Source organism: Fusarium phalaenopsidis (genome assembly GCF_050370095.1).
Source record: "Fusarium phalaenopsidis strain FUZ10S chromosome Unknown contig_32284, whole genome shotgun sequence".
Taxonomy (NCBI): domain Eukaryota; kingdom Fungi; phylum Ascomycota; class Sordariomycetes; order Hypocreales; family Nectriaceae; genus Fusarium; species Fusarium phalaenopsidis.
In genome coordinates this window covers 419,109-472,565 of record NW_028145414.1, presented here as the reverse complement: position 1 = coordinate 472,565, position 53,457 = coordinate 419,109, and the positions used below count along the sequence as shown (strand labels likewise).

The 53,457-nt window shown below is 42.7% G+C and overlaps 9 protein-coding genes across 9 annotated transcripts; 3 read left to right on the top strand and 6 right to left on the bottom strand.

The window, feature by feature from the left end:
* Positions 1-561: 561 nt before the first annotated feature.
* LRP88_02105 (uncharacterized protein) lies at positions 562-5,190 on the bottom strand (the record flags this gene model as incomplete). Its single annotated transcript, XM_083238776.1, has 3 exons — positions 562-2,412; positions 2,483-3,480; positions 3,534-5,190. The coding sequence occupies 3 exons, from the start codon at positions 5,188-5,190 to the stop codon at positions 562-564; spliced, it is 4,506 nt and encodes a 1,501-aa protein (XP_083105371.1).
* Positions 5,191-17,874: 12,684 nt separating this feature from the next.
* LRP88_02104 (uncharacterized protein) lies at positions 17,875-18,812 on the top strand (the record flags this gene model as incomplete). The annotated part of the gene is made up of 5 exons (XM_083238775.1): positions 17,875-17,897; positions 17,953-18,059; positions 18,108-18,160; positions 18,218-18,307; positions 18,357-18,812. 5 exons carry the CDS (start codon positions 17,875-17,877, stop codon positions 18,810-18,812), a joined length of 729 nt encoding a protein of 242 aa, XP_083105370.1.
* Positions 18,813-19,094: 282 nt separating this feature from the next.
* On the bottom strand, positions 19,095-22,810 carry LRP88_02103 (uncharacterized protein; the record flags this gene model as incomplete). The annotated part of the gene is made up of 2 exons (XM_083238774.1): positions 19,095-21,329; positions 21,398-22,810. The coding sequence occupies 2 exons, from the start codon at positions 22,808-22,810 to the stop codon at positions 19,095-19,097; spliced, it is 3,648 nt and encodes a 1,215-aa protein (XP_083105369.1).
* A 71-nt stretch (positions 22,811-22,881) lies between these two features.
* On the bottom strand, positions 22,882-24,156 carry LRP88_02102 (uncharacterized protein; the record flags this gene model as incomplete). Its single annotated transcript, XM_083238773.1, has 1 exon — positions 22,882-24,156. The coding sequence occupies one exon, from the start codon at positions 24,154-24,156 to the stop codon at positions 22,882-22,884; it is 1,275 nt and encodes a 424-aa protein (XP_083105368.1).
* Positions 24,157-33,447: 9,291 nt separating this feature from the next.
* LRP88_02101 (fungal specific transcription factor domain-containing protein) lies at positions 33,448-34,733 on the bottom strand (the record flags this gene model as incomplete). The annotated part of the gene is made up of 3 exons (XM_083238772.1): positions 33,448-34,140; positions 34,204-34,284; positions 34,335-34,733. The coding sequence occupies 3 exons, from the start codon at positions 34,731-34,733 to the stop codon at positions 33,448-33,450; spliced, it is 1,173 nt and encodes a 390-aa protein (XP_083105367.1).
* A 3,747-nt stretch (positions 34,734-38,480) lies between these two features.
* LRP88_02100 (uncharacterized protein) lies at positions 38,481-40,346 on the bottom strand (the record flags this gene model as incomplete). Its single annotated transcript, XM_083238771.1, has 3 exons — positions 38,481-39,421; positions 39,498-39,840; positions 39,912-40,346. The coding sequence occupies 3 exons, from the start codon at positions 40,344-40,346 to the stop codon at positions 38,481-38,483; spliced, it is 1,719 nt and encodes a 572-aa protein (XP_083105366.1).
* Positions 40,347-45,622: 5,276 nt separating this feature from the next.
* On the top strand, positions 45,623-46,681 carry LRP88_02099 (uncharacterized protein; the record flags this gene model as incomplete). Its single annotated transcript, XM_083238770.1, has 4 exons — positions 45,623-45,737; positions 45,793-45,902; positions 45,966-46,071; positions 46,134-46,681. 4 exons carry the CDS (start codon positions 45,623-45,625, stop codon positions 46,679-46,681), a joined length of 879 nt encoding a protein of 292 aa, XP_083105365.1.
* Positions 46,682-47,925: 1,244 nt separating this feature from the next.
* Positions 47,926-50,962, bottom strand: LRP88_02098 (beta-lactamase/transpeptidase-like protein; the record flags this gene model as incomplete). Its single annotated transcript, XM_083238769.1, has 6 exons — positions 47,926-48,636; positions 48,703-48,789; positions 49,094-49,868; positions 49,931-50,201; positions 50,258-50,392; positions 50,446-50,962. 6 exons carry the CDS (start codon positions 50,960-50,962, stop codon positions 47,926-47,928), a joined length of 2,496 nt encoding a protein of 831 aa, XP_083105364.1.
* A 789-nt stretch (positions 50,963-51,751) lies between these two features.
* Positions 51,752-53,158, top strand: LRP88_02097 (C6 zinc finger domain-containing protein; the record flags this gene model as incomplete). Its single annotated transcript, XM_083238768.1, has 1 exon — positions 51,752-53,158. The coding sequence occupies one exon, from the start codon at positions 51,752-51,754 to the stop codon at positions 53,156-53,158; it is 1,407 nt and encodes a 468-aa protein (XP_083105363.1).
* Positions 53,159-53,457: the final 299 nt, after the last annotated feature.

Below are 53,457 nucleotides of genomic sequence, written 5' to 3'. Positions count from 1 at the left end.
CATAGGGACTTTCTTATGCAGTAGCCTCGATAATGCTTATTTTGCCGACCATTCCCGCTAGAAGGAGCTCCGGGTACATACGTCAAGTACGCAGCGAGTCTCACTACCGGCCTCTAACTCACTAGCTACTAAGTAGATGCAAGTCATCGCCGGCCTTATTATCCTTAGTGAAGCACTTGCCGAGTATATCTTTAGGCCGACCTCAGCGGAACGCTTATGATCTCATTCATGGCGAATCGAAGTCTCCATCAAATCAAGACCTGCTTGTGGAAGCGTCTTTCTTCATCAAGGCTCATACCAACAATGGATTACTACCGTCTTCTGGCTCAGTTAACCCATCAAGGACTGGGCTTCAACTATAACAAAGAACACATTATCAACACATCATACCATCATATCCCAATGCTAACACAGTGGCCTTTTTTTTTTTTTTTTTTTCGTTTTTTTTGTTTTTTTCTGTCTTTCTGCTGCCTACAGAAAAAGACTCGTATACCAGAGGCATTGACGGTTATTATAGTGACTCGGCGCAAAGGAACACGCGGGACTTGGTGATAACCTCACTTAGGCCCCGCCCGCCCAAAGCCGACCCCATGCATCCTCGCACACCTCAGTCTGAAGCTTCTTGACAAAGTCGTCCACGGCAATCGGCTCCTCGCCCTCCAACGTCAGCACACCATCCCTGACACCGCGCCAGCCTTCGACAGGAAGTTTGAGGTGGTCGTGCCCAATGCCGTAGAAGTACCGGCCCTTGAACGTCCCCTCGCCGCGCTGGATGGCCTCGTACTCGGCCTGGCACTCCTCGCAAATCATGCCCGTCGTGAACGTCACGTAGAAGTATGCCGAACGGCCACCCCACCACCGGAACGTGCGCGGCGGGTGGCAGAAGCCTCCGCAGCTGTACAGCGCCTCGTCGGGGTTCAGCAGGTCTCCCTCGTCTTCGGGCGGGTCGCCCATCTCGCTGTCATCGCTGTCCGTGTCTGCGCCTGCGTCATCCACAGCCTCCTGCTTATCCTCGCTGTCCACCTGTTTCTTTGCACTGCCTCCATCGATGGCCTGCTCGCGGACTTCTTCTTCATCATCATCGTCACCTTTGCTCAGCTGGGAGAAAAGCCCAGAGCCGACAATCCGGGCGTATCGACGGAGCTTCTCGTCGTTTCTCAGTGCCCGGCTCAGAATTGCCAGTGCCTGGGCAAGCACCCAGAGATACGGGCCGTCGTTCCACCCGACCGAGTCACTCAGGCCTGCGAAGCTGTCGTCCAGCAAGGACTGCAGTACCTCTTGGAACTTGGCCACTGGCCCCATGACCATGTACATGTACGCCAGACCTACGCGTTGCTGACTGGTGTAGAACGCAGAGGTTCGGGGGACATCCAGGGAAAAGGGCCGCTGCATGAGGACAGCGAGGGAGCCAAGTCGCTCCGCCTTGTAGATGGGATCGCGGGATTTGCGGAAGAGCTCTACCTGAACGTTCATCATCGTGTCCACGGCCCTCTCGATTACCCAGGTTGCGTTGACGGCCGTGATCGGGAACATGAAGCCTGTGGCGTGGCTGTCAAACACCTCGTCCAGTGTCTTGAGAGCCTTCTCGGGATCCCGACAGACCTCAAGGTAGATGAGAGCAAGGTCCACGCGGAGAGGCGTGCCAGCGTCGAGGTTGTCCAGGAAGCCAGTCACTTCCTCGTAGAATTTGACCATGAACTCCTGTTCGCCCGTCTCGCAAGCGATATCACAGAAGACGGAATGTCTCTCTTCGCCCTCGTCGGCGTAATTTGAGGCCAGCCAGGTGATTCTCTCCAAAAGACTCCAGCTCTTCAGAACCTGGATATACTCGGTCTTGTCTCTCTTCCTGTCGAGCACCTTCAGCTCGCCAACAAGGTCCTCAGCAGGAGTGATGCCGTCAGGATCGGCAGATTTGGCGTTGGCATAGGATTTGAGGGCCGGACCTAGATAGCCCAATTTTTTCTGGGCCTTGGCGCAGGTTGTATAAACGATGCGTTTGAGGTGCGGAGGGACCTCGTTCGCCGGTAGTTCAGCGACCGCGGTGTCCATGACATCGTAGGCTTCCTTCTTCTTCTTCTGATACAACAGGATGTCAGAGAGAACACAAGAGGCTCTGTACCACTCATGATCCCTGGGCTTGCAGAGCTCTAGAGCGGTTCTGCATATCTTCTCAGCCGGCTTGAGGTAATCCTCCTCAACAAGAACCTCTGACACGGCACGGCGGGCACCTGCATCGGGCTTGATCTCATCTCCGAAGAGGTTCAGAATACCCAGGCTGGCTGCCGTTTCATCAAAGTCATCTTCCTCTTTAGCTTTCTCCTTGTTGTCGTCGTCGTCATGGTCTTTGCTATCCTCGAACTGGTCAGGAAAGTTGATATAGGCCTGTTCCATGAGTAGTTTGCCTAGACCGGTCTAGTTGTGAATCATCAGCATAGTCTTTTTGTTATTACACCGCCATAGCCTAGGAAAGACATGCTCTTACCGCGTTTAAGACACCCCTCAGGCGTTCCCACGCCTGAATAGCATCATGTGAACTTTGTGCCTGGTACAGTTCGCGTAAATATCCCTTGGCCAGGCCGAGGCGACTGGTCGGAGGGTCCTGACCAACACGCTGCCACCATTCGACCGCGAATTCACTGAGCGCCGCTTTGATGTCTGGCTTCTCGAGAAGCTTTGCCCAATCGCGTATTCTGCTGTCGGTCTTTATGGTCGATCCCTTGCCATACACCATGCCAGCCCTGCCCAGCATCTCGGAGAGCCCGGTTTTGTTAGACAGTGCCTCGGCGAACGCTTCTAGAACCTCAATCTGCTCCTCAGGAGTGTGCTGATCGATCTGGATGTCAATCCAGTGGTCGAGGAGATGCAAGGCACAATATTTCTGAAGGCCCTCGCTCACATCCGTTCGAGAAGGCTGGGCAAGCTTTGTGCTGGTCAGAAGAATCCTGCGGTGCGCCTCCGAGGGGCCCCATCGGAAAGGAGAAGATCCGTGGGAACTGTTGGTGAAGTAATGCCTCATGGAGCGTTCCTGAAACTTCACCGGAAGGGGTCCATCCTCATAAATGTCGTCGTCGTCGTCATCGTCGTCGTCATCGTCGTCCTTCTTCAAGTCCTGTACAGTGGCCCTGCTGGCTTGGTGCTTTGCTCGCAGTTCAGCGTCATAGCCGGGGTCTCCGATTCTGAGGAACTTGGAGAAGAACTCGGGAATCTCCTCAAGATCAAATTCGTCATCTTGTGACAGACACTTCACCAGGGACTGAACCTCAGTGAGGGTCAAGCCTCGCTTGGCGAAAGCGATCCAGTGGAGCAGGGAGGCGGCGATCTGTTGATGGTTGACCGGCATTCGGCGCTGACACTCTGCGAGGAGAGTCTCATAGATACCGTGAAGATCCTCGGGTTTCTTCTGCTCGAGTGCTCTAAGGACCGCGCCCTCGCGGCCTAGATTATTAAGACGGACGAGCAGATGCTCTGCGTAGAGCATGTCTAGTGAAATCTGTCAGTATCCTCAAATAGAGGCAAACGAGAAGAATGCTCACTTGGAGACGCCTCTTCCACCTTGACAGCGACCCTCTGCTGGACGTAACGACTGAATCTTCTCAAATGGTTGAGAGAGTTGATCTGATGCCAGATCAGAGACATGAGGTCTTGACGCTGCTTCTCCTTGGTTGCTTCTATCCGGATCAGCTTGGTATCTTCAGGGAGATCATTCAGGCGCTCAGGTCTGGAGGTAACCACCAGCGAGATCCTGAGCTTTTCGTCCACAATGAACTTGGACAAGAACTCCTTGAAGCTAGCCCAGTCGCGCAGCTCATCCAGTCCATCGAATACGATAAAGAGGTGAAACTTGGAGTCTTGCTCAAAGACGGCCCCAAGCAGATACTTGACAATGTCTTGCCAAAGCCTGGCGTTGAGGTCGATGTCATCTCTTGCAATCTGAGCGTTCAGCTTCTCGCAAGCAGCATTGTTAGTCTCTGCAATTTGATTCACCAAGGTGATTATGCCGCAGAGAAACCAGGCGAAGCTATTTTCCTGCTCGCGGAAGTAGAAGTGGGCGACGCAGGTGTGCCCTGTGTCATCCTCCCTAGCCCTCTGCTTAAGCATGTCGTGCACCGACGCGGCCAAATGACTCTTCCCGGTGCCAGGTTGCGCGGTAATGGCGAGGATCGGGCGTGTCCCGTCCTTCATATTCAGCCACTCTTCCCACTCGGGTTCTGAAAACACCCAGCTGCAAGAATCTGGGAGAAGCGTCTCCTTCAAGACCTGGTACTCGTGGTCGTCTTTGCCGATCACGGGCATGGCGTGCCGAATGCCATTAGCGGACGGCGGTTTGTTCGCCTGCGGCTTCTCCAGCTGCTTCTCATTCTTCTGCCCGCCAAATAGCTTGAGCAATTTTGCAACGTCGTCTTTGATGCTCTCTGTATTCTCGTGAATGGTGTCGAGAGCATGTCCGACCTCCTCCAGCATTTCAGCATGAGACCGTTGGTTCTCCTCAAGCTGGGCGGTCATCTTGAGCGTCTCCTCGGTGTTGCCGAGAATAGCAAACTCGGTGGCTTGCCGGAGATGCTCTAGCCTCTTGTTCATGTCGGATCTGGCTCCCCCAAGCTCTCCATCGTCGCCCTTGAACAGGTTGGAGATCCACTTCTTGAAGCGGCCGAGCTCAATGTACTTGTGCGCGAAGCCACACATGGTGAGGATTGAGGTGAAGACCTCCATCAGGCAGTTCTGATAGGCCTTGTATTTGGGAAGTCTGGTCTCCAGGATGGTGATACGAGTGAGGAAGCTGTTCATGTCGTCGAAGAAGACGATGACGATGTCGTAGTCGGCCGACACGGACCGGCAGGCCTGGAGCAGGTAAGTCAGAGCCGTTCCGATGGCCGCCGCCGGTGGGAATGCTGGCGAAGCCGCGGATATGATTTGATTGGCGCCCTGCTCCACAAGATCCAGGTTGGAGGCGAAGAGAGTCCTCAAGCGGTCGACTTTGCCCTTGTCGTGCCTGAACTTGTGGAAATTGTTCATCTGGTCCGTGCCAAAGTCGAGCATGCCCTGGACATTGTCGAATTTGCGCTGCAGGTCGAACCCAACGATGCCTTTGTAGCTCTTGAGCGCTTCCTTCCACAGGTCTGCGACATCGCGATTGTCATTCTTCAGTTGCTCCTCCAACTCCTTCTTGCGGAGATCAGGCTCGGCAGCCATCGTGCAGGAGGGGCGACGAGAAGGTTGTGAACAGTGACAAGGAAGGAACAGAGAGTATGGTTCTACCATGGGAAATGCGGATAGATATATATGTGCCACCTGCAAGGGTCATCGCCGTCGAAGCCCCTGGACACAGCATGCGCTATTTTCGAAGCTATCCGCAGTTTGGGGGCCGAAAATTGTAGGGCGGACAGCTATTTGTCACGGCCATGACATACGCCAGGCGGGGAAACCCGGCAAAATGACCTGACTAAGCAAATAAGACCGAGGGAACCGAACTTCGCTCCCGCCGGTCCTAGGACCGAGTATTGGAAATATCGGTCCTACCCTAGACCGAACCTCGATAACATCGGTCCTAAGAATAACCTAAAGTATATAATATATACTTATTAGCACTTTCTTATATACTAGCTACCTTAGCTATTAATATAACTTAGTTATACTTAATACCTTTAAGTATATTACTAGATATAACTTATAACTTATTACTTAGACTATGCCTAGCACTCTCTACTAATATAAACCTAATATAATTAATTTATCTCTTAAGAAATATATAATTATTATATATTAATAGCTCTTATTTAATAATATATTATATACTCTAAGTAATATTATTATTAATATATATATATAGCGAGCCGGACAGCAAGCGAACTAGATAAAAAATCCCTTAACCTATACCTTCTCTATTTAATCCATTAATTCTCAACCACCCAGCATATCACAGTCTAATAAAGAGCCTAAAATCCTTCTTGCACTTTAAGCCCATTAAAATACCCCAAAATTAAGTCTCAGAGGCGCCGCAAAGCTCTACCAAGTCAAGCATTCAACACTCTTTAACCGATATAATAGCATCCAAGCCCGAGTCAATACTATTCCTAATTCACGCCGACTATCTGATCTAAAGGAATAGATCCTTATTCACTTTATTCTCGACCTAGATTCGCGAGGATTTCCCCCCCGGCTTCATGGTGTAAAGGAAATAGCTAATTAATTGCTTGCCGACCGCGATACACCACTAGTTAGCACGCATTAGGCTTTAAACTTCGTTAGGCGACACCTAGACCTTAAGACACGTTTCTTTTAGAAATATAACTACTAGAGAGCTAAGTATAAAGATCTAGCTATTATCCGCAAGTGGTTTATACTTATAGCAAATATAATCACGAAGTATAGCATCTAATTAGATAATATCTATAATATTAATAAGACTAGCTTTATAATAGGTATAATTCAAAGCAGAATAGTCATCATAGGCATAAATAGGCATAGAAAGCTAAAATCAGTATAGCCTAGAAACCAGGAATGGATTACGGTTATTTAAGCGATTAATGCGGATAGCTAAGCGATCTCGCTATTTATCATCAGTGCAAGCCAATATCACCTCGCTAACTAATACCAGGATAATAACCTCCCGGGCGATTAAGCTATCACAATAACTTAAAATAGCTAGACTAATAACGAGATTAATCTCAAGTAGCTTAAGCACTTTGATTAGTACATAGCTAAGCAAACAAATAGTTGCTATTATCTTCTAATCCTTAATAGCTATAAAAGTCACTACTTAATTAAATTTAAGAGATATTACGAGGAGAATAAGATTATCTAGCTTTATATACTACCTTATTTATCTTATCTACTTTAGCCCCTTAATATTAGGTGCTTTAGCATACTTAAAAATACTTATAGCTAAGAAATAAAGCATTTAATTAAATGCTCTATAACCTATGTTTTAAAGACTAAGTTCTTCTTAGCCTTTTATACTATATTTTAGGCCATTATAATAAAAAAGAATATTAAGTTAGCCTTTAGAGAGGCCAAGCTTATTCCTTTTAACCCAGAAAGTATAGTCTCGAAGCTTAATATATAACTATAGACTCTAATACCTACCAAGGAGGAGGCTAAATTATTAACCCCTTAGGTTTTAAAGACCCCAAAGACTATACTTAAGGCTTAATCTTAGTTAAATTACCTTAAGAGGCAAGTAAAGAGGCATAAAAGTAGCTCCCTAGAGTTAATTCTAGAAGCTATATAGTCTTCTTCTAAGAGAACAAAGATAGTTATATATAAGGTTACCTTACTTAAGGCTAGGGTCAAAGAACTTAAATAAGCAAATAAGATATTAAGCTAGCGCCAGAGGGCAAAAAAGACTAAATTATAAAAAAGAAGGGTAATAATAGTAAAGGAAGGAAGGCAAGTAATTAATTAGATAGATATTAATGCATAGGTAGTAGCTAAATCATCGAGAAGTAGTAATTAAGGAAGGTCAGCACGACTAAGTGTTTAGCGTTATAGTATCTATAATAAGCCTGGCTATAATACAAGGACCTATTAGGTAGTAATTAAGATATCTAGGGAAAAATATAGCGAGTAGTTTTAATTAATTAAATAATATATAGTATTTTTATAATAATTTCTATCTTAGAGGTTAAGAAAAGTATCTGGTTTGCTTGCTGTCTAGCTTGCTATATATATATATTATAATACTTAATATTAGATCTCTTTTTACCCCTTATAATAAGCTACTTATTACCCCTTAATAAGGATAGCCCGCGACTAAACTAAAGGAACTTAATATCCTAATAAATATAAATAATAATAGCAAAAAATATATTATCCTAGCCTTATATAAGGATAAGATCTATAAGCTTAGAAATAAGTATAACTACCTAAGTACCTAGTATAATAACCTCCTAGATAGTATATATAATAATACTAAGATTACTTAGAAATAATTAATTAATATAAAGGTATTTATAAATAATATATAAGAATATTTTTATTAAGCTATAAAATAATAATAGTAATAATATTAATAAATAATTAATAAATAATAAAATTAAATTAATTAACTTATTATACTTTAAGCTTAGTAAAATAACCTAGTATAATAATAGGTTTATAATCTTAATAACTTAATATTTAAGTATATCGCCGCTAATATTACCTATAAAGATATTAATAAGATTATTAAACCTAAGGACTTAGAGCTATTTAATAGGCAGGTTACTTATATTAAGATATTTCTTATATCTCTTAAAATATATTAATAATACTTTCTTACTAAGATAGCTAATACTAAAAGCAAGGTCTTATATATTAGTAAATACCTTATAGGTAATATACTTACTTAATTTAAACTTAAGCTATATAACTTTCTTAGAAATAAACCTATTAAGAAAATATAATTCTTTTTCACTAAGTATAAAAACTTTAAAGATATAATTAAATATAACTTTAAAATTATTAATAAAAAATAATAAATTATATAAAAACTTAAGAACTTATAATAAATAAAGGCTACCTTAACTTATATAGCTAAGTTAATATAAATTACCTTATTTCTTAATTAAGAAATAAATACCCTTTAGATAACTTTTTATAAAAGACTTAAGGATAAAATTAAAGATAAATTCTATAAAATAAAAAAACCTAATAATCTCTAGGATTATATTAATATAACTATTAAGATTAATAATTAATAATTTAAATAATATATAAAGAAGTTTAATAAAGGATAAATTTAAGGTAATAAAAATAATATTAATTAATCTTAAAGGCGAGAATAAACTAAGAGTAATACCTCTTATAAAACCTACGCGGGACTTATAAAACTTAGAGTAGCTTAAAAAAATAATAAGGATATTAAATATTATTATTACTATAAGAAGGGCTATAAGGCTAATAAATACTAAAAGAAGCAGTGAGATATAAAAAAAGGGCGCTATTAATTAAAGCTATAATAGCCCCTCCTAGAAGGTAAGAAATAAATAAGATCTACCTAGGCTAATATTAAACCTTAGATAGCTATCTATACTATTAAGATACTTAGAATAGCTTAATAAGAATAAAATAAAACTAGCATTTAACTAAATAAGCTAGATATATTATATAGCTAAGTATACCTCTTAAAAAAATAAGTAAAAGGTAATTATATAATTAATAATATTATAAAGAAATAACTCTATAAATTAATTAAACCTTAAAAAACTAATTACTTATATATTATAAAATATATAAAATAAAAATTACTCCTAGAGCCTAATAAGGGAAGGTAATAACTAGATAATATAATACTATAGCATATTATTACTATAACTAGATATATTAAACCTAAAACTAAAAAACCTATAATATCTCCTTTAATATAATAACCCTTAAATAAATAAGCTAATTTTTAAGAGGCCGTTATAAAAGGATTTAACTATAAGAAATAAATTATAAGATATAAAAAAAAAATAACTTTTAGTACTTATTATAATCTACCAAAGGGACTACTAATAAAATAACCCCACGCGGTATAATTATATCTTATACCCTTAATATTAAATTAAGGTATTATAAGAATATAATAAAATCTATAAATAATAAAAAATAAACTAATATAATAAACTATTATATAATAATTAAATTATTAAAATAAGTAATAATAATATTAATTAAACTAAGTTTAAGTATAAGGCTTAAAAACTATAGAGAGAACTATGCTAAGAGCGCTCTAAGAAGCCCTAGAAGAGTAATAAAAAATTATAAGAGGAGAAAGACTACCCCTAACTATATAATAAAAATAATAATAAGTATTAAAATAGCCTAAGAGAAAGGTATATCTAGACTATATAAGAATATATAAAAATAATAAATAAGTAAGAAATCTATATTTAAGCTTACTATTAAGAATTAGCTAAAAACCCTTAATATTTAAAAGTACCTTTTAATCTATAAGATAATATAAAGATATACCTAATATATTAGGAGTATATTAATATCTCTTAGATATTATACTAATACTATTAGTATAAAACCTACTAAGAGGAAAAATAAAAATAAAATTACTTCCTTATCTTATTATTATATTAATTAAATAATAAGCCCTATCTATAATATAAAATAAAAGAGTATAAGATAATATATTAATATAAATCTATTAGTATTATAAATACATGATATTTTTTAAAACTCTATTATACTACTTAAGAAAAAAAATAAAATAAATTACTTATAAAATTAAGGACTAAAAAGCGAAAAAAAAAAAAAATATCTAAAAAAAAAAAAAAATAAAAAAAAAAAAAAAAAAAAAAAGTTGTTGAATTTAAAAAATATAAATATAAAATAAAAAAAATATAATATTAATAAAAAAAATATAAAAAAAAAAAAAACACACCACAAAAAAAAAAAAAAAAAAAATACCTTTAAAAAAAAATATAAAAAAAAAAAAAAAAAAAAAAAAAAGAATAATAAAAAAAAAAAAAAAAAAATTTTATTTAGCTATTTTGGGGTGGGGTGGGTTTTTAAAAACTTTTTTAAAATTGGATTTAAAAGAAAAAAAATAAAAAGGAAAATACTTGTCTGGGAGACAAGCTTATCATGCACGTTAATAAAAATAATTAGCTAAAAAATAAAAAAACCCTAAGAGCTAAATAAAAATAATAATACTAGGATTAGCTGCATAGCTAAGATAATATATATAACTATAATACTTATATAAATAGTAAATATAAATTTAATTATACTAGCTATGCTTTAATAATACTAAAAAACTAAATACCCTATCCAATATAAGGCAATAAGTAAATAAACAAAGGAATATATTACCCTAGAAGGCCCTTTACTCTACTATTAGAGTATATAGGCGATAATGCCTAGAATTAAAAATATAAATTAAAGGAGAATAATTAAATACTTTAATAAATAGCAAAGTAAAGTAAAACTATTTTAACCTAATAATAATAAATAGACTTAAGCTACTATAGAGGTATAAATAAATACCTTACTTAGTTATTAACCTAAAAAGAACCCCTTTTAATTATAATAATAATATTATTAATAATAAGATTAATTACCTTAAAGTTTTTATTAAAAGAAAGAACTAAGAGGTATTATTTAATATTATATTAAATAAATAATATAATCTTATACTTAGGTACTTATAATTATAATAATTTAATTTATATTTTAACTAGAAGACTAGCTAAGTATTTTCTTTTAATAATAAGATACCTTTTATAATAAATAATAACTTAAAATATAATATAAGATCTTAAACTTCTATTAAAAGAACTAAAGAAGTTAGGCAAAGGTAAATATAAGATACCTCTTTACTTATAAGGATAAGATATAAATATTAAAAAAGATAAAAATAATAATAATAAAAGATAATTATATAAGTTATATAATAGTTTTATAAACTTAAGAAGGATCTAGCTCTATAGAAAAAACTATAAGATAACTTAGAAGAAGAAAAGTAACTTAAGAATATCTTATAGTAATATCACATTTATAAGAAACTCTTCGCGGAAGAACTTAAAATAGGCCTACCTAAGTATATATACTATAACTTAGAAATTAAGTTTATTAATAAAAAGTAACCTAGCTTTAATAAACTCTACTTACTTAATAAAGCATAGCTATTAGTATTAAAGGGATATATTAAAGATATAATATAAAAAGGATATATTAAGGAAAGTAAGTTATTTATTAAATACCTTATTATATTTATTTTAAAGAAGAATAAAAAGCTCTAACTTTATATTAACTTTAAAATACTTAATATTATTATAATTAAGGATTATATACTATTACCTCTTATTAGTGAGTTAAAGGATTAGCTTTTTAGCATAAAGTATTTTATAATACTTAACCTCAAAGGAGCCTATAACCTTATTTAGATTAAAAAAAGATATAAATAAAAAACCGCTTTTTATACTAAGTATAGACTATTTAAGTACCTTATTATACCCTTTAGACTTACTAATATACCTATAGTATTTTAATAAATAATTAATAATATATTATAAGAATATCTAAATATATTTATTATATATTACCTAGATAATATTCTTATCTTCTTTAAAATAAAAAAAAATATATAAAATATATCTATAAGGTATTATAAATACTATAAGACGCTAAGTTATTAATAAAACCTAAGAAAAGTAAATTCTATACCTTAGAAGTAGAATTCTTTAAATATATTATCTCTTATAATAAGATATATATAAACCCTAAGAAGGTCTTAGTAGTAAAAGATTAAAAAAAACTAACTAATATTAAGGAAGTATAAGCCTTCCTTAGATTTATTAATTATTATTATAAATTCCTTAAAGCTTTTAGATAAATAGCTATATTATTAATAAAACTTATAAAGAAAAATAAAACCTTTATATTTAGGGATTAAGCTAAGGACGCCTTTAATAAAATTAAAAAACTTATCTTAAGTAAACTAATACTTAAGATATTTAACTTATCTTAACTAATTAAACTTAAAACTAATACCTTAGACTTTGCCCTAAGTGCTTAAATTAAATAATAAGATAATAAAAGACGCCTATACTTAATTATATTTTACTCTTATAAGTTATATAAAGTAAAACTAAATTACCCTATCTATAATAAAGAATTCCTTATAATTATTAATGCCTTTAAAGAATTTAGGTATTACCTCTTAGGAAGCTAATACTAGATTAAAGTATATATAGACTATAAGAATATTACCTACTTTATAAAAATATAAGAACTTAGCGGATAATAACTCTAATATGCTAAATACTTCTTAGAATTTAATTATATTATTATTTATATTAAAGGAATAAAAAATAATAGAGCTAATATTATTAATTAATGCCTTAACCTAGATATAAAAAGAACTAAGATAAAGAAATAACTTTTATAATTTATATAAGAAAGATACCTTATATAATAAATTATTATAATAACTTATATAATAAAATAAGATAATTTATTACTTATAGAAATCCTAGAATATAATAAATACCTCTTAGATAATAAGAAAATAAATAAATAATAAGTATTATAAAAATTATAATATAACCTTATATATAAAATATATAAATACCTATTATATAAATATTAAAGAATTAATAAAACCTTAAAATAAGTTAAGATAATATTTACTTTTCTTAATATAAAAAAATTATTTTAATTATTACTAATTAATATAACCTTTGCGTAAAAACTAAGATATAATACTATAAACTATATAAGAGATTATAATTACTCCTAGTTATATAATAACTATAAGACTTAATTACTATAGATTTTATTATTAAACTACCCTTATTAAAAAAACTAGCTATTAAAAACTTTTATAATAGTATTCTTATTATTATAAATAGACTTATAAAATTTTCTTATTTTATACCTTATAGAGAATTAATAATAGCTAAAGAATTTACTTACCTTTTTATTCCTATATTACTAAAATACTTAGATTATTACTTAAAATTATTACTAATTAAGGACTATTATTTACCTTAAAATTTTAATAAAGCCTTATAAGATACTTAGGAATTAATTATAAACTCTTTATTATATACTATAAAGAGATAAATAAATAAATAAAATATATAAATTAAATATTAAAATAATACCTTTAATACTATATTAATTATAAATAAACTAACTAAGTTAAAAAGCTATTAGCTATATAGCTAGCCTATAATATAACTATAAATAAGAGTATAAAAATTATATTAGCTTATATTAATTTTAAATTTATATTAGATATATATTAATAAATATAAAATATTATTATTAACCTTAAAGTAATTCTTATTAGTAATTAGCTATAAAACCTATATAAAGAAATATATATAAAACTTAAATTTATTAAAAATAAAATAATAAGTTATATTAATAAAAAATAAATTAAGAGATTAATCTTCTTAAAAGGAAATAATATATATATATAGCAAGCTAGATAATAAGCAAACTAGATACTTTTTTTAACCTTTAAGATAGAAATTATTATAAAAATATAATAAATTATTTAATTAATTAAAACTACTTAACATACATAATAAGCGAGCGCCACAGACAAGCAAGCGCCGCACTTTTCCCTCCTATACCTAACTTTTCATTTAATTAATTAATTATTAACCACTAAATATATTAGACCCAAATACTAAGGCTAGAACGCTTCTTACCCTTTAAGCCCTTTAAAATAACTTAAAACTAAGCATCCGAAGCGCTGCAGGGATATATAAGATTAATGAGCGGCGGCTACATCGCCGCTAGCAGGGCATTTAATCCCGACGCGATACTATCCCAAATTCACGCCGACTATCTGATCTAGAGGAACAGATTATAGTTCAATTCATTCTCGACCTAGATGCGCGAGGTTTTCCCCCGCGACTATATGCTATTAAAGTAATAGCTAATTAACTGCTTGCTAACCGCGATGCGCCACCTATCGGCAAGCGCTAGGCTTCTAACTTTATTAGGCGATAAGAAAAGCTAAAGACGCGTTTTTTTTATAAATATAACTATTAGAGGGCTAAGTGCGAAGATCTAGAGGAAATCTAGAAGTGGTTTTAGCTCGTGGCGAATATAATCGCGAAGTATAGCATCTAATTAGATAATATCTAAAACTTTAATAAGACTAGCTTCCTTATGGGTATAATTATAAGCGGAATGGTTATTATTAGCGCAGAAAGGCGTGGTCGACTAAAATTAATATAGCCTGGAAGCCGGGAATGGATTATAGTGATTTAGGCGATCAATGCGGAGGGCCAAGCGATTTAGCCATTTATCATAGGTGCGGGCTAATATTACCTCGCCAACTGGTATAGAGAAAGTAACCTCCCGGGCGATTGGACTATTATAACCTCCTAAAATAGCTAGACTGATAATGAGACTGGTCTTGAGTGGCTAAAGCACTTTGACTAGTATATAATTAAGCGATTAAATAGTCGCTATTATCTTCTAGTCCTCGATGGCTATGAAAGTTACTACTCCGTCGACTTCGAGAGATATTACGAGGAGAATAAGATTATTATACTTTATATGCCACCTTATTTATCTTATCTACTTTAGCCTCTTGACATTAGGTATTTTAGCCTACTTAAAAAGGCTTATAGTCGAGAAATAGAGTATCTGATTAGATGCTCTATTACCCACGTTTCTAAGACTGAGTTCTTCCCGGCCTTTTATGCCGCTTATTAAGCTACTATAATAGAATAAAATATTAGGTCTGCTTTTAGAGGGGCTAGACTTATCCCTCTTAACCCGGAAAGTATGGTCTTAAAGCTTAATGTGTAGCTATGGACTTTAACGCCGGTTGAGGAGGAGGCCGGGCCCTTAACCCCTTGGGCTTTAAAGACCCTAAGGATAGTGCTTAAGGCTGAATCTTAGTCTAAATACCTTAAAAGACGAATTAGAAGATATTAAAGTAGCTCCCTAGAGTTAATTCTTAAGGCATTAAAGTATCTTTCTAAGGGAATAAAGGCAGTTATATATAAGATGATATTATTAAGGGCTAAGGTATAGGATCTTTGATAGGCAAATGAGATACTAAGCCGGCGCCGGAGGGTAAAAAGAACCCGGCTATAGAAGAGAGGGGTAATAATGGTAGAGGAAGGAAGGTAAGTAATTAATTAGATAGATATTAATGCGTAGGTAGTAGCTAAATCGTCGAGAAGTGGTGGTTAAGGAAGGTCGGCGCGACTAGGAGTTTGGCACTGTAGAGTATGCGGTAAGCCTAGTTATAATGCTAGAACGTATTAAGTAGTGATTAAGACCTCCGGGGAAGAGTATAGCGAGTAGTTTTAATTAATTAATTAATTTATTATGTTTTTATTATAATCTTACTAAAGAGGGTTAAGAAAAGTACGGCGCTTGCTTGTCTGCGGCGCTTGCTTATTATATATATTACTATATTCTTCCCTAGATATCTTAATTACTACTTAATATATTCTTATATTATAACTAAGCTTATTATAAATACTATAATACTAAACCCCTAGTTATACTAACTTCTCTTAATTACTATTCCTTAATAATTCTACTACTATATATATATCTATATTTATCTAATTAATTACTTACCTTTTTTTTTTTATTATTATTACCTCTTTTTTTTATAATTAAGTCCTTTTTACCCTTTAGCGCTAGCTTAGTATCTTATTTACCTATTTAAGTTCTTTAACCCTAGCCTTAAGTAAGGCAACCTTATATATAACTATTTTTATTCCCTTAGAAAAAGACTATATAACTTCTAAAATTAACTCTAAGGAGCTACTTTTATGCCTTATAACTTATCTCTCGAGGTAATCTAACTAAGATTAAGCCTTAAGCATAGTCTTTAAGGTCTTTAAAACCTAAGGGGTTAATAGTTTAATTACCTCCTTAGCTAGTATTAAAGTCTATAGCTATATATTAAGCTTTAAGATAATACTTTTTAAATTAAGAGAAATAAGCCTAGCCCCTTTAAAGGCTAATTTAATATTCTTTTTTATTATAATAGCCTAAAATATAATATAAAAGACTAAAAAAAACTTAGTCTTTAAAATATAAATTATAAAATATTTAATTAAATACTTTATTTCTTAGCTAATATATATAATAAGCTTATATCCTAGATAAGTATATATCTTAAAAATCTTTACCTTTTATATTAGAAATTACTATAAAAATACTATAAACTATTTAATTAATTAAAACTACTTATTATACTTTTCCCTAGATATCTTAATTACTACTTAATAGGTTCTTATATTATAACTAGGCTTACCGCAGATATTATAATACCAAACCCCTAGTCGCGCTAACCTCCCTTAATTACTACTCCGCGACGATTTAGCTATTACCTGCGCATTAATATCTATTTAATTAATTACCTGCCTTCTTTCCTCTATTATTATTACCCCTCTTTTCTATAATCTAGTCCTTTTTGCCCTTTAGCGCCGGCTTAGTATCTTATTTACCTATTTAAGATCTTTAACCCTAGCCTTAAGTAAGGCAACCTTATATATAATTATTTTTATTCCCTTAAAAGAAGACTATATAGCTTCTAGAATTAACTCTAGGGAGCTACTTTTATGCCTTTTAACTTATATCTCAAGGTATTCTAACTAAGATTAAGCCTTAAGCATAGTCTTTAAGGTCTTTAAGACCTAAGGGGTTAAGGGTTTAGCTACCTCCTCGGTAGTGCTAGGGTCGGACCGGAGCTTATGCAGCTAAGGTGAACTGGTTGATTGAATATCTAAGACTAAGGAAGGGAGAGAAAAGGAAAAGAACTAGCTGTGGCCTCGCTGCGGGTTTTGTGCAGGGCTCGCAGCGGGGCTACGGAGAAGGATTTCTCCGGTCTTGGTTTTTCCAGGGGGGAAACAACCTTCCTCACGGGTTCGCCCGTAACAGTATCCCCCCCCTCTGGCTCTGTGTGCGTCTTCATAGCGTACTCGCAGCCAGTGCTCTGCCACTTGTGTTCCGTTTTCCACGTACCCTATTAGTGCTTATGCGATCGCGCTCGGACCAACGCGATTGAGTCGCTTAGGATATGGCCCGGGCCGTGTTGAAGAGGTCCACTTCCCCCTTGTACTCTCCACGAGCTCGCAACGTGCTCCTCGCGCCCCAGTCCTCGCATACTCCTGACCTTCCCATATCCCTTTGTTCAACAACGACAATAGAAATAACGATAGGAAGAAAACACGCCCAAAACGGCATAATAATAGTGAATCACTGCGCCGGCTGTGGCCTGTGCGCTAGGGCATAAAGAGTCCTCTTCGCACTCGTTCGAGCTTCCTCTTTTTCCTCCTCCTTCAACCCTTCCACTTCGTGAGTGGCCCCGGCTGCGGATCAACGTTCTGCCCGCCCCTTCCCTGAGACTCTTTCGCTAACCCGCTGCTAGGTTGTTGGTGAATCTCGCGCACTGCGCTCTCTCTCGCCTTGCTCTTCTCCCTACACGCCGTGTACGCCATGTGAGTATGCCTTTGCGCGCCGCTTTGTCTCAGCTAACCCGCGTAGGCCTTGGTGCCAACTGTGCCTGGAGCGCGCGGTCGCCTACCGCCCTTCTGGTGGTACTGGCTTACATCCCACCAAGCCCGTGAAGTCTTGCGCCGTTCGTCGTGGCGGTAGGTCTTTGCGTAGTCGTTGCTTATTCCCAGCTAACTTGTGAGTAGCTCAGTCCATCAAGTGCCGTCATTGTGAGCGCAACGGCAAACCATGCGAGTCTGTGAGTACCATCCTTTTTCCACTGTGTCTTCACAGCTGACTTTCTACGAACTCATAGCTCCCTCGCAAGTACTGGGAGGTCCTTTCCGCTTTCTTCCCCCTCCAGAGCCAGGATTGGGCTGACGATGCCACCTACCTGGCCGACGCTGTAAGTTCCCACTGACTTCGTTGCGATGGCTTTGCTGACTCTCTGCTAGGCGGTGGTTGAAGCTCTCAGCAATGGCCGCCGTGCCCTGCGCCAACTTCGTCGTGGCACTCCTGCCGACCGCGCCCGCTCCGCCGCCCAGGCCGCCGCTGCTGCCGAGTCGCGTATCGCTGACGACTTCGCTGCGCGGTCACATGCCCTCGCCATTGAGAGTCTGAAGGTTCAGACTGACATTGCCAACTCCCTCCGCGTCATCGCCAGAGAGTACCTCGCCGCTGGTAATTCGAGCACGCAGCTGCCTCGCCGCGTGGGCTCTGCCACCCTCGCCCCTGGTATCGACGATGTTGAGAATGAGGTTTCCGAGGACGACACCGACGATAGTGGAGATGATGCCGCTGCGGATGCTGATGGGGATGGTGGCGGGTCCGCTGCGAAATCTGGACAAAAGCGCAAGGCTTCCACCCCGCGCAAGGCCAAGGCCAAGAAGACCAAGGCGTCTAAGCCTTGAGGGGTCGATAATGGTTTTCTGCTCTGTCGCTGCTGGGTTGCTGCTGGTTTATTTAGATGGCTGCCTCACGGCCATAGTGCTCCACATTTTTTTTGTGTGGCACAAAATTGATTTCGGCTTGAGCCCTCCCGCTCGCCCCATACTTGCTCTCTGCTCCCTCTCTGTGACCCTATAGTGACCTCGCTTGTCTATTCTTTGCTTCACCCTTGTGTGTGGTCCCATCGTGTGAACCTTGAGTCACAAATTTGCGTGACTTTTTCTTTCCGTTAGCAAGGGAGGGTCTTATCTGCGGGCCCGCCGTGACCTAGTCACGTAGTCGCTGATGGGGCCATCATTATCCTGTATAGGACCGTATGCTTCCTCGAACTGTTCGAGCGCTGCCGTCTCTTGTAATTCTGATACTGGCTCCCAAGTTGGTTGTTCATAACCCTTCCATCGTACGAGGGCTTGGCGTGTTCGCCCGCGACCTCGCTGCTGCCAACGCGCGCACAGGATTTCTTCAACCTCCCATTCGTCTTCTCCGTCCACCTCAATCGCTGGTGGCTGGAAGTCATCGTTTTGTTGACCGGGCCGGGGGTCTCGCCGCGCCCTCCTTACGAGGTCGACGTGAAATCGCGGGAAGACTCTTCCTGGCACGTTTAGCTGCACTACGTACGGGCTTATCACTCGTGTGACTGTGTATTTGAGGTGCAGCCAATCGAGCTTTTTGCAGGGTCTTCTCGTTCTGATATTCACGAGGTTTAGCCACACCTTGTCTCCCACTTCATAACGTTCGGCAGGCCTTCGCCGCTGGTTAGCAGCGTCCTCTTGGCGTTGCTGTGCGGCTGCTGCGTTGGCTTGTATGAACTCGGTGACCTCCCAAAGTCTCTCCACGAAAGCTTTTGCGTCGGCTTCGTCGTGACTCCGCGGCGTGAACGCATCTACCTCGTCGATTGGGAAGGGGTGTACGTGGTATCCGTGCTCGACGAAGAAAGGGCTCATGCCAGTCGCAGCGTGGTCGCGATTATTTATCGCTAACTGCGCTGCGGGTAAGAGCTCGCCCCAATCATCTTGACTGAAACTAATGTATGCTCGTAGGTAGCCTTGTACATCTTGGTTGGTTCGCTCGGGCCCACCGTCTGTCTGAGGATGGTAGGCTGTGCTGAGGCGCTGCTTGATCCCCGTGAGCCGGCAGAGGGCTCGCCAGAAAGCACCTGTCCAGTTGGACCCTCTGTCACTCACGATTGACTTCGGCATTCCGTGGAAGCGATAATGGCAGCTGAGAAATCGCCGCGCACACGCTGCGGCATCCATGCTATCCATGGCCTCGAGCGTCACTGCTCGGGTTAGACGGTCCTTGATCACCCACAAGTACTTCGCCCCTGAGGGTCCTGTGGGCGGGAGGTCTACCATAAAGTCCATAGAGAGGTCGCTGCGGAGTTGCTGGGGTATTGGCAGCGACCTAAGTAGTCCTTGCTTCAGCTGCCGCCAGATTGTGCTCCTCCCGCATACGTCGCAGTTAGCCGTAAAGCTACGGATGAGCTGCGAGCTCCCTGGCCAGAAGAAGCGTCTTCGCACTAGAGCTATGGTGCCGTCTCGTCCTGGGTGACCGGCTGTGAACGCGTCGTGCTCTGCCTGGACGATGCGAGTTCGCAGGGCATCCTTCTCTTGTTCGCTGCGTTCGTCCGTCCCGTCTCCTCCCGGGATCCAGAGCTTATCGCGATACGTTAATCTTCCGGCGTGGTCAATTCCACATTCGGCGATTTGAACTTTTAGCTTAAGGGAAGGGTGGAAGCTGCGATCTCGTCGCTGGACCGCTGCGAGGGCTTCCTTGTAGATCTTATCCTCTGGTAATGTGGTTTGCCATAGGTGTTCTAGCTCTGGGTGTTCCGGGAAGACCGCTCGGGCTGGCAGTGTCCCCTCAGCGACTTCGCTAGGGTCTTCCTCACCTTTTGCCACTCTGGGTAGTGCAGAGGTGGGTATCAGCTGTAGGTAACGCCCTTGCTCCCTTTCGTCTTCAGCTCCTTGCGGGATGTCTTGTTCGCGGCGACTTAGCGCGTCAGGCGCCACGGCTTGGCTGCCAGGTCGATACTCCAGGCTAAAGTTGAACTCGGCTATCTCGCCGGCCCATCTGCTTTGCCTCTCCGTGAGCATCCTCTTAGTCATGAAGTAACGTAAGTTCTTATGGTCTGTGAGGATGGTGAAGTGACCGCAGCTTCGTAGCTCCGACCTCCAGGCTTCTAAGCAGCGTATAATAGCTAACATCTCCTTGTCGTGAATGGGGTAGTTGTACTCCGCAGGATCATGTCGCCGCGAGAAGAACGCGACTGGCCTGAGTCTTCCCTGCGAGTCTGATTGCGCGAGCACGCCTCCACTGGCGTTACCCGAAGAGTCAGTCTCCAGGTAGGTCTTCCGGAGAGGGTCAAATTCCGCTAACACGGGGGCATTCACAAAGCGATCCTTTAGCTCCTGGAACGCTGCTTCCTCGCTGGGACCCCACAGGAAGGGTACTCCCTTTTGCAAAGCCTTGTTAAGGGCCTTGCGATCTTTGAGAAGTCGGGGATAAAGACTCGGTAGTAGTTAGCGAACCCCACGAAGCTTTGTACTCCCTTCACCGTAGAGGGCGCTGCCCATTCTCGGATAGCTCGCTGCTTCTCTGGATCGCAGGCTACCCCTTCTCCTGCCCTAACGATAAAGCCGAGATATTTCACTTCTTGGACTGCAAACTCGCACTTCTTGGGGTCTAGGTGTAACCCGGCTTTCTCTAGGGCCTTGAGAACTAGCTGGACCTTCGCCATGTGCTCTTTGCGAGTTCCGTCTGTGTAGATCAGGACGTCATCCACGTATGCCGTGACAAACTGGTCTAGGTATTCTTGAAGGGCGCTGTTGATGTACCGCTGGAACGTAGCGGGGGCGCCGGTAAGTCCAAACGGGGTCACTAGCCACTCGTATGACCCAAATCTGGTGCGGAAGGCCGTCTTGGCCTCGTGCCCTCTTTTAATCCTGATCTTGTGGAAAGCGGCTACTACGTCAAGCTTCGTGAACCACTTAGCTCCGGCTAAGATCCTCAAGGTCTCCGTGATCAGGGGGAGTGGGTAGCGATCTCGCCGCGTGATCGCATTGAGGGCGCGGTAGTCACAGCAGAAACGGACTCCTCCTCCGGGTTTCTTAACTAGCAACACAGGGGCCGCTGCGGACGAGCTGCTAGCTCGTATGAACCCCTTGTCTAATAGGTCATTGAGTATTTTCCTCAGGACCATGAGTTCCTCTCTTGACATTGAGTATAGGGGTCCCCAAGGTAAGGTCGGCTCGTTGCCATGCTGGTCTCGTACCAGGTTGATTTCGTGATCGTAGCCTGGTCGCTGGGGGGGCAGTTGCGAGGCCTCTGCGGGTGAGAAGAGGCGCGGGTAGGCTTGTAGGATCTCTTGGGGAATCAGCTCGGCCAAGTTGACAGGTTCATCCTTGTTGTCGAGCTTCTTCAACGCCTTGGCTATATCTGCTAGGCTGACTGACATAACAGAGCTAGCCACGTCTTCCTGACGGCCTCTCCGCTTCCTCGCTCGTCGGCAGATGCCGGCGAAGGTGGCGGCCGACACCAGACGGGCGCTCCTAATTGACTGTACAGCTTCGGGTTCTTTTTCTGAAGCAAGGCGTATCGAGATCCCAGCGGCCCCGTGCCAGATTCGCCGCTGGGCCGCAAAGTATGTAACGTCTTCGGCTTCCATCCATGGTTTGCCGAGGTATACATCCCCGTCGAGGCCGTCCACCGCGTATGCATACACGGGACGTTCATGCCCCTGGATCTCGATCATGAATGCAACGACTCCTCTGGCCGTTGCCAACTGGTTATCTGCGATAAAGCTGCGGAATCGCCGCTGTTTCTTTTCAACGTACGGTAGGTTGAGCTCACGGGCAAGGGAAGAGTTGATCAGCGCGAATGCATTGCAACCGTTATCTAGGAGCGCTTGGCACTTGCGAGTGCCAATTCGCAGGTCTATCAATGCGGACTCGCTAAGCATACTCTGCTTCCTTTTTTCCCATCCTTCGAGCTCTTGTTCCGTTGGCTCTGACGCCCGTTTTCGCGTCAGAGCTACTCTTTTCCCTCGTCTTCAGGGCTAAGGTCCTCGTCGCTAGATAGCTGCGAGTCTCCTGCTTGGTCGTCGGGAGGGCTAACCCTGGCCGTACGTTGTTGGTCGGGTTGTCGGGCCCGACGGGGACAGCTGGCCACTAGGTGTTGTTTGGACCCACACTCAAAGCAAGCCTTCCGTTCGTCTGCGGCGGGTTCCCTGCGGACCCGTTGCTTCTCCTGAGCGGCCTTATTGACACCTGTCATCTTAGTGTCTCCCTCGTAGTCTCGTGTCTGACCGGGACCTTGTGGCCGTTGGCGGCTGCGATTTGGTTGGTTCCTTTCCATGGGGTAACGGCTGCGACGCTGCGACCTCTCTGAGACTGTCTCTCTTTCTGGGCCCAACCTCTCGAGCTTCCACGCCACTTCTTGAACTCGTTCGATCCACAGGTTGTAAGTCGTTGGGAGCTCGACGGTGACTAAGCTGCGATGCAGCCGCTCGTTTAAGAGTCCTTCTAAAAAGGTAATCTTCACCTTGTCTTCCCAGGTTGTTCCTCCTGCTTCTGCAATGTGTTGTTCGAACTTCGGTAGAAAGGTGGCGAAGGACTCATTGGCCTTCTGGCGGCGCTCTAGCAGCGAGCTCGTCGCGCGTGCCTGTATATTTCGGTCTTCGTTGGATCGGTCGAGATATTCCATAAAATCCTCGGGGTCGCGGCGACCCCCCGTGCCTCCCGCTCGATAGAACGCTGCGACTAGGCTTTGGGCTTTTTGTGATAAGCATGAGTTGATCAGGTAGAACCTCTCTTGGCTTGTTGGGTAGAACTCGGCATCTAGTAAGAGTTTATCGCGCATCTGCTGCGACCACGAAGGGTATTCGCGGCGATTTCCCGAAAACTTAGGAGGGTCTGGGAGGGGTTTGCGTCGGGGTATGGTTCTGGGCACCGCTGGCGGTTCAGGGGTGATTTCGTTCGTGATAGGCTCCTCGGGAGGGTCGTTCGGAGGGAGCTGCGTGTTCGCTTCGTTCTCGATGAAGGGGGGCTGGTGATTGGTAGGTGGGTGGGGCTGTTGAAACGTCTGGAACTGTGTGGACAGGTGCATGACCTGCTCTTGGAGTGGCCCAAGAGTATTGGCCAGCTGTTCGCCATTGGCTGCCCGCGAGCGCTCTGCTTCCTCGATGCGTAGTGATAGGTTATCGAGTTGACTCTGCAGGGGTGCCATGAACTGGCTCAGTCGATCCCCGATCAGGTTCATAAGGGCGGTGTCCCTCACGGACATTCCCCCGGGGTTACCTTCTTCCATTGCGTAGATTCGCAATGAGCTCTCTGCTACCGAGTAGCGAGCTATGGTTGAGTCTTAGATAATGCTAGGGTCGGACCGGAGCTTATGCAGCTAAGGTGAACTGGTTGATTGAATATCTAAGACTAAGGAAGGGAGAGAAAAGGAAAAGAACTAGCTGTGGCCTCGCTGCGGGTTTTGTGCAGGGCTCGCAGCGGGGCTACGGAGAAGGATTTCTCCGGTCTTGGTTTTTCCAGGGGGAAACAACCTTCCTCACGGGTTCGCCCGTAACAGGTAGGCATTGGAGTCTATAGCTATATATTAAGCTTTAAGACTATACTTTCTGGGTTAAGAGGAATAAGCCTAGCTCCTCTAAAAGCTAACTTAATATTTTTTTCTATTATAATAGCCTAAAATATAGCATAAAAGGCTAAAAAGAACTTAGTCTTTAAAATATAAGTTATAAAGCATTTAATTAAATGCTTTATTTCTTAATTATAAGCGCTCTTAAGCATGCTAAAGCACCTAATATTAAGGGGCTAAAGTAAATAAGATAAATAAGGCGGCATATAAAGCATAATAATATTATTATCCTAGTAATATCTCTTAAAATTAATAAAATAATAACTTTTATAGCTATTAAGAATTAAGAGATAATAAAAACTAATTAATTAATTAATTATATACTAGTTAAAGTACTTTAGCTACTCTAAACTAGTCTCGTTATTTATCTAGCTATTTTAGGTCATCATAATAGCTTAATCACCCGGGAGGTTGCTTTCTCGGTACTAGTTAGCGAGGTAATATTAGCCCGCACTAATAATAAACGGCAGGATTGCCTAGCCTTTTGCATTAATCACTTAGATAACTATAATCCATTCCTAGTTTCTAGGCTATACTAATTTTAGCTTTCTATGCCTATCTATACCTATAATAACTATTCCGCTTTAAATTATACCTATTATAAAGCTAATCTTATTAAAGTTATAAATATCTTTTAATTAGATATTATATTTCGCGATTATATTTACTATAAATATAAACTAGTTATAGATAATAACTAGATCTTTATATTTAGCTCTTTAGTAATTATATTTCTAAAAAAAACATATCTTAAGGTCTAGGTGCCGCTTAATAAAGTTAGAAGCCTAGCGCTTGCCGATGGGTAGCGCATCATAGTCAGCGAGTAATTAATTAGCTATTTCTTTAATACCATATAATTACAGGGGAAATCCTCGCGAATCTAAGTTAAGAATAAACTAAATAATAATCTATTCCTCTAGATTAAATAGTTTATGTAATTTAGGAATTTAATTATATCGAGATTATATGCCTTTTTAGCGGCGACTTAGCTTTTTAGGGCAGATATTATAGATTAATATAGCGCATTAAATGCGTAATTTTAGGTTATTTTAAAGCGCTTAAAGGGTAAGAAATATATTACCCTCGCTATTAAATTTAGATATATTTAGTAATTAAGAATTAATTAATTAAATAAAAGAAAGAGAGATTAAGGGATTTTTAGGATATATACTTATCTAGGATATAAGCTTATTATATATATTATAAGTATTTTTAAATATATTAAAGTACTTAATATTAAGGGGCTAAAATATATAAAATAAATAAAATAATATATAAAGCTTAATAATTTTTTTTTTATAATATCTCTTAAATTTAATTAAATAATAATTTTTATAGTTATTAAAAATTAAAAAATAATAGTAATTATTTAATTACTTAGCTATATATTAGTTAAAGTGCTTAAGCTACTTAAGACTAGTCTTATTATTAATCTAGTTATTTTAAGTTATTATAATAACCTAATCGCCTAGGAGGTTACTATCCTAGTATTAATTAGTAAGGTAATATTAGCTAGCACTAATAATAAATAATATAATTACTTAGCTATTTATATTAATCGCCTAAATAACTATAATCTATTCCTAGTTTCTAAGCTATACTAATTTTAGCTTTCTATATCTATCTATACTTATAATAACTATTTTACTTTAAATTATATTTATTATAAAGCTAGTCTTATTAATATTATAAAAATTATTTAATTAAATGCTATACTTCGCGATTATATTTACTATAAGTATAAACTAATTATAAATAATAACTAGATCTTTATACTTAGCTCTCTAGTAATTATACTTCTAAAAAAAATATATCTTAAGGTCTAGGTATCGCCTAATAAAGTTTAAAGCCTAATGCGCGCTAATTAGTAGTACGTCGCAGTTAGTAAGTAATTAATTAGCTATTTCTTTTATACTATAAAGCCAGGGGGGAAATCCTCGTGAATCTAGGTTAAGAATAAAGTAAATAAGGATTTATTCCTCTAGATTAGATAGTTAGCATAAATTAGGAATAGTATTAACTCGGGCTTAGATACTATTATATTAGTTAAATAGTATTAAATGCTTGACTTAGTAGAGCTTTATGGCACCTTTAAGACTTAGTTTTAATATATTTTAATAGGCTTAAAGTATAAGAAGGATTCTAGCCTCTTTATTAAACTATAATATATTAGGTAATTAAGAATTAATTAATTAAATAGAGATAATATAAGTTAAGAGATTTTTTATCTAGTTTGCTTGCTATCTGGCTCGCTATATATATATATTACTTAATATATTATTTATTAATTATAAAGCTAGAATATTTCTTACTCTTTAGGCTTATTAAAATTAATTAAAACTTAGCTTTTAATAGGCTATAAGGATCTATAAGGTTAATATATATAATAAGTAAGCGCTATAAACAAGTAAGCGCTATACTTTTCCCTCCTATACCTAACTTTTTATTTAATTAATTAATTATTAATTACTAAATATATTAGACTTAAATACTAAGGCTAGAATACTTCTTACCCTTTAAGCCCTTTAAAATAACCTAAAACTAAGTATCTAAAGCGCTATAGAGATATATAAGATTAATAAGTAGTAGCTATATCGCCGCTAGTAAGGTATTTAATCTTAATATAATATTATTTTAAATTTATATTAATTATTTAATCTAAAGAAATAAATAATAGTTTAATTTATTTTTAACCTAAATATATAAGGTTTTCCCCCTATAATTATATACTATTAAAGTAAGAGCTAATTAATTACTTACCAACCGCGATATACTACTTATTAGTAAGTATTAGGCTTTTAACTTTATTAAGTAATTAAAAAAACTAAAGATATGTTTTTTTTTATAAATATAATTACTAAAGGGCTAAGTATAAAGATTTAAAGAAAATCTAAAAGTAATTTTAGCTTATAGTAAATATAATCGCGAAGTATAATATCTAATTAAATAATATTTAAAACTTTAATAAAACTAGCTTTCTTATATATATAATTATAAGTAAAATAATTATTATTAGCGCAAAAAGGCATAATTAACTAAAATTAATATAGCTTAAAAGCTAAGAATAAATTATAATAATTTAAGTAATTAATATAAAGGGCTAAGTAATTTAGTTATTTATTATAAATATAGGCTAATATTACTTCGCTAATTAATATAAAAAAATAACCTCCTAGGTAATTAAATTATTATAACCTCTTAAAATAATTAAACTAATAATAAGACTAGTTTTAAATAGCTAAAATATTTTAATTAATATATAATTAAGTAATTAAATAATTATTATTATTTTTTAATTCTTAATAGCTATAAAAGTTATTATTTTATTAATTTTAAAAAATATTATAAAAAAATAAAATTATTATATTTTATATATTACTTTATTTATTTTATTTATTTTAGCCTCTTAATATTAAGTATTTTAATTTATTTAAAAAGGCTTATAATTAAGAAATAAAGTATTTAATTAAATATTTTATTATTTATATTTCTAAGACTAAGTTTTTCTTAGCCTTTTATATTACTTATTAAGTTATTATAATAAAATAAAATATTAAATTTACTTTTAAAAGGGCTAAATTTATCCCTCTTAACCTAGAAAGTATAGTCTTAAAGCTTAATATATAGCTATAAACTTTAATGCTAATTAAAGAGGAGGCTAGGCCTTTAACCCCTTAGGCTTTAAATACCTTAAGGATAGTACTTAAGGCTAAATCTTAGTCTAAATACCTTAAGAGATAAATTAAAAGGTATAAAAGTAGCTCCTTAGAGTTAATTCTAAGAGCCTTAAAGTCTCTTATAAAAGAAATAAAGGTAATAATATATAAGAATATATTATTAAGGGCTAAGGTTAAGGACCTTTAAGAGGTAAATAAGATATTAAGCTAGCGCTAGAGGGCAAAAAGGACTAAACTATAGCGAAGAGGGGTAATAATAATAAAAGAAGAAAGGTAAATAATTAATTAGATAGATATAAATATATAAATAGTAGCTAAATTATTAAAAAGTAATAGTTAAGAAAGGTTAATATAACTAAGAGTTTAGTATTATAGAGTATATAATAAGCCTAGTTATAATATTAAAATATATTAAGTAGTAATTAAGACCTCTAGGGAAGAATATAATAAGTAGTTTTAATTAATTAATTAATTTATTATATTTTTATTATAATTTTATTAAAGAGGGTTAAGAAAAGTATAGTACTTACTTATTTATAGCGCTTACTTATTATATATATTAATCTTAATACTTTTATTAATTGCTATAAAGGGATTTAATCTTAATATAATATTATTAATAAATTATATTAATTATTTAATTTAAAGGAATAAATTATTATTTAATTTATTATTATAAAAGACTAAAAAATATAAACTATAAGGTCTAAATAAGGTATAGGATAAGTAATTAAAATAAGAGGAGAATAAGTAGTAGATTTAGTCCTTATAAAGAGCTAATTAGTTAAATAAGGAATTATAAGCTAATAAAAATAAGTTAAAAGATAAATAAGAGTATATAATAAAAGGCTAGCTTCTAATTAATAGTCTTATTACTTGTATTAGTTAAGAATCTTTAGAGCTATTTCTAAGAGAGGGTTTATAGCTTATATAGCTAATAAATCAGAATCTATTAGCCCGACTCGGATAGAAGTTATACTATTAGATAGTTCTAATTCCAGGCTTTAAAACCCTATTAGTTTTATTAAAAACGGATAACTAAAAGCCGGGCTATAGTTAGAAGAAGTTAAAACCCTTAAAGGTTTTAAACTAAGAGTTTTAAAACCAGGTGGAAAATACCTAATAGAAAGGCATGGCTTTATTAGCTTTATCGGGCTGTATAAGAGCCCTAAGTCCGAAGTCACGTGACCCTTCCTAAAAGGGTAATATGACCTAAAAGGGGCATTATTATAACTCCTTAATATCTTACTTATCTAAGCATATATAGCTTAGGTAAGCAAATTATAAGATAGCGCATAAGCTATAATATAGGATAATAAAATCCTAGGCTTATATCTTATAAGCCTATTTTTCTAGAATTATATTTATAAAAGACCTTTATTTTAAGGACTTTTATACTATTAGGTATTTTCCACCCGGTTTTAAAACTCTTAGTTTAAAACCTTTAAGGGTTTTAACTTTTTCTAACTATAGCCCGGCTTTTAGTTATCTGTTTCTAATAAAACTAATAGGGTTTTAAAGCCTAAAATTAAAACTATCTAATAGTATAACTTCTATCCAAGTCGGGCTAATAGATTTTAATTTATTAGCTATATAAGCTATAAACCCTCTCTTAGAAATAGCTCCTAAGATTAAAAAACCAATACAAGTAATAAGACTATTAATTAGAAGCTAGCCTTCTATTATATACTCTTATTTATCTTTTAACCCACTTTTATTAGCCTATAATTTCTTATCTAACTAATTAGCTCTTTATAAGGACTGAATCTACTGCCTATTCTCCTCCTATTTTAATTACCTACCCTATACCTTATTTAGACCTTATAGTTTATATTTTTTAGTCTTTTATAAAAGTAAGATAAGGTTATAGTATATAACTTAGATATTTATTAGGTTATAATACTTATTATATTTTTAAATATAATATATATAATAAGCAAGTGCACTAAATAAGCGAGTATACTAAAAATCCCTTATTTAATATTATTACTATTTAATTAATTAATTCCTTATAACTAGAGATATCTTAATTAAATAAAGAAGCTAAATTACTTCTTATACTTTAGGCCCTTTAAAATAACCTAGATTTAAAACTATAATAAACTATAAGGCTCTACTAAGTTAATTACTATGCCTTATATTATCAGCATAATAGTATATAATCTTAATATAATACTATCCTAAAATTATATAAATTATTAGATCTAGAGGAATAAATTATTATTTAATTTATTCTTAACCTAGATTTACGAGGATTTCCTCCCTAGCTATATAATATAAAAGAAATAACTAATTAATTACTTATTAACTATAATATATTATTAATTAGCATACGCTAGGCTTTAAACTTTATTAAGTAATACCTAGACCTTAAGATATATTTTTTTCGCAAATATAACTACTAGAGAGCTAAGTACAAAGATCTAATTATTATCCGTAATTAATTTTAGCTTATAGCGAATATAATCGCAAAGTATAGCATCTAATTAGATAATATCTATAATATTAATAAGACTAGCTTTCTTATAGGTATGATTATAAGCGGAATAGTCATTATAGGCATAGAAAGGCATAAAAAGCCAAAAGCAGTGCAGCCTAGAAACCAAGAATGGATTATAGTTATTCAGGCGATTAATGCAGAAGGCTAGCCAATCCCGCCGTTTATCATCAGTACGGGCCAATATTATCTCGCCAACTAGTACTAAGAAAGCAACCTCCCGGGCAATTGGGCTATTGCGATAACTTAAAATGGCTAGACTAATAATAAGACCGGTCTCAAGTAGCTTAAGCACTTTAACCAGTGCATAACTAATTAATTAATTAGTATCTATTATCTCTTAATCCTTAATAGCTATAAAAGTTACTACTTTATTAAATTTAAGAGATATTATAAGGAAAATAAGATTATTAAGCTTTATATACTACTTTATTCCTCTTATCTACTTTAGCCCCTTAATATTAAGTGCTTTAGCATGCTTAAGAGTACTTATAGTTAAGAAATAAAGCATCTAATTAAATACTCTATAACCTATGTTTTAAAGACTAAGTTCTTTCTAGCCTTCTACGCCGTATTTTAAGCTACTATAATAAAATAAAATATTAAGGGGGCTTTTAGAGAAGCTGGGCTTATTCCTCTTAATGCGGAAAATATAATCTTAAAGCTTAATATATAGCTATATACGCTAACGCCGGTTAAGGAGGCAGCTAAACTATTAACCCCTTGGGCCTTAAGGACCCCAAAGACCATACTTAAGGCTAGATCTTAGTCTAAATACCTTAAAAGACGAATTAAAAGGCATCAAAGCAGCTCCCTAGAGTTAATTTTAGAAGCTCTATAGTCTCTTATAAAGGGAACAAAGGCAGTTATGCATCAGGTAGCCTTATTAACCGCTAAGAATAAAGACCTTTAAGAGGCAAATAAAATACTAAGCCGGCACCAGAGGGCAAAAAGAACCCAACTATAGAAAAGAGGGGTAATAACGGTAGAGAAAGGAAGGCAAGTAATTAATTAGATAGATATTAATGCATAGGTAATAGCTAAATCGTCGAGAAGTAGTAGTTAAGGGAGGTTAGCGCGACTAGGTATTTAGCGTTATAATATCTACGGTAAGCCCGGCCATAATATAAGAACCTATCAGGTAGTAATTAAGATATCAGGGGAAGAGTATAGTAAGTAGTTTTAATTAATTAAATGGTTTATAGTGTTTTTATAGCGATTTCTATCTTTAAGGTAGAGATTTTTAATATACTTACTTATCTAGTATACTCGCTTATTATATATGTTATTTAAATATTTATATTTATTATTTTTTTACTTATTATAACCCTCGTTACTACTTATAATGTCTTGCAACTCCTTAAGAATAGCATAGTCTAATCCAAATCCCAAGGAGGTTACTGTCAAATGTAACGATGTATTATCTTGTTGTTCTCTGTGTGTTTCTCGGCGAAGCCTCGCAAAGGGGAAGGCGCATTTCTGCGATTTCCCAATTGAGCCTAGTGTCATCACATGACACCCTTCAAGGCATGTTGCAGGCTGTCACATTTGACAGTTACATTCCCATGCATTGCCATTTCTCCCCAATGCACTGGGTCTGTTTGACCTGACCCGATAACATCATCTTCTTCTGTAGCATCAGCATACGGACTCTTATTAGAAATGTGCAGGGATACACTGGCGTTAGTTTCCACGATTTGTCTGAGAGGATTTCTCGGGCCGAGCCGAAGATCTCTCTCACTTGCTGAGTGGGCCATCGAGCTGACGTCGCAGGGCGTTGGTGTCTCGACATGGCACTCGAGGAGGTGCTGGTGCTTACCAGCATCGGGGTTGGAGCCGGTTTCTGGGTATGCCTCCCTGCCGTATGCGAATTCAGGTTCAAAAATAGTAAGGTCTCCAAGTACGCCCATGCTATCAACGTCTGGCACGTCTTGGGCGCCCAGGTTCGCGTCCTGTTTGCCATCTCCTGGCTCTAGGGGCACAAAAGTCAAGCCTTTCGCTCCCCAACCACTGGCCAGGCCAAGACATGGTGTAACCGGTATGCCTACGCCGAAAACAGGATCCGGAAATACGTCATCAAGGCTGAGAGGCAAGTCCCCTTTGCCCGGCAGTTTTCCTCTGCTGATGCTAAAGTCCATCGCGGTCACCAGGCACAGATACTGTCTCGGTTTCAGGCGGAGAATTTGCGTCCAGCTCGTTAAGGTTTGTGAGTCTCCCGATCGGATTTGTCTCGCCCGAAAGCATTGATAAGCTGTTGTGACGTTGCACTTGACAGCTTCGATCACCCATTCAACGGCGGTGTGTCGTGGCCTGCACGCCTCAATAGCCTGGACCAGAACGTCGATCTGGGTTTGATTGCCACGAGCCGGCGGCGTGGTGCTGTAACTCGGGATCCAACCGATCCAGGCGTCCTGGCTCAACTTGGTGTCTAGGGCTTGGAGGGCCAAAGGAAAGGCAGTGCAGCCGATGCTATAGCGGGTGATGGTTAGGAATTTGTCTCATTGAGGTGGATACGCGGGGCGTTGCTCACACGCTCAACGGCAGCCACTGGGCAAGACGCAGGCGTACCAATTCTTCCAGGCACTCTGTGACCCGACGCAGTGCTTCCTCTACCTGATTGCCATTCTCATCAAGACTCCAGACTTGGTAGTCGAGTCCCAAAGAAGCGGCTACCATATCAAAATGCATCATCTCATAATGACAAAGAGTCGTCATTGCCGAGCTAAAAGGATATTGGGGTTAGCTCAACTGGGTGGTTCTGCGTGCGGGTGAAACTGACTAGTAGTATAAATCTAGGACCCTCATGAACAAGGTGAGCGAATCTCTTGATGCAGCTGAGGGAGCAGCATCTTGAGCTACTTGGCCGTCCAGTTTCGCTTTTAAGTGTTGGGCGGTGGCCTGCCATTGTTGAAGCGTAGATTTGCACTCCCTGATATTGTTTGTCACGGCATCAGCCCGAGGAACGAATGGCCTTGAGCTGTGCTGGAGGGCCGACACCATGGTAAGAATATCCGTCAGCACCACGCAGAGTTTGACCAGCTCCACCAGTATGTCTGACAGGAATGACTTGGTTGTGGCGGTATACACCTTGGACATGTGGATCTCTTCAGCCACATCTGATAGTTCAAGCGGAGGGCTGCAGCCGAAATCAAAGTTGGAATGGTCAATGTTGATGCGCCGGCGGGAAGTCAACGGCATCACACGGTCCCGAATGATGCAGCACCACCACAGGCGCTTGAGGCAATTCCTCGACGAGACTTGGCCTGCACTCCCCTGGCATCCAACAGCAGGAATCGACTGGTACTGGTGTGCCTTAGCCTCCCTGGCCTGGAAGATGGCAATGTTGAGCCACATTGCACCCAAGCGTGCCGATTCCGTATGATCAAGCGGCGTGAGGTGAGAGTGTGAAAGGAGGATAGCAGCTTGTGCAAGGGAAACCGGAGATGGCTCGCAATTGAAGTCAAACAAGAGCTTTTTCGCCCGTTGGCGTTAGTCCACTGGTAAAGGAGGTCGGACGATACGTCCACAACGTACCTTGGCGCGTCTATAGAAGGCAGTTTTGGCGCCATGAGCGTTCTCGAACCCAAGCGCCAAGATAGCACTGCTAGAAACAAACTATAGCCGAATTAGCAGCAGGCATCATCTCGCCATCTTGTGAGACTCACACTTGCACAAACGAACAAGATTGCCTGCATTACTATCATGGTCACTTTGCCGGCCGTGTCGTTGTGCGGGCGCTTGCCCTCATATGCGGCCCAGAACTCGGCTTCATTGAGCAGAGGCAGCATAGGGTGGACATGCAGAAAGTAATGTCGAATAAATTCATCAAGAATCGGCCTCTGAGGAAGGGTGAAGCATCCTTGCGCAACGAGGAATTCTCGATCCTGATCAAATATTGAACGGATCGTAGGTGCTTGGAGAAAGGAATAACTCGGGTAAGCGAGGCTGGTCGCCTCATCCCGCAGCTGCTGGTGGGCAGATGAATTTGCAGTGCGTAGAGTCGTAGATTCGTCTGCTGTCGATGCGGCGGAAGGGACGTAGTACCCGCTTGGTTGATGGGTCATCGAGGATGTTGGCGATGAGATTGGTTGGCTGGCCCCAGAAATGGAATCAAGGTTGCCTGAGGGACGCCGCCGCCTTGGAGATGGCTCGTTGAATGGTCTACAGGATTTGAGGGTGGAGGCCGTCGTGGGTTGACATCGTCGAGTCAAGTCACAACTTGTTCCGTCGAGTTGGCAGTTCACGCATTGCTGTGAGCTGTCAACCGTGACACATCGTACTTTGCGGGAACGGCACAGGCCGCAAGCCCGGGGGGCTCGCCGCCGTGTCTTGGCCTGGGTCGGTTGCATCGTGCTCAGGAGACAAGGCAAATAGAACGGCGCAGTGGGGAACTGGATGGGATCGCGAGCGGCGCCAACTTTTATTTCAGGAGCCAGCGGCGGCTGAACCCCTGCCTCGATCGATGCCTTCCCCACTTGGACCTGGACCATTCGTGTTGGCTTCCTTGGCACCTTGGGTAGCCACCGGGCCTGGCTTCGTATGGTGATGGCTTTTGCCGGGGCCCTTTCCCGACTTGCTACTAGCCCGCAAGGAGCGAGGCGATCATGCACCCCGCATGCATACCCCAGACGCCCAAACCGAACCAAGAGCATGTGGCAAGGCTCAAGCCAATGACAGTCGCTATCCAGGCTCTGTTGTGACAGCTCATGAACAATCATCACATTGACAACAAGGGTACAGGGTGCCCGGCCGAGGATCTCCAGGTCGCATGTGATTTGTACGGAAAGGATCGGTACTTGATTCACCAGACTTTCATTTCAACAAAGGACACTCACTAGGCTACCGTAGAAACTCGAAAAATTGAGCCTCTTGGCAAAGTGGAACCGGGCCAATTTCCCCGCCCGCTATGCCCTCTCGGGTCAAGCCTCGTGAGGCTCTTCATGAATCGGATATCAGAGTCATCCCTTCATGAAGGGATCAAAATTCACTCTTTTTCATGGAATGAAGCATTCTGATATATCTTCAGAGAGTCATCATGGTCCTCGAACAGCGCGAGCCCAATTTACAAGTGACGCCGAGGCGTAAGCGTGGTCCAAAGCCCAAGCCAATTTCTGAGCGCAAATCACAGCCATTCGCCCCACTGCAAAGGAAGGAAGAAACACACTCTCCCGCCAAGCAGGTCCGGGTTCTTCAGTTTCTCATTAACCACCGCATTTATGACCCAAAAGCGAATACTAGGGGTTCAAGGCGGGTTCAAGTTATTGATGGATATCGTCAACCGTATATTTCTGAGGCGGCAACGTGGTTCAAGGTCAAGGAAAAGACCGTTCGCGGTTGGTGGAAGCGGCGAGACAAGATCCTCGGTATCATCGCCTCAGATCCCTCGTGGAGACCCTTCTGGCCGAAGCTTGAAGAAGAGCTATTCAGACAGTTCGTTCAGCGGCGATCAGAGAAGAAAATCATTATAGTCTCTTGGTTCCGGTCTATAGCCAAATCCCTCTTCAAAGAGGTCTATCTAGAACATAAGCAGCTATTCGCATTCTCTAATGGATGGTTCTTGAACTTTAAGAAGCGGCACCGTATCGTGAAGCGGCGAGTCACCAACCAAGCCCAGAAGACCCCGGCAGAGTACCGTCGCATTGTTAATAGTTTCCTTCGCTTCGTCTTACGCAACTCTCAAAGGAGGGCATCACTAGTCCTTATGGACCCTCCCAAATACCCCTACCAGCTAGGGGAAAAGATCCCTGATCTTCTCGACTCCCTAAAACGCCGGTTTTATAATAACTATATCCTCAACGTTGATGAAACACCAATTCCTTTTGAATACCTTGATGGATTAACCTACGCCCTCGAGGGTGATAAGACTGTCTCCGGGAAGACCGACAGAAGCGGCTGGAGCAAGAGAAAAGCGACTCTTCTACTGTCTATCTTCGCTGATGGACTGGGCCGTCTCAAACCAAAGCTCATATTCGAGGGCGCTGAACCACCGAAGGGGAAGATTATGCAGCGAGAAGGTCATCTATATCATCCGGGGGTTACCGTAGAGTTCAACCCGACGGCCTACAATAACGAGAAGTTATTCCTGAAGTGGCTGAACGAGGAGGTTATCCCCTGCAAGAGAGAACACAGGGAATTTATGCTCGTTATGGATGTAGCGAGTTTTCATAAGACTGACGACGTGAACGCGTTACTGAAGGAGTCGAAGATCCTGCCGGCGATGATACCCCCGGGCTGTACGAGCCTTCTTCAACCGCTTGACGTATCTATCAACAAGGTCTTCAAAGCGTGGTTACAGCAGTATGCCGATGAGTGGATCATAGAGAGAGAGAATGACCCGGATCGCAATTCCAAGCAGTGGACCCCTACTGAGAAGCGAGTCATGACAACCCACATCGTCGGCCGGGCTTGGGAGCGACTTCTAGAGCGACCTGAGTTGATTCAGAAGTCCTTTTCCACCTGTGGAATTGGCTTACGGCCTGATAGAAGTGAAGAAGAAAGGATCAGCATCAAAGACATGAAGAAAGAAGAGATTGACTTCAGCAACTGGGAAATAGCTTCAAATCCGGAAGAAGGAGAGGATCAACACCAAGAAATAGCTTCTACATTTGATGATGAACAACTAGGCCTCCCAGAAGATGACCTTATTGAGTCTCTGACCTCTCTTTCTACAGAAGAGTTGGCACGGATAGCTGTGGAGAAAGGAGTCACGGTCAACTTCACAAGGTCAGATGTCAGGGAAGAACTAATAAATCGGCTTGTGGACTTTAGTACCTCCTTTTAGGGCGAAATTACTATGGAGGAAGAAGTCACTTTGTCATTGGGGACCCCATCCTCGATCCAATAGAACGCAATTCCTTCTTGCCACTCCCTCTCGACCCCTAGCCTGAAGTCCCACTTCTTCCATCGCCGACGCCGGCTCTCAACCTTACATAACACCACCTTTCCTGCTTCCAAGATATCGTCAAAGCCTCGCCGACTTAACTCTCTTAACCAAGCGTAGTGGATGCCTTCATTTGTAAGGGAAATGCCGGTTTTTATACCTGGGCTGGAGGGATCTCTGTACGTGAGGCGGCAAGTCTGTCCGACTTCAAAGCAGGCCGCGTTGGCGAAATCATCCGTCACATCTGCCAATATTGATTATGCAATCTGACCAATGAGAGGCCACATACAGATGATATCAATGAAGCCGGCCGGGTTGAGAGTCATATTAGAAGCGTGTTTTTGAGGGCCTCGTGAGGAGCTGTTGTGAGGGTATTTTGAGAAGCTATGATCAGAGGGATTGAGGTCGGATGATGATAGACACACTATTCCTAATCAGGAAAGGTGGGCGGGGAAATTGGCCCGGTTCCACTTTGCCAAGAGGCTCAATTTTTCGAGTTTCTACGGTAGTGATGGACAGGCCACAACGCTCAGCAATCCACTCAAGGCACTGGTATGGACCGAGGAAAAGATAGACTAGAACTACCGCAAGATCTCGCGAAATTCGAACAAAACTAAGTGCAACTAATGCAAGTTAATGCAGGCTAATGCAAGCCAGCTAGCCATGCTATCGAATCAGCTTACAGTAATTGATGAGTCAGATCTTTTAGAAATAACCGGAAAGAAGTTAGCCAATTAGATTAAGAGGTAAGGCGGCTAAGAGTGGAAATATAAGGACGCCACTTTGTTCGAATTTCGCGAGATCTTGCGGTATGTACAAGAATTCAAACGTGGCAAAAGCCATACAAGAAGCATGCTCCCAGTGACGGGGCAAGTTATTGAAATTGCAGGGGCGTCACGATATGCAGACCTTCGCACTACCTCTCCACCGCTTAAAAGTTGAACTCGCCGTGGCTGTTTGCGATAATTTGGTAGCTCTCACTCCTGAAGTCGTCGTTGATCAGCTTAGACTTGTCGGCCTCAAAGTTGAGCAACTTGGCGGTCTGATCCCACTGCGGCCAGTTGGGATATTTGCCCTCCACTCCTTTGTTGGGGTTCAGATTGTGTACAAAGTTGACGTAGTAAGTCCGGATGCTTCTTGCCGCGTAGTTGTCCTTGATGCCGTAGAAGACTTGCAACAAGTCTGAGCCGTGAAAGGTGCCAAGGATGGGGGTGCCGTGGTCGTAAGACGCCATGTACGACCAGGATGGAACACCGGGGTTAGCAACCTTGGCGGCATTGAGGAAACCCCGCCGGCTGAGGGTGAAGATGATGTCTCCGAAGATGGCGGCGCGACGCTTGAAGCCAGGGAATATCTCATTCAAGAGCCCAGTCCGGAACGGACTTCCGTCGGTGACGGCTGCGAGGCCAGTACCATATGTTGCGATGAGGTTGTCCAGAGTGGAGTCCTTGATGTTTTGAAAGGGCAGCTCCTTCATAAAGGACTTGAGCTTGGCCGTGGTGGTTAGATTAGACTGAAACAGCGCGAACAGAGTGCCTTCGTCCTCCTGCACGCCGTTGATCATGGGCACCGCGGCGTAACTGCCCTCAGCGATCAGAACATCGGGGCTCTTGGGGAGGACTTTGCCGTCGGGGCGAGGAACATATGACAGGGCAATCGAGTGGTACGAGAGGAGGCTGGGCACAGGAGTAACAGCGTTGAGGAAGTCGCTATAGGGAAGCTCGCGGAGACAGTTGAGCGTGTCGGCTTCGCCGGCGCATCCGGCATGTCTAACAACTTGGTCATATACCGCCTGACCCTTGGGGGAGTCCATCGGATCGGCCGGCAGAACGCTTCCAGAGTTCATGATAGCCCCGCGAAACAAGGGTTTGCCTAGCCCCGGGTAAAGAAAAAAGGTCAGCAGTTTCTTCTTTTACAGCTGGACATATATCAATGGGATTGTGCTCACCCTTATACTTGTTGTCACCCCCGTAGAGGACCATCTGGTCAGCAACCGAGAGAGCGCCGGCCGACTCCCCCCAAATGGTGACTTTGTCGGGGTCACCCCCAAAGGCCGCGATATTATCCGCAACCCACTCTAGGCCCATTCGCTGGTCAAGCAGACCCAAGTTGGAAGCGCCGTCCTCGAGGACCTCCTTTCCAGGCATGAAGCCGAACCCGTTAACCCTGTAGTTGACAGCAACGAATATGAAAGGCTCGTTGATATTGACGCCGTGGCTGACCAGACTGCTTCCATCATACATAGATGACCATCCGAGCTTGGAGTTAACAGAGTTAGTGCCACCGTTGCGCTTCCAGGGCAAAAACAATATCATTTTGATTTTCTCACCTAGAATGCGCCTCCAAAGATCCAGAATAGGACAGGTAGGCCAGCGTCGGCCTTGGCTCCCTCCGGGCGAGCCACGGTGACGGAGAGGCAATCCTCGGTCTGGCCTGTGACCCTCTGAACAAATGGTAGATTGGCAACGTTGCCGAGCGTCTCGAGGAGGAAGTTGGTGCTTTCGGTGGACGATACCATCTGGGGACACGCCGCGGCGGCACCCGTCGCATCATAAGACCCAAATGATTCGTCCAGCCTCACCGGTGGCCTCAACCGCAGTTGTCCAGTAGGAGCCTTTGCATACGGGATACCGCCGAAGCTCTCGACTTTGTCCTTGACAATGCCGATGACCTTGCCCAGGTCTAGCTCAACAGTCACCTGCTTGTCAGCGCGGGTCTGGACATCGCTCCTGTCATCTTTCGCGGCTGCTACGGTTCGCATGCCCAAGAGGCAAAGAGTGATAAAGTGAGCGCGCATAGTTGCTTCGAAGGAGTTCAATGAGGAGGGAAGGTGGGGCAATTGAAGGTGATTCTTGGCTTGGCCGTTGAACCGGGCATCTTGGTTCCTACTTATCTATCGTGAGCAACTGAACTGAGAGTTACGAAGGTACATACAAACAGACTAGCTGCCAGTTTATCTCCACGGCCTGAATACCACCCTCTCGGCTTCGGCTATGCAACCGATTCCAGGCATATGTTGGAGTCAACCCCGGGGTACCCCGGTCGTGCAAACCTGCAACGATTCGAAAGAGAGGGTCATGCGTGAAGATCGGCCCGCGGAATCACCGTGTGACTAGAAGATCCCGCGGCCCCACTCGAGCGGCTGCTGGCTCGGCATGTTTGATGCTTGGTTGCTCGTCAGCTGTGGCTAATACATCCTGGAGTGCAGTACGTACCTGATCCTAGTTTAGAACCCCCGGGTGAGTCCTCCGTGGCGCATAGGGCCTGTTGGTTCGGTATGAAGTTGATGAAATTTGGGCTTGGCTGCCGGAGGTAAGGTAGATCAACCAGGGGCGACCCGCGGTACCGCGGTAATCGATTCTCGTATCTTCGTTCCGATATCCCCGGTCTCGCGCTCACCTTTTCTCGTGTCAGGGGTGGTTGTTGCTGAGCTATGTGCATAGCCCGGCATTTATACATTTGTCCCAGCTTTTTAAAGTCCAGGAGAGTTCGGTAAAAGTTCGTCCTAGTTCGCATGGTGTTTGATCTCTAGCACGACGTAAGAGCCACCTGGCAGTCCCAAATTCGCAATGCCATTAGCCCTGCGCTCTAGTGCTTCGGCGCTGTGCACATGGCTTTTAATTGCCAGTCTAGGACTCTTATCAGGATGCATGGCCGATCTATTTCCTTCATCGGCAATTGCAAGCATCCCTGACTGTGCAGCAAGTCTTTTCTTTCTCTCCCTTCAACTCCGACCAAGTGCTTGCTTTTCACTAATATAGGGCCATAGGCTTCATGCACCGCAGTCCCAGGCTTTTCAGCGTGCCAATCCGCGGCTAAGAGGTGCCTTTGCAGCGACTCGATCTCACGGATTAAGTTCACGGATTGTGCCAGGGGAAACTGCAACATCACCAATTATTTTTGTCTGTCCTCTTAGTTTCTCGGCCATCCCGCGTCTCTAATTATTTTTTACCAGTTACCAAGAATTGGACCATGGCCATTTGCGATGATCCTGTTCGCAGCCGATCCTACGAATACAACACATTGACTATCACTCTGGGCGTCATTTCCAGCCTGTGTGCCGCTCAGAGACTGGTTCTGAAGTCAATCTGGAAAATAGGATTCGGATTCGACGACTATTGCATGCTTGCTGCAGCCATCTGCAATATCCCAATCCTAATCATCAAGATCCACGGCGTTAGCGATAATGGGTTGGGTAGAGATACCTGGACCCTCGAGCCTGCCTCCGTTAGCCGCTTCGGTCTGTTTTTCTTTACTTTGATTGTCCTCTACTTCGCTCAGGTTGCGCTTCTGAAGCTGGCCATTCTGTTCTTTTATCTCTCTATCTTCCCCACTCCAATCATTCGCGAACTTCTTTGGGGCACTGTTATTTTCAATTCCTTATACGGGGCTACGTTCGTGCTTGTAGCAATCTTTCAGTGCCAACCAGTGCACTACTTCTGGACGAGATGGTCTGGTACATATACTGGCCGATGCCTCGATAGCAATGCTATTACCTGGTCAAACGCGGCAATTAGCATCCTACTTGATATCTGGATGTTAGCAATCCCTTTGTCACGGCTGGGGGCTCTCCAGATGAACTGGAAAAAGAAGGTCGGGGTTGGGATGATGTTTTGTGTTGGAGCCTTGTATGCCCCCTGAGACCTTTCAATGAGTCGCCGGTTCTGACAGTCTCCATTAGCGTCACGATCATCAGCATGCTGCGGCTCCGGTCCGCAATCCTATTTCGGACAGAAACGGAGAACCCGACTTGGGAGTTCGTTGAGATTTCTAAATGGTCAACCATTGAAACCAATGTTGGCATCATGTGTGTCTGCATGCCGTCAATTCGTGTTTTCATGGTTCGATTCTCTCCCAAGTTATTCGAAACCTCCCATAAGGGTCTTAGACTGTATAAACGCAAGCTGACGGGAGATGAAAGAGGAAGAGCCGGTACGGCGGGGATGAGGGGCACGCAGGACGTTGCGTCGTTTCCCAGACAGTGCGGGTCCAAAGACATACTCTGTCAGACAACGTTTGCAATTGAAACGACTGATAACGACGAGGTTGAACTAGTGCCGATGAGAGTGTTGAGCTGAGTATATATGTATATATATAGGCCCGAGTTAAGGTCCTAGAAAATGTTTCTTCCAATACAGTTCATAGAAATTTAATTACTTAAATTTATAGAAGATGGCATAGTAGCTCAGACTATGTATCTCAACTAATAGTTTGCCTCGCTCGCGTCTTATTTCACACTTGCAAGTTTCCCCTGACTTACTAGAAATGGTGTGATCGTTGCTGGTTTCTCACACGTTTCTATAAACTCTCTATCCGCAGACGACTACAAGATAACTCCCGCTCCAGGTTATGACCACTGGCGATATTGGTTCCAGAATACAGGGCGAAGAACCAAGGTTGCTCCGAAATTAATGCGAGGCGGATCCATCAAAATAACTCCTCCGGAATATAGCTCCCTTGAGTAAAGCTCTAAAGATTCGATTACCTTTCAAGCAGCTTTCTTTAGAATTCCCGAAGCTATCATAGACGAAAAGAGTCCATTCAGGGCATCCCAGAAATCCCTATATTTCTGTAACATTCCAACTACTCGCGAGCCCAGGTGTTATAACTTACTGCGCGTCCGTACCGACATGAGATCCTCTGCTACCACACTTCCAGGGGAGCAGATTTGCTGCAGTTCTATGATAGCTTCTTTGAGGGAGACGAAATGTTCTGTGATTTCCTTTGGATCGTTTTCGAGCTCATTTCTCAATCTTTGGCATTCGTTCTGGTCGCTATGACAGGGACGATCTTCTGGCCCAGTTAACCCATCAAGGGCCGGGCTTCAACTATAATAAAGAACACATTGCTATGACAGGGACGAGTGCCTGCCAATGGTTCTATTGTAACTTTTCCATTTTCAAGACAAACAATAAGCTCTGTGCTACATCCAGTGGGTTAATAACCAGAGTGATAAAAGGTGAAGCTTCTTCTAGGTGTGTTTGACTCCCTTCCTACCAGCTAAGCCGCGAGCATGTCAACTCGCTCGGATAGAGTCATGGCAGACGAGACAATGGCTTTAGCAACCAGGCCATTCTTGATTTTAGAAAGCGTCCCCTCAACGGCGCTGGTGTATTAGGTCGCTCCGGGAGAAATATCTACCGACAACATGCTCGCTCTCTGTGGTTTGTGTGCGTGTACTGACCCGACAATGTCGCTAAGGTCACGGAAAACCTTGCCATCCCTGCCTTGAATGGTGATCCTATCGGTCGCAATTGTGATTTGATGTCGGGGAACCATTAGGCTAAGCAAAAGCCATTCTCCTAAAGTGTATAGTATTTCTTGCACACAGGAAGCATAGTTGAATCCGACATGCCCGAAGATCTTGAATACAGGGTTGATTTACTTGCAACAAAATCTCGTGCGACCTGATCAAGTGTTGACCGCACTGGTATTTGCTATTCATGGCCCTCATTCCGGGGCATCACCGATCTTCCAGCGGAGTCGATAATCAGCGAACACTGACAGCAAAGGGAAATGTGCTGGCACTGACTGCGTTCGTAGGTGTAGTACTCTTGACCCTGATGGGAGGCCAAAATACCAACAAACAACTCAACACGCTTGGCGACATCTGGAGATCTAGAAAGGTTTCGGTGACAATGGGTGCACAGAGATTGCGGCAAGGCCGCCTCGGAAAGCCACGAGGTATCGGCACTGACTAATACGTCATCCTTGATATCCCATTGAGATTTCAGATTCGGGCAGCTCATCCAAAGACTGCTGTAGATGCCGGACTCCCTCCTGAGCAAATCCGGAAGAAGGGATCAACTCCGCGCCCATACCTAGCCACTACGCGGCTTAACCAGTAAATATACCGGGCACGCAAGCCATAGAAGTCTTGTCGCCAGCACGGATGCTTAAAGTCAAGCCAACGACTCACTTAGCGTCAGCAACTCTGCCGTCGGATCGGGTACCCAGCTGCCCGGATTTGTATTGAATGCTATTTTGACAGGAAATTGACTCCGGCGCGACTGCGAGATGTAGACTCGATCCGAGACATTGGTATCCTTCCGAAGATGCGTGCTGTGATTTTCAACTTGGCCGGTCGAGAAGACTGATGAGGCAGGTAATGCGAAGGAGGTAAAGTAAACATAGGACTCCCGCTCATCTTGACCGGCGGATCAACAAGATACCCTATTCCTAGTTACAGATTGCCAGCACGCCTCAGTGAATGGCAATCAGGCTGAACGTACAAGCGGTATAAATAGACATACTAGGGCCTTGCCAATCAAGCAAGTAGGAGACACGGTTTGGCCTCATACTGGACCACTGTTCCCCGCTATCGATCCTTCACCCCTCTTCTCTTACCTACGATTGGGCGTGATACAGCCTATATCTCGAGCCGAGCCGTGCGAGTCAATAATGGTCCTCGTCGATCGTGAGCCCCAGCCTCGAAACATCGGAGTGTCAGCGTCACCTAGAACAATAAATCTACTGCCGAGTCTTGTACATCATTTCCCTTGCTGCGAGCTTTCAAGCGCTGCGTCTGACCACTCGCCTCGTATTATCTAGGCTTGGAGTCCTCGCCTCTCATCCTGCAATTAATTGTGCATGCAACTTCTTTTTGACAGACCCAACGAGCAGAGAAGGGCCTGATGGGACAACAAGCCTCTCTCATGTTATCCCTTGGCCAATCCTAGAGGATCAGAGCAGACCGCCCATCAAGTGGCGGGCTGTCTGAAGCGGCATTTATTGTATGTTAACGTCCTGCAAACATGTATTGTAGGTAGTTACCTAGCACCTCTTTTGTTCCTCACTTAGTCTCTGTCCTCCTCGGAACACTTTCTTGAGTGATCAAGGGTCGTCAGCATGTTGTCTCAGCTACCCTCCCTATTCTCCATCACTTCGTTAATTGTGAGCCTCGTCTTATTTGGCCAGGTCGAATGCACCACCAACAAAGATTCCAAAGTCACCGATATCTTCTTAGTAAAAGCCGGCGAAGCTGGAGGTGGATGTGATGGATTCCCAATGGAACAGTGGTTTCAAGACGCAAAGCTCCTAACCGGCCGCGCATTAGAAGCCCTGTACCTTGCGATGGGCCTCAAAAAGCCCGAGGAGATCAAGGTCAAGATTAGCAAACAGGAGGCCCAAGAGCTCGTCTTGGTCTTTTTCAACATCAACCCGGGAGACGACACAACAGATGTTGAAAGTAGGTTTTTCCCATACAACTGCGCTGTGGAGCTTTTGCTAGCCGACAAATACAGACGTCATCAATGAGCTGGATCTCTTTCTGGTCGAGGTTGGCCGCCCAGGTCACGATCCATGGCCAGAAATGTCAAGCCGCGCATCTACTGCAACAGTGACTGGCTCGAACGTGGGTAAACCCCAGCTTATTCTTGTCGTTTCTCAGACTCAACACGTTGATACAGTGAAATAGTGGGATTCAATCGTCCTCGACAAGGACGGAAATGAAGACGAGGCCGGGACGACCGTCAAGGACTACTTCCTCAAGCAGTATACCGAGAAGCGACTGGGTCGTGTCAGTATGTGGCCCCCTTGTGATGAAGTCTCTTTGCATCTCTTTGAAGCCTAACTCATTTCTCAGCCCCGTTTTGGGCGCCGGAATTCGGAGATTATCTTCTCGATGAGCAGAGCACCAACTACTGCTCGCGGCAGGGTGCCGCGTCGACCACCCAAGACCAGATGTCGGTGCAAACCGTCACCCTCTGCGCGAGGTCCACCAGGTGGACGGCCTCGGAGCTGCAGACTTTAGCAGAGGTTGCAGCCGTGACAGATGAGGGAGAGTCCATTGCTAAGCGTCAGAGTCACTCCCTCCACCTATTCCACGAGGCATTCCACGTTGCTCTTGGGAATGAAGATACGCCCGATCACACATGTACCGTAACCCATAATCCTTCTTTTCAAGTCATGGTTAATCTTGCTCCAGACGCCCTGAAGGTCATGCTCGCGGATAAGGACCACCCGTCTCGTATGTTTGGAGGTAATAGTGTGGAGAAACGGGAGTACTTGCAGGTGAAGGAAGCTGCTCACAATCCCGAGTCGTGGACCTTCTTTGCGCTGGACGTTCATCTTACGCATGGAAATCCGGACTTTTCCTTTACTAGCACGATCTCAAAGAAGAGAGAGAGCTGATCGGCCAGTGATGCTTCAGCGTCAAGATGGTTGGGAGCAACTGAATTCGAGGATCCTGGTTGGTTGGAGGAGTTGTGTTTCTTATCGTCCTTCACATGCAATGGCTGTATTAGCATCATATTGATGATTTGATTGTTTCTTGTTACTCTCACGCACATCTTCAATTGCCACAATGAACGGTCGTCAAGCAAGTAAGATTCAATGCATCCTACCAAACCATAGGTTAGGGTCGTAGATGCATTGCCTATCAAATACGGAAAGGGTGCAAACCAAGGTCATTCGCTATTCCATGGGGTTGCTACGACCCAAATCTGTCAGTGCCTGAGGCATCTAACGATGCCATCCATCATATATAGCTCCTCTCGCCCGCCCTCCCAGTTCCACCATGTCATCTCATCTCTCACGACTCGGTCACCACACACCAAAATGTGCAGCCCGATTTCTACATGGACCACATTTGAATTCCCCGCCTCCGAATCTCTTGACAATTCCACCTTTGGACCCCTCATCACAAGAAAGAGAAACTATCGCTGCTTCTATCACGGTCGCATCGCAGAGTCGACGGGAGAATGCGTACTGATGGTAGTCTGGCATACATCTAAAGCTTATGACGCTTTCAAACGGTCGGTTGAGTACCATGAATTAGTTGCCAACTTGACAAAAGGCAACCAAGCAGGTGAACCAACCACGCATATCATCAATTTCCAGACCAGCATGTTTTGGAAGAATATGGGAGCACCGAGGAACGAAGTCCGAACCGTCTACTTTCCCGCATCTACGTCACCAGAGACCAGGCAAGAAGTGACTCGCGTCAAAGGCCTGGTTTCTTCCGTTCACTGGGGTATCGATGGGAGTATGGATTACATGTATCACCACCAAGGGACCCCGGACTATGGTTGGGTAGAGGGGACTCAGCTCTACAAGGGGAAAGAGTCAATGGCTTGTGTATGGGTGAATCACTGGAAAAGTGAAGAGGCCGAGGCGAAGTTCAAGACTACAGAGAGAAGGCGGCTGGAGAGCGGGGGACCTGACCCGCCGCCGTTAGCGTTGGAGGATTTTGAGCAGAGGTTGAAGGGCCTGGGAGCGATTGGGTGGCAAGACTATCATGTTACATTTCAAAGGGTATTTGGATCAGGACATATGATGTCTGAGGATTAAGAGGCTGCCATGGATGTTCTTGATTCTCTTTAGACGTTCATCCATATCGAGCTCTAGTAATCCGCTCTATGGGGTACTATTCTTGTTTAACAGACATAACGAAATGTCTTTCTCTTCTCCCCGTCGGTCAAGTCATCCATACTCTCCTCCATAGTGAGGTCAATAGCATAATCCTCTCCAAACTCCTTATCTCGCCTCTTGTTCTCCCACTTCACTCCGCAATAGTAGACTGCCATCAAGGCCACAGCACTGGTTTCAAAGCCCAAGATACTGTTGTATCCGCTCGCGTATCCTGGGGCCTCGCTGGCTCGGAAAGTCTGAGGGGCGAGAATGTTAGCCACACAGTAGGCGAGGAAGACCATAGCATTGACCGTGATCTTCTTCGTGTGGCCGCTGGTGTTGGCCATGGGTAGACTGAGCGCGACAGCATAAGGGCCCCAGAAGAAGTAGAAGAAGTAGTGCGCTGTGATTAGGCCGCCCTGATTGGAGTCAGGCAACTTCTGAATGACAATGCTACAGACGAGAGGAATAATGCAGCAAAACGCAGCACAAATGCTCCGCGTATCCTTGATGTAGCGTGGCGGGAGGGCGGCCAAGATGGAAGCAAGGGCCTGTATGACACCCGTGGGCATGCCAAGAAGCACCGTGTTCAGACGGCTGAAGCCAAAGCCAGAAACTATTTGGGCCGAGAAGGTGTTGAGGCCGCCATTGGACACGTTCATACACAGGAAGAAGAGGCAGATGACCCACGACTTCCAGTCGATGAGGGCCTCCTTGACCTGGTACCATTTGAAAACCTGCACGTGGTGCCGTTAGCTTATCTAGAGTGCGAATCTGGGTGAAAAGATGATTTCAAGACTCACGTTATTCTGGATGCCAGTATTGTCGTCCTTCTTGCGGTTCACCGCAATAAAGGCTTCCTTCTTGGAGAGGAACCGACCCTCGACAGGCTGATCAGGGAAGAAAAGCCAAACCAACCATGCGAAGATGCAGCTAACGGAGCCCAGAACAATGAAGAGAAGCCTCCAAGAAGCGATGGCCAGCCTACTGTTGCCGATACCGTATGAGATGAGCCCTACGTGGCTATTAAGAAATGTCCGGATACATCAGTCAGGAGCTAGAATAAGACAAGCGAGACCACGAAGGGGATAAATACCAACCAGCGCTTTCTTCTCGTTTGCAATGAGAACCAGTATACATACTAATAACTGCCGCCGCTCACTTTGCGACCCGAGCAAGAGTCTCTCTCCATACCCTAGGCCTGATCCCAGTTGCTTTGCCGCCTCCATCCAACTCAAACTCAAAGTCGTCAATGCCAATGCCGCCGTACTTGAGAGCATCCACGCCGCCCCATGACATGCAAAGATCAACCCAGGGATCGACGATGCCCAGTATAGGCACCTCCTTCTCATTTTCATAAACTCCTCTGAATCTGATCTTACTGTTTCCTTCTAGCCCCGAGGGGTAGAGCCGCAGCCCGCCGGGTCCCATACCGAGAGCCGTCTCGAACGTCTTCAGAACGTCGACTTTGCCTCTGGTCCAACTCCGGACTGACAGGCCTGGGAGGTCCCTATCGACTCCAACCTCCAATTTTGCGCTTGCGCTCTTGTACGAGCCTGCGAATCTTCTTTTGGCCTCTTCCCTTGCGGCCTCCTCGACTGCAGGGAGCAGCGTATCGGTCATGAGACTGGGAAGAACAGGCCACATGTCAAGCCCCGAAGATTCGCTGGCAAGCAGAATGACAAAGCCAAAGTCGTGATCGGGCGAAAGAACAAAAAAGGCACTATAGAGTCCTAACATGCCGTTTTTCGTGTAGAGGTCGACGACGCGAGTCTTGTTGGACTTGGGAGAGGTGGGCAGCAGTACTCGTCGGATCTCCCACGGCATTCCGATGGACATTTGCAGCTCCGAGGTATGCGAGAGAGGTTTGAGCCAGGCCCGAGTCTCGTTGGCAGGGAGGATGGACGAGCGAAGGATGGATTGTCCAAGGATTGTCAGGTCGGCTGCCGTCGAAAACATGCCACCGTAACTTCCAAAGGGGGTTAGAGACCATGCCGTACAAGAATTGGATCGAGAAAGGGCAACACTTACGGGCTTGCGCCGGCCAGAGTCAGATCCCACCACGAGGTGGTCTCGTTGCCGGGAATGACGGCATTGCTCTTGTTCTTTGGCGCCTCCAAGGATGTGCGGTCTAGCCCCAGCGGCTCAAGCAGTGATGAATGGAAAGATTGTTCAAATGTCTTATTTGTCATGGCCTCTAGGGCATATCCCAAGATCTGGAACGCTAAGTTGGAATAGATGGGCGTGTTGGAGGTCGATGTCAACGCCAAGGCATTTTTGCTGGCGATGCCTTGGAAGAATTCTAAAGCATCATAAGTTAGACATGTTCCGGCAAGAAGGTTGGGCCTCTCTATTAACCTTTTCGGGTACAAGCCTTGTGGCCAACAGAGAGATCGCAACTTGGTAGATCTTGGACCTTGAGAGCCGGCAAACCGAATTCCTCAGGATTCGCGCCTGAAGCCTTCACCAAGAGACCAAAGTCGAAAAGTCCAACTTGTGAGAGTGTTAGTTAGTTCTTATGAAAAAGGCAGCTACTGGGGACTTACAGTTTCGTTCTATTCCTGACATATGGCTAGCAAGTTGGCCGATAGTCATCTCATTCCATCGTGGGCTCTGAACCGGGTCGTCTCGATGATTCACGGCCCTGGCCAGTTCGGGAACCCATCTAGTGATAGGATCGTTGAGCCGTTCCATGCCAACTTCGGCCAACAGCGCGTAGACAGTGATGAGTTTCGAGACGCTCCCGATACGGAACACAGTGTTTTCATCCAGAGTCCCCGACGTCAACGAGCCAGATGTGCTTGGCGGAGCGTACCCATAGCTGAATATTTTGTCTGCCCCCGAAAAGGCCTGGACGTACAAGGTGGTGTCAGTTCCTTCTTTGACAACCTCGTTCAACTCGTTTTTCAGTCTTGCAACTGCAGTCTTTATGGCTGCGGACTTTGCCAGGCCTTTTGGAACGGGAGGAAAGACAGGACCAAGGAGCGGGCATGTTGGGTTGGTCTGGCCGAGCGTGCCGCCCGCCAGAGCCAGTAGGGCCAGTGTTACGGTACTCAGAAGCATGTTGTGATGGGAAAGAGTGGATGAAAGAGTGGGAAGAAAGTAGATGATGAGTCCGAAACTGGAGGGAATCACCATCGACTTTTATAGAGGATCAAGTCCCATTCTGGCAGAGCTTGGTTCGCAAGACCCAAGTGAACATGGCGAACCAGAGCCGTTGAAGGTGTAGGGAATGCTGTGATTGGTAGGGTCGCAAAGCTGTAGTTAGCACAGCCGCCCCTAGTAGGCTTCAAGGCTGAACGAATGATCTCCGAAGATTCATCTTGGGTTAGGGTTACTAGGATATGTGTAGAGACGGGGAACCAATCAGCTTCTCCTAGCGTCTACGGGGGCTTATGATTGGTCGGGTCGTACAATGAATGACGCACGCCGCCTCACGGCCCTAACTACAGTAAGCACCACCTCCAAGACAAATCTCGGGGGAGGCCAAGGACGGAGACAATTTTTCTACAACAGTTGCCATGGCCAAAAAGAATGCCCATGCTGGCACAGAACGCAAGAGACGAGCTCCTCACAAAAAGGTCCGGACTGGGTGTGTGACCTGCAAGTACGTTCTTCCACGAAGGCTCATTAGAGAAGCTTCTGACCGCCGCATCAAGGATCCGAAGAGTACGTTGCGATGAAGGGAAGCCCGAGTGTCACCGCTGTCTCTCGACTGGGCGCAAATGCGATGGCTACGCACGCGCTTCTGGGTCGACCAAGAGAGACACGGCAGGCTCGCACCCAGCTGCCGACTCTAGACTTGTCCTGCCGCCAAAGAATCTTGAAGAGATAAGAAGCTATCGTTTCTTCATGGAAGTCACCGCTCCAGCTATTGCCACCACCTTTGACTCCGAGTTTTGGCGGTTGGAGCTCCCGAGGATCTGCCAATCCGACCCAGCCATCTGGCACGCTGCCGTGAGCTTCGGGTGCGTCCATGAGAGCTACCTGTCTCCATCACTGGATCAACACGCCAAGAGCACCTTTGCTGTGCAGCAGTTTAATGCCTCTGTCAAATGTCTAACGGCCCCAACCTATACTGACAGATGGAGAGCCCTCGTCGTCAGCGCAATCTTTACGTGCGTCTGCCATTTTGAGGGACTTCAAGACCAGGCTCGCATCCATCTCAGAGCTGGCTACAAGCTGCTCCAAGAAATTCAGCAGGAAGAAGACGCCCGATGGAATCGGAAGAGTCGACGGAGTTCGTCATCCGAGTCAGCAGCAAGTATCAGCCCGATATCACTGTCATCCATTAGCTCCATTCTCACGGGCTTCCATATCTCAGATCAGGCACTCAGTCGGGGAGGCATCTCAGACATGCCGATGCTGATATCAAGACATGATAGCTTCACTGAGTGGCGGACGTACACGGCACCGTCCAAGACGTCATACCTTACAGTCGAGAACCTGACGCGGGCTAGTCGGGCATCCGAGTCGTTGTTGAATGGGCTCGTGTTCTTCATGCAGAGGCACGCTAACCAGATCAAGGACATTTTCCTTGGTACTGGAGATGTTGGTTTGATGGAGTCAATTGCCTTAAAACAAGAGCCTGAGATTCGTTGCTTTGCTGAGATCTCCCGTGCCATCCAGTCATTCCAGAATGAAGTGGATGTCAGAGAAGCTGAGGCATCGGACTATCTCGCAGACTCCTGGGTCAACAGAACCCTGCTTACTTTGAAGCTATACCAGGGAACCAGCCGCTTCATCCTCTTGAAAGACCCAGACGAACCTGACCTGGTAAAGAGACATGCGGGGTTGCCTGCGGCCGGTATGAGACTTGTCGAACTGGCAGAGGAGATCCTCAACCTCGGCGGAGAGAGTCACGACAAGCCTCTGGTACCGAGTCCTCCAACGTCTACCCCTCTATTCATCCTCGCCCACTCTGGGCTCACACAGGAGATCCGGCGACGTGCGATTGAGCTCCTCAAGCGGCCAAAAATGGCTGGCATGTGGGACACTGTCCTGTCTGCGAGGATTGGAGAAGCCATTATGGAAAGGGAGAAGTCGGCCGCATACGAGGACCAGTTGAGAAGGGTGGAAGAGGGGACTCTGGCGCTAGAGATGATGGAGAGGGATGTCGACTCACCGGTAGAGCCTTTGCATCGCATTTTCAACATGACCTTGGTCATGGAGGGCAGGAGGAGAGCCAGGCTATCGTTGAGGACTTGGCAGGACTGGATACGGGGACAAGCCGGCGAGCAGAGAGTGATAGAATGGTAAATGGCCTTGCTCATAGTATTGCCAACCGGAGACGACAAACGCCAAACGATATCAGGATTATAAAAACCTCTTCTTCTTCCTCTTCCAGTCAGTGATGACGTCTGTAGCTTTATTACCACCTTTCTTCATCTTGGGATTTCTCACAGTAACCCTCATTTCCAACCCAAGCCTCACAGAGATGTCGTCCCGTGGATACAAGGAAGAGGAAAGATAACAGATATGGATTTTCAGATCCCGCTGGAGCTCTCACGACATGGCAAACCTCCTTATATGTGCGAATTCCTCGACGCTCGTTTATG